Consider the following 52,718-nt stretch of genomic DNA (forward strand, 5'->3'; position numbering starts at 1 on the left):
TGTGCCTGGCATTGCCTCTCCAGCATGTCCAGCTTCCTTCTGGTGGGGGAACAGGGATGCCGGTCCCAGGTGAAACCCTGCTTGTGTCAGCTCCCCAAAAGGGCCCTGAGGAGTCTTTGCTGCCTGGGCAATCCCCAGTGGAGGAGAAGGGTTGGCCTCCAGGGCTCCCTGGAATTAAACCTCCACATTGATGGGTTGCCTTCTCCTGTCTCTCTGCTCTTCTCCTTTAGGATTTCGAGCCTTTCCTTGCTGGTGCTCTTCCTCCTGAGTTCTCAAGGTGGTCCCCATCTTCTTCTCCTCATCCCGCTGCGTGTCCCAGGCCTGCCACTGCTGCTGTGCTGTGTCCCCAGAGCTGGGGCCCTCGGCTGCCGGTGTCCCCTTGGGAAACGAAGGCTTGGAGCAATGGGAGCATCTGCTGTGAGGTGAGTGAGGGGAATCAGAGCCCACAGCCCTTGCCCAGATTGCTCAAATCTCCATGGACCCTGAGGGAAAGCTGTCCCTGAAGGCTCTGGAAGGGTGCAGGAGCCCAGTCCCAAGCCTCTTGGATCGATACCTGTGCTGGTAATGATGCCTGAAGAGGCCTCCTAGAAACAGAGACTAGACAGGAGTAAGGCAATAAAAGTAGGTATTTATGTGAAAGACCTTCAAAGGTACCCCTGGGGAGCCAGAGCCTTTTGCCAAGATGGACCCCAAGATGGACGACAGCTCACGAGTTCTTCACACTTTCATAGGTTTGGTTCATTTGCATATCAGGGTTAATTCTCCAATTAAAGCTTCAGTGTAATGATGTAATTCCCCTCAGCTTACCCCCCTGTAGTGGTTTGGTCCAAAATACTCATTACTGTTTATCTGCTGTGAGATAAGAATTAGGAGAAATGCAAAGCAGGCACCAAACTTGAAAGAATATAAAGAAGTTTATTAACAGACCTAAAAGAGGGAAAAAAAAATTATACCACCTTCAGAACTCTCCTCCTCCTCCCCACCTTCCTCCCTTCTCCCACTGACAATGTAAAAAGACAACCCTTGAGATGTTCAGTCTGTTTACCACTGCCATAATAACCTTGTTCAGTCCATTTAGGAAGAGAAGTCTCTTCTTGCTCATGCTATGAAAACATTATCATAGCGAGACAGCCGCCCACTTCCAAATATTGTTCAGTCCATTCAGGAAGAGGAGTCTCTCTGCCTGCGTGTGAGTCCTTTCCCCCGACTTGCAGCTTTTCCCGCAACTGCTTTTGAGGGTCCACTCTTGAAGTTTTTTGGGGTACAATTTTAAGGTTGAGCCGTTCAGAAACAAAAACAGAGGCCCTTCTCCTTCCCTGGGAGCAAAGGGTCTTCATCATCTTCATCTTTAGGACTATCTCTGGGAGCATCTCTAGGAACTGAGGTTTTCTCCTTTCCCGTTTGGAGCAAAAGTCCTCATCTGGTTCATCTCTCCCTGTCCAAACTTCTCATGAAATTACAGCTGCGTCAGCATCTGCCTATCTCAGCGCAGGTGCTTTTGCTTACGAGTTGAACACTCCACCCCCCATATCTTCATGGAATTACAACGGGATACTCTGATATATCATAGCTTCACAACAGAATTTCAGCTTTAAGCATCTCCTCTCTCTCTTCCCTCAGGTTTTCAGCTCTTCACAGCAGTAAAAGGGTTAATCTCACCTCGGCCTTGCAGCTTTGCAGCTGGAATGTTGAATTTTTCTTATCGCAGTGGAGAGGGGGGAGAGCCGAGCCGCTCCGGCTGCCCACGGCAAGGCAGTGGGAGGGGTTCCATGACTGGAACAGGTCCATTGACTCCAAGATGGCCGTGGCCCGGCCTGGCCTGGCCCAAGCAGGGCCTGGGTGGGCCCGCTGACCCCCACACGGGGCCTGCAGCCACCTGTCCCAGAGCCGGAAACGAGAGAGAGCTTGGGGGGGGAGTTTGCCTATTCTTAAATGTGGATCACAGAGGTGGTCACAACTTTAAGTGGCTTAGAGAATTGTCCATATTCAAACTGGCCAGCTGATAGGTTCTATCGGTTCCCAGAGGAAACTGTAAGCACCCCTTAGCAAGGACATCCCTTCCGGGACTATGTTTGCTAACCTATGACACCCCCCTTAGAGGCTCTTTGGTTTATACTTTTTGGGCCTAGGATGGTCTGGGTGTCCTTAGGGAGCAGGCCTGGAGAGACTTTGTTATGTCTATCTGGCATGAGAGAGCAGGCTACAAGAAACTTCAGAGTTGCACACTAAGCAATATAGTGATTTGAAAAATATAAAAGTTAAAACCTAAGGCATCAGTAAGAGTGCTGTGGCCTTGGTGGGCCGAAAGCTGAATGCACAGGAAGGTTTTGTGCATGGAGTGAATTTCTCCAGTATCCAACTGATCTGAGACTGGTACAGTGCTCAGGCTTTGTGACAGTGTCAAAAACTCCAAAGATTTAATGGCAGGTGTCCAGGGAGGGTACCAGCTTCGTTAGGGTGAGTATCGTGGTATCATGGAATGGCCTGAGTTCAAAGGTGTTTTGCCAGTGGGCAGGGTCAGCACAAAAGACACAAACACCAACTTAAGGAATGAGTGTAGTTTACTGTAATGCAAAACGGCAAAGAATCAAAAAAAGATGAGCTCAGCAAATCACCTGTCCCGCTTTAAAAGGACAAGTGTCTGCCAGTTAAGGCAGGAACCTTCCTGGAATGGAAAAGATGACGTCCTCCCTCCAAATCATTACAACTTCAAAACTACGGGGCTTTCAGGCAAAGATATGGGAAAAGGAGAAACAATTCCTTACTAGCATATATATAACAAGACAAACCAACAACAACAGCAGCAAAAACAAACAAACCAGAAACCCAGTAACAGCCTTTTCCAGCCGGTCAAGCTCTTTCCCCTTTGGTGTAGTTATGACCACAACTGGCGGGGGCGCTGGTGGTGCCAGGCCATGGCTGCAGTTCCGCTCACGGCCGGCAGGGGCGATGGTGGTGCCAGGCCATGGCTGCAGTTCCGCTCACGGCCGGCAGGGGCGATGGTGGTGCCAGGCCATGGCTGCAGTTCCGCTCACGGCCAGCAGGGGCGATGGTGGTGCCAGGCCATGGCTGCAGTTCCGCTCACGGCCGGCAGGGGCGATGGTGGCGCCAGGCCATGGCTGCAGTTCCGCTCACGGCCGGCAGGGGCGATGGTGGTGCCAGGCCATGGCTGCAGTTCCGCTCACGGCCGGCAGGGGCGATGGTGGCTCCCGGCTGGGCAGGGCAGGGGCGATGGTTCCTCCACGCCTGCAGGGGGCGCTGTGGCGCGAGCTCAGCTGCCTCTCCACACGGCAATGGCGGCTCAGGGGAGAGGGGAAAGAGGGGAAATGGCTCCTCTTGCAAAACTCACAGGGAGCAGCCGGTCTCAGTGCCACTCCAGGTGGCAAGCTGGACTGTAGCAGTAACCTTGCAGCAGAGGCAAGCAGATCCATGGCGACGAAAGTGTAGCAATAACCCCAGAGCAGCGGCAGACAACAGCTGGGGGCCAGGTGGACCCAGGAAGAGAGAGAAAGTGGAGGGGGGAGTGTTTTGGGTTTTCCCCTGGCTCTCATGTGTCCTGTGTGATATTCTGGCAACGGCAGCAGCAGCCGGGCTGCCGTGCACAGCCGGGAGATGCTTCCTCTGGAGAGAGGAAGGAGGTGGAGGGCCTGGGTTTCCCCTGAGGCACCCAAGCAGATTTTGAGGGTCCCTCCCAAGCAAGGTTGGGTGTTGGAAGGTCCCAGCTGAATGGCTGCTCTTGCGAGCAGAGGCTCCTCCACGGTAAGGAGAAGCAGTGAAGGAAGACTCTGCAGTAGCAGCGAATGGAGTGGGCAGCAGCAGTCCAGCATGTTGCCTCTCGGAGGCGTAGCGACCTGGTTCAGGAATGGCACGACGACCACCTCAGGTCGTCCGGACCATCAGCTCACAGACACCAATGTGGTGGACGGCAAATGGCCTTTATTCATGGGTTACACAGGGTTAAATAACCTGGGTTTGCCGCGTCACTTCCTTCTGCTCACGTATTACCTGTAGAGGGGAGGGGTTCTACCTGTCCCGCACAACGCGATATCTTCCGAACGCCTGTCCCTAATCACCTACACCAGCACCAAAATCACACCCGTCTGCCCTCCGAGCTGGGCAAGGTGTCCCTCCCCCAGCTGAGAGACTGCTGCAACTGCACCTCTTTCCCCCTCCCTCCCAAAACCATTTCCGTGTAATTCCAAGAGACATCTTTTGTCTCTTAAGTACTGTCCATTTGTCATCTCAGGGGCAACAAATGGGAAGAAAATTCCCCGAGAGGAAAAAAAAACGCCAAAAAGCCGAATCCCCAATACCACCCAATCATTACTACCAAAGACTGCTTGTAGTGGTTAAGAAAGATACATCAGCAGTTAACCTAAGACTTTACCATCATCCAGATCCACACATCGGCCCCTGTGAGAGCAAGGGAGTGGAAAGCCACTCCCAGTGTGAGAAACGAAGCCCACTCCTCTTTTTGGGGTTTTATAAATTTAATGAGGGACAATAGGGGATAAAGGTCACTTAAAGCAAAAACTACAGCACACAAAACCAACATGGCTCATAGCCAGAGGCACGCAAACTTACACAAACTTCCTGTTTATATGCTTTATTTAACATTATACATATTAATAAACCACCATGCATATACATAATTTTTCTAAGAACTAATTTGCATTTTCTTATAAGGGATTAACATAGTTCATTCCCTGATCCACAATTTTGGAGTATGTGTAATGTAATCATGAGGATCTTTGGGGGTCTTCTTTGATGAAGGCTCAAGGTCTTCCTCGCATCTGAATTTTTCAACTTTGTCTTCGGAGCATGTGCAGTTATGGTGTTCTAGGTCTCTCCGGATCTAACTGGTTTAAATTCTCCATTTTGTGGCTAATTGACTTTACATTTGCCAGCTTCTCATCAGTGCATCCTGCTGCTTCCCAGTATAGCTATACTTGTCTATTTTTGAGATTATTCACCTGGTGAGTTTCCGTTTATTTAAGCATTAAGCGATTAGTTAACCATATACTAGCTATTACATCGTATAGAAAGTTATGATTCAGATTATAAAGGTATAGAAAGTTATGATTCAGGTTATATTGATATCTTATAACTCAAGCTATATAAGCATCTTGTAACTTTGACCCCGGTTATAATGTTAGTTAATACCTGCATAGCAAAGTTATTCTTAACATACTTGCACATAGTATTTCCTAACATATTCTGATAGATAATATTTCTTACATTTTCCTACCTGTGAAAGCCAATGCTATAATAGCTGTTTATCACACCAGTAACTGGGAATTACTGCGGTGCTTCCACCCAGAGACAGTAAGGCTTTGGACTAAGCTGTGAGAGCACCCAGTGTTTATAGTGTTGAAAAAACAAGCTGACATCACATCTAGTGCAGGAACATCTGGTTTTATTCTCCTTCTGGGTTCCTCCCAAAGCCTGATCAGGGCTCAAGGGGGAACCAAGGGAGTTGACTTTGATCCTACAGCCCCAAACAAGGCCAGATGTCTGATTTCATGGCCTTGTCCTATTTCTAAATACAGAAAGGTAAATACATGTTTTGCTAATGAACGGTTACATAGATTGTATTGCTAATGATACTTTGTTAATGAGTGGATACTGTTGCCTTTTTCCCAACCTGGAAATGAAACTTGAGATAATTTTAATGAAGAGGTAATATAAGAGTGGATCTTTATTTGAAGGCCTTCGGGGCAGTTATGGAAAGATGTCCACAAAAGCCCATCCCCACAGCTCATCCCTGTTTCAGGATTCTTCCATGTAATAGCAAAGAGTCCTTGGTCTTTCTTATTCACAGGGATGCAGGAGAAGGTCTTTTTAAAATTTAATTAAGTAAACCATCCTAAACTATCTGTTATTCTTCTCCTTTTGCAAAATTCCAATGGATCCTTCTTAGGAGAGTTTGGCAAATAGAGAAACTGATAAATCAACCAGTGTTTTTCCAATTCATATTTTAAAGGTTAGAAGAAAGGTCTCATTTTTCCTGCCCCTCTGGCACTAATAGCTCTTATAGTATCTTGGCTCAGTTTCCATTCTAAGGTGTTTGTTAACACAGGACTCTGCTTAACTATAGCCTGTTTTAAGGGAGCCTGAAAAACGGTTTCTTGTTCTTTGGACCTGGCGTTTTCCCTTCTGAGTGCCTAACAGCGTAGACAAAGAGCGCTCATTGCCCGCCACATGGACCGGGGATGGATGCGTGGTGTGGGCACACCCACCTGGGAACACCTTTGGCACGTGGGGTGCCCTGCGCCCCATCTTGCCCATGCTGGGCCCGTGCCACTGCTCACAGTGGCTTCTGGGTATCTCCAAACAAAACTCGTTACTGTGAAAACTGCGATAGCCATTCCGGCTTACAAAGGTGACATCAGCTTTCCTGACCGACTCAACTCTTGTTTTTCCCCTGCCTTCCGCAGCAGCAGAATCGGTGTCGCCCCGGGGGATGACACTTCCACCCACAGATTTCATGCTCCCGGCCCCCTCCAGGCCGGCATGGGTGGGGCCCAGGGGTTGTGGGCGAGTCAGGCCACGTCTGCGTGGCGGTGGCCCCCCCATGCTGGAGCAGGGACGAAGCGGTGCAGTGAAGTTCTGGGCCGTTTCCCGAGACCGCTCCCCCACCCCATCTCCCGGCCGTTACCAGGGCAATGGCAGGAGCTACCTTGGCCCCTCTCAGAGCGCCTGGTCCCCCCACCTGTCACAGGGGGGCGTGGCCTCCCCGCTGGTGGAGTCGTCTCCTGGGAGTCTGGGAGCTGCCCCCGCCCTAAAATCCGGGAAAAAACTTTCCACAGATGGAACATAGGAAGTGGGGGCGCCTTCCTCCTCCCTTGCAATGGCGTGAGCCCAGCCTTTCTTGGCCACTCCATTAAACCTGTAGGAATTGGGGGCCCTTCCCCTGTGTAAGAAATGAAGGTCACAATCTTGATAGTCTAAAGAATTTTATTAAACACCAAACCAATAACGTACATAACCAAATAGTACAGACGACTGGAAACCACTGCAGCAGTCTGCCTGGCACAAAGCAAAGTGCGGTGCTGGGTGCATACCTGTGAACAGATGCGGCCAGAGGCACACCCGCAGTCTGAGGGTGATACATTTTATACCCCAAACCCCGCCCTTAGACCACCCATTCCTGCGCCCACTAAAGTCTTTGGGATTGGCTCGTTGATGTCTTGGGTATCTTGACTGGCTCATTCTTGTTGGATCACTGTCTAGGGTCTTCCTGTTGTTCATCATTCATCGAATGCTGTTCTTTGTTTTATCCCTTTATGTTAATTTGGCATTGAACGCCCATCTCTTATATTACTTCATCGGTTTCTAGAAAGCTCTACATTCATTCCTGTGAGGTGATAATAGCAACTAATTTTTGACAATCGAAAAATTAAACATTGACCCTTTCAACTTAGTATCAAAGAGCAAGCAATTAAAATTAACTATAACAACCAAGTCAACTAATAACTTTAAACAGACTATCACAATTATAATCAATTCTTACGCTCCAATTCTTACCTGCCAATCAATTCTTTATTGAATGTGAAAGCCACATCCCTAAAATTCATTTATAACACCCTGCCTCCTGCCATGGAGTGGGCCAGGCTCCTCCCGGCTGCTCCATGCCCAGGCGTCCCAGGCCAACTCTCAATTCAAAACCCGTGTGTGTTAAACACAAAATAAACTTTTGCATTGTAATTTGCTTTTCTCCACCAATGAACAATCTCAGCTGATGGCAAACACACACACACACGCACGCCCTGCCTCCCCGCAGCTGATCTGGGGCAGGTTGGAAAAGTGGTGATACAAAGAAACTTTGAGAAACAGCTCCAAAAAACAAATTCCCCACTGCCACGCTGGGTTTTTCCTGGGATTGCTTGTAATTAATGACCTTACACGGATACAAAATACATACACAATACACAAAAGTACAAACTACATACTACCCAATGAAAAGAGCTAACTTTATATTACCTCCTGAGGGATCTTGAAACCAGGGGGTCTCAACCCTAGGTCATGGCAGAGAATTCTTAAGATTGCTGGCAGGAAAGAATTCCTTGCAGGATGTTTCCGATTCAGAGGAAGGGTACCAGGTTCCCCTGTCCCATCTGGGGTGCCAGAATAGCTGTTGCCTTTTTCCCAACCTGGAAATGAAACTTGAGATAATTTTAGTGAGGAGGTAATATAAGAGTGGATCTTTATTTGAAGGCCTTCAGGGGCAGTTATGGAACGATGTCCACAAAAGCCCACCCCCACAGGGATGAGTACATTTTTATAGGTTTTAGGAAATTAATATAATTGATAAAAAGCACCAATTAGGAGGACAAGTAGTGATGCAATTCCCCCCCAGGTCAAGCCCCTTCTCTGGAGTCCCTCCCTCAGCACTAGCTGTGCTCTGTCCATGAAATGTATCTCGAAGAGTTGTTCTCAATCTTGGTAGCCAGGAAGAACCAAGATAGCACCGGGGCCCTGTACCTCCTGAGGCTTGGAGCCCTGGAATTTGTTTTGTCTTTCTGCCTAGGGAAAGGCCATGGAAACTTACTGGGAAAACTAGCCACTAATACAATAGGCTACAGAGCTACAAATATATGTGCAAAGAATACAGAGAACATAGGAAAAAAAGGCAAAACCCAAACAGCATCAATAAATACAACATTTGGTTTGGAGGTTCATCTAGAGGTCAACTTTGGCTCAGGACCTGCTGTTCAGGCCTTAGTACTCCAGAAGGGACATACAGGGATCCTGGGAGAGGCAGGATTGCAAGATTTATTGCAATACCAGAAGCTCACATCAGCTGGATTTCCTTGATCATTTCCATGGGTTAATCTGTCATGAAAGTGTTGTGAAAGGTAATTCAGTGTGACGAGCAGGACTTTCCCCTCCTGAGCCCATGCTGGCTGTGACCTATGACTGCCTTGTCCTTCAGGGGTTTTTCAGTCAAAAGTGACCAGCACTGATGGACCCCAGCACCTTCCAGAACTGTTTCCCAGGGGGCCTCTGTAACTCGCTCCCTGAGTATCATAGGGGGTCAAATGCTAGTCAGTACCAGTTTGCCGTGGCCTTCCTAGAGAGAGCATCCTGCAAAGAACCACTCTTCCAGGGGCGATGGCAGGCCTCCCTGGACAGCAGGTGATTTCAGCAAGTGTAGCAGCTTCTCTGCTACAAGTGATTCCAGCTCTCGTGATTCAGCTCTTTGTGAAATCACTCAAGGTGGACTCAGGGACAGCCCTCCACACCTGCGCAGCCTGAAGTCTGCTCTCCTCATATCCAGGGTTGAAAACTTGCTGGCACTTTTCCTCCTGTCAGCAGAGATTTTAAACTCGGTGGCTCTGTGGTGGCTGTGGCCGAGATGGCCACCAATGGGCACTTGCCTGATGAGACCCTCTGTGGTAACAAGCAGCAGATCACAGAGGGCACCTCTCTGAGTTGGCTCCCAAAGTCTCCAGTCTGTCCTGATGGGCCACCAGGATGCCCCAGGCACTGCTGTGGGCAGGGGCAAGGTGGATTTTTCTCCTGCACTGCACTGGGCCCCTGGGTGTGCCAGGAAGCAGCTCCTGGGAACAGGCGAGTGTGGGGCGAGGGAGGGGCTGCGCGCTGGCAGCTGCAGCAGGAGCACAGGTCAGAGCTCGTGTGGCCGTGCCGGGTGTGGGGACAGCGTGTCTGGGGAGCGTAGGGTGCCCGTGGGGGGAGTGTGTGAGCGCTGCCTGCAGGTGCTGGGAGCAGCAGGCTGGGCCAGCCAGCGAGCAGGGCAGCCGTGGGGCTGGGCAGAGGGTGCAGGATGCAGGCAGGGCTGTTGGATGGGCAGAGGGGCTGTGCCAGTGCTCGAGGGAGCCAGGAATGCCCCCGGCTGTCTGCACTTGTGAATTGAGGAGTCCTGCTGGGAGGATGGGGGTGATGGTGAAGGCAGCATCTTGCCTAGGGCAGGGTGTGTGGCTGAGTGACTCTGTGTGTGTGACTGTGTGTGTGTGTCTGTGTGTGTGTCTGTGTGCGTTTCTGTGTGTGTGTGTGTCTGTGTGTGTGTGCGTCTGTGTTGTCTGTGGGATACACACTCAGCTTCAGGGTTGATCCTGCAAACAGGAAAGCAACAGGCACATCCAGTGTGCTGGGAAGGAGACCCTGGCTCTTGTGCCATCGCAGGCTGGGCTCCAGCAGCCGGGTGGGAGCAATCCCCAGGGCCGCAGCTGCTGCAGAGCCTCTGCCAGGAGGCTGGGGCCTCTGACAACACAGCTTAGGGACAGTCTCTTTTCTTCCTCCACAGCCATGGCTTCGCAGGAGGACACGCAAGAGGGGGATGCCAAGGCACAGCTGGCAAAGGCATTTCAGAAGGAAGGACTGGATGCTGGATACTGGGTGCCCAAGGTGTTGCAGAATCTGGGAATCGAGTGTAGAGAAGCCCTGCAACATCTGGAATATAAAGACTACCTCAAGCTGGAGTGTGCAGCACGGCACCCCTGGGAGAAAAAGGCACTCCAGAAACTCCTGAAAATAAAAGATGACAAAACAACCACTGAAGAGGTGCAGAAGGAGCACTTGGAGAAGACAAAGCAGAGACAAGAAGTGGCCGAACAAGCCCTAAATGATCTGACAGAAATGCTCAAGAGCCGCAGCCACAGCCAGGATGCTCTGAGGGAGAAAGCAGAGACTCTGTGGAAAGCCATGGAAATTCCAAAAGAGTTCTGGCCATCGCCAAAGAAGCCCTTGGCGGATACGCTGGAGAGCATCCACAAGCAGCTGGAGCAGCAGGAGTTGTCAGCAGGCAGGACGGAGCACATCCCCGACACGGAGGTGCTGAGCCGCGCGTCAGGGGGACTGGCCCTGCAGGGCATCTACAGAACCAGCAGACCTGAAGATGTGCTGGCAAAGCGAGAGCAGCTCCTCAGGGTTCCTGAGGGATTCCAGCTCTCTGGTCCGGAGCAAGGATCGCTGCTTGAGAGGAAGGAGTTCTCCTCCTCTGCGGCAGAATCCAATTTCACCAAGTCCATGGAGCAGCTGGGGTTCAGCATCAGCGTTTCTGCCAAAGCCGTCTTCTGGAGGGTTCTTCTGCAAGGAAGTGTAGATCACAGCAGCTCCTCACAGTCACAGAACATCCACCAGTCCCACTCTGAGCAGAGCTACTTTTGTACCACCATGTACCAGTACATCCCTGTGGCCTCCTGCTACTTCCAAAGGCATCAGCTTCGCCTCTCGGATGCGGCTCTGCAGGAACTGCAAGACATGGAGCAGCTTTTGAGCTTCACTCAAGAAGACACGGCCCCCATGGTGAGTAGGTGTGAGATGTTCTTCAACAGGTTTGGGTCCCACATAAACCAGGGTCCCCTCCACTTTGGGGGGATATTCTGGTGGAAGGCGTCTACAGAAGGATTCCGAGCCGAGCAGCAGGAAGAGATGAAGCAACAAACCTCTGAAGCTCTGAACAGCCTTGTCAGGAAGAGCTTCGGCAACTTCGTGGCCAGTGCTGCGGGGGCCCTGGATACTTGCAAATCCACCTTACAAGCTTCTGTCCAGGGAGAAGCCAGAGAGAGTTCCCACACAGCGATTCAGCTCTGCATGGTCAACACAGGGGGCCCACCAGACACAGCTTCTCTTCCTCAGTGGAAAACGGGGCTCGTGTCTGATAACACAACGTGGTGCGTTATCGACCGCGGCTTTGAGCTGATCCCAGTGTGGGATGTTATCCGGTGCAATCACAGCAGGGATTTTAAGTCCGTCAGTCAGATGAGCAGAGCCCTCAGGGCTGCGTACAAAGCGCTGACAAATCAGAGCATCGGCACCACTTTTGGAGAGGAACTGGACAGTGCAGTGCAAGAGGCCAGAGATTTCATGGCCACTGTGAAGAGCTGGGAGGTGACGGTGGATGAAAGGAAGCTGCTCATGCTGATGGAGCTAAAAGAGGGTCTGCATGCAAAAACCAAGAACCCCAGTGTGTGGATCAATGTGTGCCTGTCGGACAAAGGCCTGCAGGACTTCCTGGTGAACACCGTGCGCAGTTGCCAGGAGTCACCTCCAGAAAACACCACCTCGATCAAGGTAATGTTGAGGAGCCTCCTGGATCCTCATATCTACTCTGTCAAGGACTTCCCTGAGGCTTCCTTCATTATGCAGTGGATCTTCCAGACTGAGCAGCAGCTTCCCAGACCTCCCAAAGTCTCTGAGCTGGAAGAGCTCATCAAAACACTGCAGCAAATGAGGGAGCACATCCATGCTGTCACCTATGCACCAGGAAGCTCTGCTTCTGCTGTTCATGAAGCAAAGATAGAAGCCACCCTGACCACCAGCCTCGCCATTTATTCCTTGCTCCAGTCTCTCCAGGAACGGGCTGAGAAGGACATGGAACTGTTGGTGCTCTTGATTGCGACCAGCACAGGGTACGACGTGGAAAGCAGCACTTTCCCACACCTCCTTGGACACCCAGAAATTCAGTACATGGCCAAGGAAATGGAAGCGGCACATGAGGAGTACGTGAACCTGAAGGAGCAAGATGCCGACAGAGCTGAGGCCTCCCTTCTGCTGACGGGTCTGAGTGTGACACCCGAAAGTCAAGAGCTGTCCCCTGAGCAGAAGAGGGAGCGTTTAGTTTTCATGGAAGATCACATGCAAGGCTTGTGGTCCACACGGATCAAGAATCTCCTCCAAAAGCACAGTGGAGGCAAAGACTGGGAGAGGCTGGAACAGGACTTGCATTCCTTGATCAGAGGGTGTTTGAATGGGAAATGGGATGAACAGAGGATGCAGAACATACTCAGAGACATGGAAGACACTTTTCCAACACCTGAGCTCCCCAGTCAGTCCCAGTTCAAGTCAGACGGCAGCGAATCCCAAGCAAATGAAGCCATTGCAAACCAGGAATTCCTCCAGTTGCTCAAGCGCCTTGGACTCGAAAGTCACTATCCAAGAAAAATGGGGATGGGAAATTTCCGCACCATCTGCAAGACATCTCTGCAGGACAGCCAGCCCAGCAAGGACAAGGAACTGCCATTTTACTTCTTGCAAAAGCTGCTCACAGTGGATTACCAGGTCAGGTACCTGACTTGCTGGAATAAGAACAATACAGGACTTGCACCCGTGCCACAAATGACAGAGCAAGAGGACGAACCTTCAGATTCCTTTGAAAACTTTCTTGATGATTTGAAGGAAGCAGTCCCTGAACCTGGAAGCAGGGACAGCCGTGTGCACCCCATGGACCTGCAGATGGCCATTTTCCATTGTGCTGATGACTTCCTGAGAGAGACCCTTGCAACCAAGCTGGCGTTCTGCCAACTGGCGCTGCCTCTGCTGGTGCCCAACCCGTGCACTTCACAGATCGAGTTCCCGCTCTACGCCCTCAGCCAAATCCAAAGGAGCTGGAAAGAGACAGACAAGTCAGGAAAGCAGGCCAGAACAAAGAGTTACAACAACAAACTCATCTTTCAGGCACAGACACCCATTGTGTCCTTCATCCGCATTGGCAGCTCGGCCTCCTCTTCCAAGTCTCAGCTCCTGAACGCTCTGCTGAGCAAACGCAAACACGACACTTTCTTCCACCGCCACTGCAGAGGCAGCACCAGAGAGCGTTTGCTGATGGAAGGGGTGGTGGAGATCACCTGGTACTGCCCCCGTGGAAGCCCTGATGACACCTTTGAGTGCTGCGTGGCTTTCTGTAACCTGCATGGAGATGCCAGGGATCACGGAGCACAGCTGCAGTTCCTGCAGGAGATATCTGCTGTCAACGTGGCTCTCGTATCCGATTCAGAGCACATGGACAACAGGGGGAAAAAGCTTTTGCAGGGCCTGTGGCAGTCACAAAGGCCTTTGGTTTGTCTTCTCACGGAAAAAGAGAATGTTGCAGCTGGACAAGCCAGCAAAAACATAAAAATAGGGATCCAGAACAGAAACGAAGCAGAACTGGCCGTCCAGCTGACTGAAACAATCCAGAATCTCCTGGAAAGGTCTCATCCACGTTTCAGCCTGGAGGCCTGTCTGGACAAAGCGCGCCAGCACAGATTCGTAGTGGATGCAGATCAACCTGCATGTTTGACAGCCAAAGCAAAGGCAAAGAAGCTGGTGGAGCTTCTGAAGAAAGAGAAGCTGTCTGAGATCAAATCCCAGCTCCTGCCCCTTCAAGGAAAACTGTGGTACCAGTGGTGCAAAAAGGACAAAGAGCTCACTCGCTTACAGGAGAAAGGAAACAAGAGCATTGAGCATCATCGCAGCCAAATTGAAATTGAGAAGGCAGAACTAAGAAGAAAGCAACTTGAACAAGCTTTCCCCCTTAACCCGCTGATGAAATCATTCCTTGGCTTTCTCCAGGCCCAGCCAGCAGATACCAAGAAATACTTCCTGCACTGGATGAAGGTCTTTATGGATGAGCTGTCCTGTGGTCGCCTTGAAGAACTGAGGAGAGACTATCACGAGTTATGGTCTGAAATACGGACAGCAAAGAAAAACCAGGAAAAAAACAGTGAGAACACTGAATTGATGAATAAGCTGGATGCTCTCTCTGATGAAATCAACGATTCATCCATTGGCCTGGAGCATGTCTTGAGAGAGGTGGGGCAGATTTATGAAGCTCTGGAAGTAATGAACTCCAAGAATGAGAGTTTTGTCAAACTGCCGGAGATTGCAGCAGATCTGATGGTTTCGGGGTATCCCGTGGAGCTGATGGATGGGGATGCTTCTTACCTGCCCTTGCGCTGGGTGGGAGCAATCTTTGACAGCTTAATTGAGAGGCTGGGGGACAAACGAGTGTTTGTGCTCTCCGTGCTCGGCATCCAGAGCACAGGCAAGTCCACCCTGCTGAATGCCATGTTTGGTCTGCAGTTCAACGTCAGCGCGGGGAGATGCACCCGCGGAGCCTTTATGCAGCTCATCCCAGTGGGCGAGGAGCTGCAGCAAGACTTGGGCTTTGATTTTGTGCTGGTGGTGGACACAGAGGGACTTCGTGCCATGGAGATGGCCAATAAACACTCCCTGAACCATGACAACGAGCTGGCCACCTTTGTCATTGGCATTGGCAACTTGACTGTGATCAATATCTTTGGAGAAAATCCATCAGAAATGCAAGATGTTCTCCAGATCGCTGTGCAGGCTTTCCTGAGGATGAAGAAAGTCAATCTTTCCCCAAGCTGCCTCTTTGTCCACCAAAACGTGGGAGAAGCAACTGCCAAGGAGCAGAACATGGAAGGACAAAGGCGTTTGCAGGAAAAGCTGGATAAAATGACTGTGGTAGCTGCCCAGCAGGAATTCTGTGACATCTCCTCCTTCAGTGACGTCATCGGCTTTGATGTGAACACCCACATTCACTACTTTGCTCAGCTGTGGGAAGGAAACCCCCCAATGGCACCACCCAACCCCACCTACAGCCAGAACGTCCAGCAACTAAAGAGCAAAATCCTCCAGGCTGCCCAGAAGCAGTCGCAGCGCAGCATTTTGAGGCTCTCGAGCCTGAAAGTTCGTATTGGGGACCTCTGGAATGCGTTGCTGAATGAAAACTTTGTTTTCAGCTTCAAGAATTCCCTGGAGATTGCCGCGTACAGGAAACTGGAAAGCGCCTTTAGTCAGTGGACCTGGAGGCTGAGGAGTCACGTCTTAGACATGCAGATGAGACTGGACAACAAAATTCGGAATGGGGACTTGCAGAACGTCACCAGAGAATACCTTGAAGGGCAGGTGCAAGAGACAAGTGATGCCATTGAGAAAGAAGTGGAAAAGTATTTCAGGGAGGACAAAGACTGTGAGACACTGGTCCAGTGGAAACCAAACACAGAGCTGAAGCTGAAAGAACTAAAAGAGGCTCTTCTTCTTGAAACAAAAAAGAAATGTGAGAATCTTATTGAGCTACAGAAGGAGCAGAGTAAACTGGATGCAAGGAAGGTGCAATATGAAGCCGAGCTCCTGAGAAAGAGTAAGGAGTTGGCTGTGACTCTGAAAGGGAAGAGCCTCAGTGAGAGAGAACTGAGAGACAACTTTATTTTTGTCTGGAACAAGTGGATTGCCGAAGTTTCCTGTGTTGCTCCTCCCCTGGAACAGGTGGATATCGATGCAGAAATCGAAGATGTCCTTCTAGAGCACTTTAAGGAACCGGGTTTACATGCCAGGATCACATCATTTCCCAAAGGCAGAGGATTTTCTTTTGACATGGAGAAACACGTCATGAAAAAAAAGCATTTTGGTGTCATTACTAGGAGGGTTTCCAATGCTGATGTGATCAACTTGCAGCACATCACAGACAGCATCATAGCGTGTGTGAGAGCAAACATTGATAAGAAGGAACAGGAGAAACGGGATTACAGTCGAAATTTTATTCATGAAATACTCAATGAAGTACAGGAAGGTGTGAACTCCGTACCCAGCAATGCAAAATGTACTTTTAACAGGGAGTACAGCATAGATTTGTCTCTGTATCTGTGCAGAATGGCAGCAGAAAGGTTTAAAGTCATGCATGAAGCGTTCCAAAAGGCAAATGACCCAGTCGTGTACCTGAACAGCAAGAGAGAGAATTTCTTCCAATGTTTCCAGATTTCCTGCCAAGGAGCCACTTCTATCACAACTTTTGCTGTTTTCCTTTGTGACAAGATTGAACCAGCTCTTCACCGGGCGGTCTATGAGAGGACGGCTAAAGCCATTGCTGAGGACATGCAGGGCAAATTCCCAGATTTCCAGGGCAACAGAGCCAATCTGGAAGTCTCCATCCTGAGATACCTGGCAGAACAAGAAAATTTTGAGTATTTCAAAGATTACCTTAATTGCCCAAACCAGTTATTTCAGAGTTACACTGAGACACGAGTTAGGAGTTACTGTTTAGATGGGAACAGGAGGCTGGAAAAGTTTTTAGATTCCTCCCTTAATCTTCTCTATGGAAACATCCTGAAAGCTGTTTCTTTATCAACCAAAATTGTCAATGACAGAAAAGACAGAGAAGACAAAGTCTCTCTTTGGCTGGATGAATTTTGCAGGGAACTGACAGAGGTGATCAACTTGCCCAGAAGTGACCTGAAGGGCATTGAGCACCAGGAGGTCACAGACATTGAGTTCCTGAGCAGTGCCATGGCAGAAGCTCTGGATGATCTGAGGGACAGGCTCAGGAAAGAATTTGCTGATGCCGATATGAGCTCGTTTGCAAGGCAGCCTCACACCATCCTGGCAGAGCAGTTTTCGGGGTGCTGGGAGCAGTGTCCCTTCTGTGGGGCTGTTTGCACAAACACCATGCGGAATCACGATGGAGACCATCAGCTGGTCTTCCATCGCCCACGAGCTTTGGTGGGAACCAAGTGGAATGAGACGGACCACCTGGTCATTGATATTTGTTCCAGCCTTGTTTCAAGTGACTCCTTATTCAGAGTGGGTGACAGTGAATGGATAACCTACAAGAGATACCGGGATGCAGGACCCCGTTTCTCCACATGGAACATTCTTCCTGATTCATCCATGCAGGCGTACTGGAAATGGTTTGTGTCTCATTTCAGGACACAGCTGGAAGCTTTGTACAATGGGAAATTTCAGGGCAAAGGAGAAATCCCTGAGGCGTGGCAGAGAGTTACCAAGCAGGAAGCACTGTCCGAGCTGGACAAGAGTTAGGCCACGTCCATGGGAAGGAAGAACCACAACGGCTTTGCAGTTTAGAAGAACTTTGTACCAGGCTCTCCACAAAATGCAGTTACAACAATGACACTCTCAAGCCACACACAGCCAATGGTATCTAATTGCTCCCAAATTTGGTGAAATAAGGTGTGTTACTGCAGCCATCGCTCAGCAACTCCCTCGCTTCATGATAAAGCCAGAATGCTTTTGCCTCCTTGCCATAAACACTTCCCTCTGCATTGTCCTAGAGTCAAACCAAACTCCTTCCCTGGGCCGATCGGCCTTGTGGCCAAGCCTGATCCCAAGGGCCAGTGTTGCAAAATGGTTAGAGGATCAGGGACATGGATTATTGATAAAACCAAATCAATAACAGAACTGTACAAAGCAAAGGCCTTCAAGCAAAGGCCTGCATGAGAAAAAGCCTCCATGAGGAATGCCTGCGTGAGAAACAGGCCTGAGAAACAAAAAGGGAGTTTTAAAGAGGAACAGTCCTGTGCTGAAAAGATCTACTGACCATGAGAAGGGAGGAAGGTTTTTGATCTCTCAAGACAAAACATAAAGCTTGCCAAATGTAGTCTTTTATCGAACCCAATTATGTAGAAGTAAGAATGCGCTTTTGTAAGCTTAAACCAATCAAGAACTGATAAGCTTGTACTCAATACTATATAAGTGCCTCTGTATTGCTAATAAACGAAGCTTGCTCTACCAATCACATTGATTGTCTGCATGGCTTCCCCCACCCGAAGTCAGCATTTGGCACCCGAACAGGGACTGGGACTTCGTTTTCTTGACTAAGGTGGGGGACCGATGTGGCACCGATAAGCAGCAATCGGAGGGCAGAAGATCAGCAGCTGCAGGCAAGCGTCTGATCCGTGCCTGGACTGACCTGACACAGGGGTCCGCCGTATCGGCTGACTAGGGCAAACCTGGGAAAAGGCTGCACAAATCCTGTCGACAGGGATTGCGGTAAGACACAGATGCGGTAGGACGCAAATATGGAAACAGAGGTGACCCTTGATTTATTTTTACGCTTTTTAGAAAAGCGGGGAGTTAAAGAAGTAAACCTTTGTAAGGAACTAGCTGATCCAAGATGGTTTAAAATGAAAGCTAAAGAAGCAAAAGCTCTTGGGTTAATCTGGAGAGCAGTAACTGGCACTCTCACAGAGATGAAAACAGAGAGGGCAGTGGCCACAGCTGCCATAGAGGCTTTAGAGAGTGGCAGCACTGGGTGTGGCAGCTCCAGGAAAGGAACAGACGGGGGCCTTACGGAGCGGCGGCCAGAGACCGGGGCCGAGTCCGGGGCAGCACGGTCCTTGGGGCTGGCCGCGAGAAAACCGATTAAAAGCACAGCAGCACCCGTCTGCTCACTGCAGGAGCTGCTGAACTCAGCAGGGCAGGAAGTTACCCTTCCGGCGTCTGAGAGAGAAATGGCCGCAAATGCAGAAGCAGAGCCGCCCGATCCAGGGGGTGGGGCGCAGGCGGGCCAAGGAGACACAGGCAGTCCTGGTGTCTGACCGAAAGCGGCAGAGCAACGGAGCGGTCCTAAAGCCCAGCTGAAAGCGGCAGAGAGCAACCCCCCCCGCCGAACAGCGGAACGTCTGGATGCAAAGCAGCTTCTGTGGTTTCATCGCCTGCAGAGCCGGAGCCGGCCGGGGCTGCCGGGGGTCAGCCTCGGGAGGGGGAGAAGCACCAAGAAATGATGCAAGAAGTAATCAAAAAGCTTGCTGACTTATTTACATGAAGCATTCTGCAGTCTATCTTTACAGCAGATGTTCTGTGTCTGAATGATTGCATGAGCATCGCACAGTTGTTATTAACCCCTTCACAGTTCCTGCTCTGGGAACGAATGTGGAAACAGCTAGCACAAGAAGAAGCTAGCAAACATCAAAGTGACACACAAGACCCACTGTATGCATTCCAAGCTGACATGCTAACTGGCAGCGGAGCTTATGGGGGCCACAGTAACACAGCTGACCATGCCTGTAGTAATTCATCAGTTGTTACAGACTTTTGCCCACAAAGCCTTGTTGTCAGCAGCCTTAAAGGATGCAACTGAGCTCTCTGAAGAGCTCCAAGAGCAAATGTTCCAAATACTTGACTTTGAAAATGCTAATAGGCAAGCTAAGACAATTCTTGCTATGCTGCCCCAAGGAGCAGGTGTAGACGAGATGCTCGTACGTGCTGCCCGTTCAGAACAGTCATCTCAAACAACTGCCTTTACTGCAACACTGCAGAATGTCCTGCAACAACAGGGACAAGTCATCGCCACAGCACTGACCAGAGGGGTGCCCAGCAAGTGGTGCCGTGCAACGCATACAAGACCCCGAAGCGAGAAGGCACAGTCAGCATCAGCTCCTGAGGAAAGTGACGCCACTACTTCAACAGCTGGAACTCTGGGACCTCCGTCCCGAGAAGCCTTGGGACAGGCTGCAGACGTGGCTGAGTGAGGGAGCTGAGGACTTGCCAGATCCACCGCTCTCCATAGCAGGAGAAATGGCGAGACCCTGGGGCGAATGTAACAGCTGCCCTGGGTGGTTGCTAGTGACTTGTGGTGGGTGTCGGGGAACCCTCTCCAAAGGCAAAACTAAAAAGGAGAGTTACATAAATTTTTGGGTATAACACCAAACACAGAAGTAGAGTGAAAAATTGTTTTTTGACTGTCTTGAGACAAGAGCATTAGTGGACATTTTCAATCAGCTGTCCACCCATTTAGATCGAGTAAAGGCAGTGAATTTGGCTAGCATCTATATTTTTTACTTGTGCTTCAGCAGCCAGGGCTCACGCTATTCTGCATAAACTTGCTTGCTGGGAGAGGGATAAGTTAAACATAACTTTGCAAATGCTCGATGAGTTAAGCGTAGATGTTACTAGTGTTAGACATACAATATTACAAAATTAAGTAGCAATTAATTTTCTACTACTAGCTCACAGCCACGGCTGTGAAGAGTTCTAAGGTATGTGCTGTATGAATCTTTCTGACCACTCTGTCCTAATTTACAAGCAGATAAGTGAGTTACATTAATTAACCACACAATTACAGAAAGAAGACCGTCTCAGCTTAGAAAGATGGTTAAAGTCACTAAGTTTAAGACCATGGCTAGTTTCACTTGTGCAGCATTTGATTACTGTAAGACTAGTAATATTATTAATAATAGTGTGCTTACCTTGCCTATGCCAATGCTTGCAAAATATGATATACAAAGTTACTACATCTGTAGCCAATCAAATATTGCCTTTACAAAAAGAAAAAAGGGGAATTGTTGCAAAATGGTTAGAGGATCAGGGACATGGATTATTGATAAAACCAAATCAATAACAGAACTGTACAAAGCAAAGGCCTTCAAGCAAAGGCCTGCATGAGAAAAAGCCTCCATGAGGAATGCCTGCGTGAGAAACAGGCCTGAGAAACAAAAAGGGAGTTTTAAGGAGGTACAGTCCTGTGCTGAAAAGATCTACTGACCATGAGAAGGGAGGAAGGTTTTTGATCTCTCAAGACAAAACATAAAGCTTGCCAAATGTAGTCTTTTATCTAACCCAATTATGTAGAAGTAAGAATGCGCTTTTGTAAGCTTAAACCAATCAAGAACTGATAAGCTTGTACTCAATACTATGTAAGTGCCTCTGTATTGCTAATAAACGAAGTTTGTTCTACCAATCACATTGATTGTCTGCATGGCTTCCCCCACCCGAAGTCGGCAGGCCAGGGCAAGGGCAAGGCAGCGCTCAAAGCCCCCCTTGGATCCGCTGCTGTGAGACAGGAAGGGACTGCCCCAAAGGCAGTTTTCCTGCAGCAAGGAGGTGTCCTTCCTGGAGAAAGGGCTGTGAGGCCTGAGGGCAGCTCCACGCTGGCTGCAAGCTGGGCTGCTTGGCTTTTGGGCATCATCCTTGCCTCCCTCATTGCAGCCTCCTGCATCAGCTGAGGCCGTTCTCCCAGCAGGAGCTGTTGTGTCTCTGGGCTCAGGAAAGCAGGGACATGACAGCCCCATGGCTCAGGCAGTGCTTCCACTCCCTGGCTCGGAGGTGCTCCGTCTCTGTCCAGGGCAGCCGCTCCTGCTCAGCTGCCTGGAGCTGCTACCCTTCCCTTCAGCCCTCAGCCCTGGCAGGAGCTGCTCCTGCCCTTGGCCTCGCTGCTGAGCAAAAGCCTTTGGAATGCCCCATGTGGAGAATCCCATCTGCCAGCACCTTCCGCAGCGGCCCTCGGGGCAGTGCTGGTGCTGTCCAGGCAGGCTGGTGGCACCGAAGCTGTGCCCTGGAGAAGGTGGCACCATCTGGCACTGCCCCAGGGACGTGTGGGCAGTTTGGCTGTGCAGGTGCTGCAATGCCGCTGGCAATGCGAGGGCCAAGCCCTCCTGGAGAGCTGCTGAAGGGCTGCTTCAGCCTCATCCCCTGCAGGCTCTGCTAATAAAGGAGTTGATTTGGACCGTGCTACTCTGTGCCTCCTTTGTGTTCAGGGCAGCCCCAGCTGGGGGTGACTGGAGCTCTGCGTGGGGCAGACAGGCAGAGGACAGCGGGGTGGCACTGGGGGAGGGCGTGTGGCAGCAGAGGCTCTGCTCCTTTCAGGGTCTCTGCTCCAGGAGCAGCTTCACTGTCTGCAGGGACAGCAGAGAGGGCAGGAAGCCCCAAACCACAACAACATCCAGGGAAACCAGTGGGAGTGGCAGGTGCCAAGGGAGCCAGTGGTAGTGTGATAGATACACATTATAATATTGGCTTTCTACAAACATTAAAATGGACGCTATATGTATAAAGTAGCTCTGTTTTAAAGATGTAGTTTTATAACAATAACTTATGCCTTTATTTCTGTCATTAACTAAACTTAGACATAATAGTAAAATAGCTAATATAGTCATGCTTGTGGTAATTGAACTGTCTGGTTGGTTGGATAACATCCAACCACCGTGTGTTGAAGACCCCTGCTACTGACATGCCAACTCTCAGCAACTACCGTCTGCGGAAACCATGGACCAAAGCCCCCCCTGGAGGTGATAATAAAAACTGACTAAAGCCACAGCCAAGAGATGTGTGTGCTCTAAAAAGGTGGACCCAAGGAGGCGCCATGCTAAACAGCTCCTGGAACATGTAAACTAGTTTTGGTAAAAGTTTGAACATGCATAATTGATTATGAATATGCATTATGCTGATGCAATAGGACAGGTATGTAAAGGGTGTCTCCGCAATAACAGGGGTGTTCTTGGCTGAGCGCCAAAGCACCCAGTGCTGTGACTTTTGCTTTATTGTCTTTGTCCCCTCTTGTCCTTTATTGAACTTTTAAATCCTAACAGGAGACTGAACCTTGTTTTTCACATCTGGGGACTCATCCGGGATTAACACCTCGCCTCCAAGACCCTGGGAGATCCCGAGTAGGAGAGGCACGCCCCGCTGAGTTCAGCGGCCCGCTCTGTTTCTTCTGGTGTGAATCGGTGGTTGCAGGTTGACACCCCGTGGACAAGAAAGGGACAAATAAAGCAAAAGAAAGGGAAAAAGAGGCCCCCTAAGAAACCATGGCAGCTAGCTCCACAATTTTCGTGCACGAAGACCTGGACAAGAAAAAAAAGGATTGTAAGTATTTTCAGGGGGGAGGATACAGAGGTTGACTGGTGTGTGAATGAGACTTGGGCTGGTTACCCCAGACCTGCGAAGTGAGTGTGGAGTCTCTGAGAGCTGCGGTACCATCTTTTCGCGAGAAAAACGGCCAGCGAGGAGACAAAGCAAAAGATAAAAGGAGTGGGAGATCCCCCCCGGGGTAACTGGGACTGGGTCTCAGGGAGGGGTTGGACCCCTAGGAAAAGAGAGCAGAAAAAGGTTTTCCTAGCACAATCCCCTAGGAAACAGGGGACGAAAGTGAGGGTCCCCGATTCCAGAAATGTTGCTGGATTGAGGGTTGGAACACATAGGCTAGAAAAATTACTCTAGATGGGAAGTGTGGGAGAGAGAGAATCTGGGGTTGGCTAACAACATTTGAGATTTTACCATTTTATTTGCAAAATAATACCTGTGGGTGAATATTAACAAGTGATTTGAAAATCAAGATACCTTATTATTGTGTTGACTTGTTGTGAGTGAGAATGAGCGAGACATATTAAAGAAATAAAAGTGAGTGAATATGAATGAATGAAAGTATACATAATATAGATGGTTGATTTAAAGTTTGACTTTATTATCTGGAGGGAGGTGGATTATATTATATTATTATTTTATTAAAGAGGAAAGGTCTTCTGTGCTGTGAGGGGAGGGTGGTGTTTAAGCTGTCAGAGGGGTGGGTTAGAGCAGAAAACAGGGGCCAGGGATGAATAGATAAAATCCTGGGAAGATGGGACAAAGAACCAGTAAGTTGGGTTCAAGGAAAAAAGGGAGTAAAAAAGTGCCAGCAGATATACCTCAAGATAGTCCACTGGGAATTAAGTTAGCCAGCTGGGATAGTGACCCTTGTACAAAGGAAAAGGATAAAGATGATTCGGTATTGTATGCTAGAATGGACAAAGAAAGAAATAATTTCCGATCATGTCTATTGGCCTAGGTATGGGTCCTTTGAAGCCAAGCTTTGTCAAGCCTTAAATATATTTGTAAATTCAAAGGAACCGTTTGATCCGGAAGAAAAAGAATATGCCTCTTGTTGGACAAGAGACACAGAACCCCTGGGGTTAAAAGTTTTTAAAATATCAGAAACCCCAGAGACAGAGCAAGCAGAGGAAAAGAAAGAAAAGGGTTGGGACACCCTGGAAGCATTGCCACCCCCGTATCATACACAGGAGCCAGGCGCTCCTGTGCCAGCCACAGCCCCAGTTGCGCCAGGCGCTCCCGCACCAGCTGCAGACCCGATTGCGCTGGGTGCCCCCACCCCTGCCCCTGCCGTGGCTCCTCTCGTGCCCGGCCACCCCCGCTCCTGCCATGGTCCCGCTTCTGCCGGCTGACCTTGCCTCTGTCCCTTTGGTGGTTACAGCTCCACCACCGACTTCTGCCTTGGCAGTTCCGATGAGTCCCCTTCCCAGCGAAGGAGCACCATACCAAAATACTAGGAGAAGCTCAGTTAAAACTCAAAGACAGCTCAGTAATTCCTCTCCTGCCACTACTCCAAAACAAAGGAAAAGGGTTTCTTCTAAGGTTGTGATGACTGAGGAACAGAAAGGTTGGGATCAAGAAATCAGTTTATTCCCATTATGAGAAGTGCCGATGGGAGGGGTTCAAGGTGGGATGGGATTTGTAAATGCTCCTTTTAACTCTTCAGAAGTCAGAAATTTTAAAAAGGAAATTAAAGGGTTATTAGAAGATCCCATAGGTATAGCTGAACAATTAAACCAATTCTTAGGTCCCAATATTTTCACTTGGGAAGAAATGCAGTCAATAATGAATATTATATTTTCTCAAGAGTAGAGGCAGATGATTAGAGCTGCTGGAATGAGAATCTGGGAAAGAGAGAATCAACAAGGTCCACCTGGGGACCAGAAAATGCCAATAGCACCTCCTAACTGGAACCACAATGAAGAGGCAGGGCGAGGACATATGAATGATTATTGTAATCTGATAGTCAAAGGAATAAAAGAGGCAGCAAGGCTTTTGATGGGCAACAAGGGAAGGAGGAGACTCCAACTGATTGGTTAGAGAGGCTCCGAAAGAATATGAAACAATACTCTGGAACTGACCCTGAGGGCATAGCCAGGCAAGCTCTATTGAGAGTTGACTTTGTCACTCATGCCTGGCCAGATATTAGAAAAAAGCTGGAAAAGATAGAGGATTGGCGTGAGCGGGCATTAAATGAATTATTAAGAGAAGATCAAAAGGTTTAGGTACAGAGAGATGAAGAAAAAGCCAAAGCAGAAGCAAAAATCACGACAGCCACTATGCGAGAAAGTAACTCCCAGAGGAATCTGAAGCCCCCAAGTACCACTCCCAAACATTCAGGTTTCAGAGACAGGGAAAAGGGAAAAAACAGAACCCCAGCACGATCAAAATCTCAGGAGCAAATAAAAAATGCCTGTTTCTATTGTGGGGAAGAAGGACACTCTAAGAGGGAATGCCCTCATCGAAAAAAGAACCTGAAAATATTCCAAGAGATACACCCAGAAGAAAAATAGGGAGGCCATGGGCTCTATTTTCTGGGGGATAAATACCATCTGGAGCCTTTGGCAACTTTAAAAGTAGGCCCCCAAGAGGAGGTATTAGAATTTATAGTTGATACTGGGGCAGCGAGAACTTGTGTAGTAAATATTCCAAGAGGGTGTGATGTGAGTAATGACACTGTGAAGATAACAGGAGCAAAAGGAGAAGGGTTTGAAGTTCCTGTCATTAAAAATGTAGTAATTGAAGGGGAAACCAGAATAGGGATGGGAGATGTCTTGTTAGGTCCTGGAGCAGGTTGCAACTTACTGGGGAGAGACTTACAGGTACAATTAGGAATAGGGGTCATACCGGAAGAAGAGAAGATGACAGCTAAAGTGTTAAAACTTGGCCAGGAAGATGAGGGAAAGATTAACAAAGAATTTTGGGCTGGGGAAGGAAATAGGGGAGGATTGAATATTGGTCCCATAAGGGTCACGACTGAAAGAGAAAAATGTCCCATACGTGTGCGTCAGTACCCCATATCCTTAAAAGGAAGAGAAGGATTAAAGCCGGTAATAGAAGAATTGATAAAAGATGGGACATTGGAACCTCGTATGTCTCCTTGTAACACCCCTATTCTCCCAGTAAAAAAGTCTGATGGGACTCATAGATTAGTACAAGACTTACGGGAAGTTAACAAGAGAACTTGGACCCGTTACCCAGGGGTACCCAACCCCTGTACCCTTTTAAGTAAAGTCCCACCTCAGCATCAGTGATTTAGTGTAGTGGATCTTAAAGATGCTTTTTGGGCTTGCCTGTTGGCAGAGGATAGTCGAAACATTTTTGCCTTTGAATGGGAGGGTCCAAGTACTGGGACAGAGCAGCAACTAAGATGGACAAAATTACCACAGGGATTTATTGAGCCTCCAAATCTATTTGGGCAACCTTTCGAAGAAATACTGCAGACTTTCCCCACTCCTACTGGAATACAAATTATCCAATATGTGGATGATCTTTTGTTATCAGGAGAAGCTGAAGTTAGGGAGGCTAATATAAAACTATTGCATTTTCTTGGGGAAAAAGGATTAAGGGTATGAAAAGGGAAACTACAATTTGCAGAATCAGAAGTAAAGTATCTTGGTCGCTTAATAAGTAAAGGTAGCCGAAAGCTTAATCCTGAGAGGGTTGCAGGGATTTTGTTTCTTCCCACTCCTTCTTCAAAGAAGGAAGTTAGAACACTGCTTGGATTATTGGGATATTGTAGACCACGGACCGAAGGATATATGCAGGCAGTAAAATTTTTATATGAAAAATTGACAGAGGGAGACAATATAAAGTGGACCAGGGAATATGACAATAAATTAGAAGAATTGAAGTTGAAACTAGCCTCGGTACCAGCTTTGAGCTTACCCTCAAAAATTTCAGAGTCCTTCTGTAGATCTCTCTCTCCCCGTCCTTGCAGATGGGTCATGGTGGGACCACCTCCAGGGTGAAGACCTCAGTGGAAATTCCTCCCGATGTATTCTGATGTTGAAACAGTCCAGCAGAGAGAAAGGGAAAAAAACCAAAGTCCCAGGAAAACAAAGTTCAGCTCTCCATCTTTCTCTCCAGAGAAAAGGAGCTGAGAAACTGGCCAAAAAAAAGCAAGCAGTGCTTCCTCCCTGTCATGGGTTAGCAGAGCTACGGAAGTGATTCTCTTGCAAAGAGGTGCTTACAGCTTCCTCTATGACCTCACAGAACCTATCGACTGCCTAGTTTGAATATTGACAACTTTTAAAGCCACTTAAAGAGCTTGACATCCCTCTGTGGTCCATATTTAAGAATGAACAAACCCCGGGAAAGCTCTCTTGCTTCCAGCCTTGGGACAGGTAACTGGGGGGGGGCCTGCAGGCGGCCCAGCAGGGCTGGGCTGGGCCTTGCTGGGTCCAGCTGGGTCGGCCGTGGCACGGCCCTGTTCCATCTGCGGCCCCTCCCCAGCCCTGCTCTGTGCAGGCAGCCCCTGGTGCGGCCAGGGCTCGTCTGAGACCACTGCCCTGCTGCCCAGCAAAGATCATGTGACCAACAGCGATAAGCGAATTCCAGCTGCGGGGCCCAGGTGAGATTAACCCTTTTAGTGCTGTAAGTTTCCTCCAGAACAGATGAAGCCTGCAGACATCAATCCTCTTCTGAGTCTGAAGAAGAGGGAAGGTGAAGAAAACACCATAGAGACACCAAAGTCAGTAAAGAAGGAAGAGCTGAAACCCTGAGGGAGGAGAAAGAGGAGATGCTTAGAAGCTGAAATTCTGCTGTAAAGCTATGGTGGTGATGGACTATGGACATCAGAGTACCCGTTGTAATTTCATGAAAGCATGGGGAGGTGGAGCGTTCAAACTGTACTTGTGAGCAAAAGCACCTGTGCTGAAATAAGCAAATGCTGAAGCAGCTGTGATTTGATGAGAAGTTTGAACAGGGAGAGATGGAAGTGATGAGGACTCTTGCTCCAAATCAGAAGAAGACCTCTATTCCTAGAGATGAAAGTAATGAGGACCCTTTGCTCCCAGGGACAGGGGGAGGGCCTCTGTTCTTAGAGATGAAGGTGCTCCCAGAGATGGGTGAAGAGAACCTTTGCTTCTGAACAGCTCATCCTTAAAATGGTACCCCAGTAGCTCAAGATTGGACCTTCGAAAGCAGTTGTGGGGAAAGCTGTAGGTCGGGGGAAGGGACTCTCACATGCGAGCAGAGAACCAACCCGAGCGGCCGTCGCGCTGTGACATTGAAGCCATGAGAGAACTGTTCCTTGTGGAGATGTCTCCATAGCATGAGCAAGAGAGACTCCTCTCCCTAAGTGAACTGAAAAAGGTTATTATTGAAGTGGTAAACTGACTGAAAATCTCAAGGGTTGTCTTTTTACATTGTCAATGAGAGAAGGGAGAAAGGTGGAGGGAGGAGAAGTGTTCTCAAGGTGTAGTCTGATTTTTTTTCTTCCTTTTAGGTCTGCTAATAAACTTCTTAATATTCTTCTAAGTTTTGTGCCTGCTTTGCTTTCTCCTAATTCTTATCTCACAGAAGGTAAATAAGTGAGTAATGAGTATTTTGGACCAAACCACTACTCTCCCGCTCCTCTCGCCAACAGAATGCAGAGAGGAGTCTGTATCTCTGGGGGAGCCTTCCCTGAGCTGTCCTGCTAGATTGTAGGGTGGCTTGACTGTTTCAGTCAGGGAAACACCAATAGTACAAGGGAGAGTCCTCAGCAGCTCTTCCCCTTTATTGGAGCGTGTTCTCTGCTGCCAGCAACTGCCAGCACCCGGCAAGGATTCACACCGACAGTTAACGGAATGACACTTGTTATTCATATGAAATCATTACAGGTTAAGGTTCGAAGGTTGTCGGTGACAGTGTCTGACTGCAGAAATGTACTTGAAGCAATGCACAGACAAGCTCTAATGCCCAGTAAAATATTCAGCATGCATAGAGTAGGATTCTTACTAATAGGCCTCACTGGGGGGGAGAAGACAGGTTCTGCCCCTCACTGATCCCAGCAGTTTCCATGGAGTCTTCCCTAGCTTTTCCCCCATTCTTGACTTACTTTTATACTATTTCTTTGTGTTTAGGTGGAGCTTGAGTGACTCAAGTCAGACATACCTTTGTTACTGACGGGTGAAAAATTCTCTCGCTTTGCTTTGAAAGATACAGTCCAAAAGAACACAGAGTGTGTGCCCAGTGAGGGGGGTCATACCTCGGGGGAGGGTAACTATGGAATGGAGGGGGTCTGTTGTTGTTATTAATTATTATTATTATTATTATGCTTTGATGAGCCAAGTTAATTTAAGGAGAGGTATTTCACCCCAGTTGCTGGCTCAGCAGCAGGAAATCCTCCCCCCTCTCTCCTGGTTGACTGGCCCTATGTGGTTCATCAGCTGTAAAGGACCATTGAGTTCCCTTCCCTGCAAGGATTCCCACAGAGCCTGGCCACAGTGTCTCCACTCCACTGCACCCTCCATTCCCTCCCCCTCAGAAGGTGTGTGTGGATGCAGCATCATTGTGGGATAGGTTTCAAGTCATGCCAACCCCTTTCCATCCAGGGAGCAGCAGCTGTGATTTACCCTATAATTTCCATACTGTTATAACTCCTGTTAGGATATGAATAGAACTCCTCGGTTTCTTCTAATTGTGCCGCCATTTACCTGTCCACAGGATCCCCAGTCATTTTCCCACAAGCTCTGAGCTGGTGTCAGGCCCCAGATTTCCCCTTGAGCCACGTCTCCTGGCTCCTGCAGGATCTCCCTTCCAGAGAACATTCCCTACCACAGCTGCTTCTCCAGCCCTCAACTCCACAGGGCTTCCCCGCCTTGTTGGAGGAAATCCCAGCTGGGCTGCAGGGGCTGCAGGGGGCCAGGACAGACCCCACACCTTCTCCCTGCCTTCTCCTGACTGACTCGGAGCTCCCCCGGCTCCCTGGAGCCAACCCGGGCATGCTCTGGGGCAGGTGGGGCCTTGGGCATGGGGGGCGAGCCAGAGGAGCAGGACCAGCACAGCCAGGGAACAGGTTTTGCAAGGAAGAGCTCTCAGCCAGCAGAACCCAGCTGTGAAGCAGCAGCTGGGGGGTCACAGAGCCCCTCTGCAGCCCCTGCCCCCTTTATTACACACTGCCAAAAATACCCCCAAATTCCCTTCTGGAAAGTGTCCCCAGGATTAATGAAGTGACCCAGAGAATCCCGGACTGGTTTGGGTGGGAAAGGGCCTTAAAGCCCATCCCATCCCACCCCTGCCATGGGCAGGGACACCTCCCACTATCCCAGGTGGCTCCAAGCCCCAACCAACCTGGCCTTGGGCACTGCCAGGGATCCAGGGGCAGCCCCAGCTGCTCTGGGATTTCCAGCCCAGCTCCTCCCCACCCTCCCAGGGAACAATTCCTTCCCAATATCCCATCCAGCCCTGCCCTCTGGCACTGGGAAGCCATTCCCTGTGTCCTGTCCCTTCAGGCCCTTGCCCAAAGTCCTTTCCAGCTTCTCCTACCTGGATATGCATCCAGCTAGCACACTTGATATTATTATCAGCAATTAGTTGTATCCCAGTACTCCTGTGATACTAACTAATTGCAGCAGCATTCAATTATTGTAGCAGTCAATTCTAAAGAATTATATTAATAGTAACATTCAATAGTAATAATAATCACATCATTATTATATAAATTGTAGCAGCAGTGAATAGGAATAAAAACTAATAACAACAATCAATAACAGCAGCAATCAAATCCACATTACGTTATGGATCACTACAAATTTATCACTGCTGAAGAAAACTTACACACGCTGTAACACTAAAGAAACTTATGAAAGATGACTTTATGCATCAATCTGTCGATAACAGAGATGCTGTGCTGCCCCTGCTCCTTTTCCTGATGGAGCACCAGCCCCAGGAAGGGCTGAGGGCCTCACCTGCCCTCCAGGTACCAGCACAGCAGTTCAGGGTCAGAGCTCTGTGCAAAGAGCTGAGAGTGGAGTGTCAGTCAACTCAAACCACAGCTGGAGCGGAAATTGGGCTCTAATCCAAATCATCTGACTCCAAAAGAGTGGTTCCACTTTCACATTCTGCTGCAGGAAAACGCCTGATTTCTTGGAATTGTTCTGCTGCTGCTATAAAAAGGGAAGCAGCACCGAGTTAAGAGCCAGGGCTGGATAAAAACGGACTGAGATGGGCTTCTCTCAGCCCGGGAGCTGCGGGTCCGGAGGGGGACGGTAGGACCTGGGATGGGCTGTGGGGCTGGGAGGCGGGAGCAGCCCGGAGCGGGATCTTGTTGGGCTCCTGCCTCCTGTTGCCTGTGTTTGGCCGTGTCTGGGGAGATGGCCGGGCAGGAGAAGAGGGGTCCGAGGGCAGCGGGCGGGTGGTGTCTGCTCCGAGCGGGGGCTGGAGGAAGCCGCCTTTGCTGGCAGCCGGTTTGGGGGAGCTCGGGGGAGCCGTGAGCGCTGCGGGGGCTGAGCTGGGAGGGGGCCGGGGTCAGAGCGGTGGGAGCGGAGCGGCGGGGGAAGGAGGAGGGATGCGGGGGGATGCAGGGGCAGAGTGAGGTCTGCGGAGGCGCAAAGCCTGGCCCGGGAGCTGCCAGCGGGGCTGGCCGGGCACAGATCCATTGCGGAGCCCCTTCCCTGCCGTCTGCCCGTGCCCGGCCGGGAAACGCTCCCCGCGGGCGGGGCCGACCCTGCCCGGCCCGGGCACCGCCAGCGCCGCGGTGGGGCCGGGTGGCTGCGCTGCCCTGAAGGCAGGAGCGATGGGGGCCGGGCGCCGTCCTGGGGCTGATGCTGGGGGGGTTCCTGGCCCCCTTCGGGAGCAGGGCAGCTTCGCGGTGCTGAGGGGCAGGCACGGGACATCCTGCTCTGTCCGGGCACCCGGGGCTACAGCTCTACCTTTTCCTCCCCATGCAGGGAGGGTGGCATTCTCCTCTCTTCCAGTCTAAGCGTCACCGCCCAGAGCGCTCTGCTCCCTGCGGCAGCCCCTCAAAGGCGCTCCCAGAGCCCCTTTCCCTGGGGCAGGGCTGGGGAAAACACTCTCGGGGGGCTGTTCCCGTGAAACGGGCTGCAGGCATTCCCATGGCAGGCGATGCTGCCAGCCTTGCTGCTTCCCTCGTTTGCTTCCAAGGAGGAAGCCGATCCCGAGTTATCCCCTGCATGTGTTCAGTGCCTCTCTGCGGGCACTGGCACACTTGCATGGGGCTTTTTCCCTATTCCTGCAGCAATGGAAGCCGTGCGGGACCGCCAAGGGTGCCTGGGGGCTGCTTCAGGGTGTGGCTGGGCTGGAGTTAAAGTTGCCCAGGGCAGCCCGCGGCTCCTAAACCTGAACCAGCGCTGGCAGCGCCCGAATGGGAGAGAATTTGGGAGGGGACAGGGCTGGGACAATTGGCCCGAGTGGACAAGCTACAGCAGTGGCTCTGAGCCAGCAGTTCCCTTCCCGAGCAGCCATCCCGAACTAAGGCTCTGCTGCCCGCGGAGCAGCTGGACATGTGCCCAAAGAAAACAATTGGTGTCCGAAGTCCCTCGTGTGCTCTGCCAGCACACCCACCTTTCCTCTGCTGCTGAACTGCCCTTATCTCGAGCCAGTGACTTCTCCTGCTTCTGCTTTCCCCCTCCTGTCCCCATCCTGCTGGTGGGAGCACACGAGCTGCTGGTGGGGGCTCAGTGCCTGCTGGGATCCAAGCCCAGCGCTGCTTCTCCCCCTCTCCGGGGGCCTGAGCTTCCCCCCAGCAGCAGCTGTGGGATGTGGGCAGTGGTGGGACGGAGCTCCCCCACTGTCAGTGCTGTTCCCTGGCCTCTGCCCCCTGCACACCTTGTCTCCTGCCCCGAGAGCACAGGTGTTCCCTGGACAGCCTCTCACCCATCAGCACCCCCAAGTCCTTCTCCTCAGGGCTGCTCTCAATCCATTCTCTTCCCCTCTTGTGTCTGTGCCTGGCATTGCCTCTCCAGCATGTCCAGCTTCCTTCTGGTGGGGGAACAGGGATGCCGGTCCCAGGTGAAACCCTGCTTGTGTCAGCTCCCCAAAAGGGCCCTGAGGAGTCTTTGCTGCCTGGGCAATCCCCAGTGGAGGAGAAGGGTTGGCCTCCAGGGCTCCCTGGAATTAAACCTCCACATTGATGGGTTGCCTTCTCCTGTCTCTCTGCTCTTCTCCTTTAGGATTTCGAGCCTTTCCTTGCCAGTGCTCTTCCTCCTGAGTTCTCAAGGTGGTCCCCATCTTCTTCTCCTCATCCCGCTGCGTGTCCCAGGCCTGCCACTGCTGCTGTGCTGTGTCCCCTGAGCTGGGGCCCTCGGCTGCCGGTGTCCACTGGGAAACGAAGGCTTGGAGCAACGGGAGCATCTGCTGTGAGGTGGGTGAGGGGAATCAGAGCCCACAGCCCTTGCACAGATAGCTCAAATCTCCATGGACCCTGAGGGAAAGCTGTCCCTGAAGGCTCTGGGAGGGTGCAGGAGCCCTCAGATCTATATCTGAGTCCAAGCCCCTCGCATCGATACCTGTGCTGGTAAGAGTCTCGTGGCCTTGGTGGGACAGAAGCTGAATGTCAGGAAGGTTTTGTGCATGGAATAAATCTCTCCAATATCCAAGTGAATGGAGACTGGGACAATTCTCAGGCTTGTGTGACAGTGTCAAAACCCCCAAAGGTTTAAAGGCAGGGAGGGCAGCAGCTCTGTTAGGGTGAGAATCATGGAATGATGGAATGGCCTGAGTTGGAAGGGACACACCAGGATCCTGGGAGAGGCAGGATCAAAAGCTTTACTGAAATCCAAAAAGCTCAGATTAACTGGTTGTCATTGATCAGCTCCATGGGTTAATGTGTTGTAAAAGGAAATTTAGGGTGATGAGCAGGAGTTTCCCGTCCTGAGCCCATTGTGCCTGTGACCAGCGATTGCCTTGTCTTTCTGGGATTTTTCAAAAAAAAGTGACCAGCACTGATGAACCTGTAATAGTTTAAAAGACAGGTGTCTGCCAAGGAAGGCGGGAACCTTCCTGGAAATGAGAATATGACCCTCTTCTCTCCAAATTATTCTAACTTTGAAATTACGGGGCTTTCAGGCAAAGATATGGGAAAAGGAACAACAGGTATTTCCTAGACTATACCAATATACCAAGACAAACAAACAACAGCAGCAGCAGCAACAAAAAAACCAGAAACCCAATCACAGCCTTGTCTCACCCATCAGGCGACCGCCCCTCTTGTGCATTTCTGCTCACGGCTGGCAGGGGCGATGGCGGTGCCAGGCCATGGCTGCAGTTCCGCTCACGGCCGGCAGGGGCGATGGTGCCGCCAGGCCATGGCTGCAGTTCCGCTCACGGCCGGCAGGGGCGATGGTGGTGCCCGGCCATGGCTGCAGTTCTGATCACGGCCAGCAGGGGCGATGATGGCGCCAGGCCATGGCTGCAGTTCTGCTCACGGCCGGCAGGGGCGATGGTGGTGCCAGGCCATGGCTGAGGCTCCGCTCACGGCCGGCAGGGGCGATGGTGGTGCCAGGCCATGGCTGCAGTTCCGCTCACGGCCAGCAGGGGCGATGGTGGTGCCAGGCCATGGCTGCAGTTCCGCTCACGGCCAGCAGGGGCGATGGTGGTGCCAGGCCATGGCTGCAGTTCCGCTCACGGCCAGCAGGGGCGATGGTGGTGCCAGGCCATGGCTGCAGTTCCGCTCACGGCCGGCAGGGCGTTGGTGGTGCCAGGCCATGGCTGCAGTTCCGCTCACGGCCAGCAGGGGCGATGGTGGTGCCAGGCCATGGCTGCAGTTCCGCTCACGACCAGCAGGGGCGATGGTGGCGCCAGGCCATGGCTGCAGTTCCTCTCACGGCCGGCAGGGGCGATGGTGGCGCCAGGCCATGGCTGCAGTTCCGCTCACGGCCGGCAGGGGCGATGGTGGTGCCAGGCCATGGCTGCAGTTCCGCTCACGGCCGGCAGGGGCGATGGTGGTGCCAGGCCATGGCTGCAGTTCCGCTCACGGCCAGCAGGGGCGATGGTGGTGCCAGGCCATGGCTGCAGTTCCGCTCACGACCAGCAGGGGCGATGGTGGCTCCCGGCTGGGCAGGGCAGGGGCGATGGTTCCTCCACGCCTGCAGGGGGCGCTGTGGCGCGAGCTCAGCTGCCTCGCCACACGGCAATGGCGGCTCAGGGGAGAGGGGAGAGAAGAGATGGCTTCCCCTGCACAACCCACAGGGAGCAGCCGGTCTCGGTACCACTCTGGGTGGTGAGCTGGACCGTAGCAGGAACCCCAGAGTGGCGGGCGGGAAGAGCAGAGGTGAGCAGACCTGGGGCCCTGAATCGAAGTGTAGCAAAAAACCCCAAAGCAGTGGCAGAAACAGCGGTGGCTGGGTGGGGAATTGCTCCTTTGCACAGCTCACCTGCCAGGGCTGGTCCTGAGGTCAGGCTGCTGTGCCAGGGGAATGGCCTGGTGGGGGTGGGCGGTGCTCCCGGGTCTCGGCACAGCACACACTGGCTCTGGGCTCCCAAGCAGCAGAGGAGCAGAGAAGCAAGCTGCCCAGCCCTGGTGACAGTGCTGAAGCAAGAAAAAGCCAAGAGGGGAAAAAAAGAAAAAACGCATAGGGCAGCAGGATCTCAGGTCAGACCCACTGCGCCGCATGGCCGCCGTGTTGATTGCCCCAACTGGAAGGAAGAGCGGCCCCTGGCCCCCAACCTCCCGCAGAATCCCAGGCCACCCTTCAGCCATTGTGATATTCCTGAGTTGGGTGGGGGGAGGACAGAGTGACAACTCCAGACATGAAACAAAACCACAACCAAACTGGCTATGGGATAAGAACCATCCCCAAGACAGGACGCCAGCATCCTCCAGAACTGTTTCCCGGGGCCCTCTGTAACTCACCCCTGAGCAGCCTGAAGTTGTAGATTTTCCCCCTGCACTGCAATGAGCCCCTGGGTGTGCCAGGAAGCAGCTCCTGGGAACAGGCGAGTGTGGGGCGAGGGAGGGGCTGCGCGCTGGCAGCTGCAGCAGGAGCACAGGTCAGAGCCCGTGTGGCCGTGCCGGGTGTGGGGACAGCGTGTCTGGGGAGCGTGGGGTGCCCGTGGGGGGAGTGTGTGAGCGCTGCCTGCGGGTGCTGGGAGCAGCAGGCTGGGCCAGCCAGCGAGCAGGGCAGCCGTGGGGCTGGGCAGAGGGTGCAGGATGCAGGCAGGGCTGTTGGATGGGCAGAGGGGCTGTGCCAGTGCTCGAGGGAGCCAGGAATGTCCCCGGCTGTCTGCACTTGTGAATTGAGGAGTCCTGCTGGGAGGATGGGGGTGATGGTGAAGGCAGCATCTTGCCCAGGGCAGGGTGTGTGGCCGAGTGACTCTGTGTGCGTGTCTGTGTGTGTGTCTGTGTGTGTGTCTGTGTGCGTTTCTGTGTGTGTCTGTGTGTGTGTGTGTGTCTGTGTGTGTGTCTGTGTGCGTTTCTGTGTGTGTGTGTGTCTGTGTGTGTCTGTGTGTGTGTGTCTGTGTGTGTGTGCGTCTGTGTTGTCTGTGGGATACACACTCAGCTTCAGGGTTGATCCTGCAAACAGGAAAGCAACAGGCACATCCAGTGTGCTGGGAAGGAGACCCTGGCTCTTGTGCCATCGCAGGCTGGGCTCCAGCAGCCAGGTGGGAGCAATCCCCAGGGCCGCAGCTGCTGCAGAGCCTCTGCCAGGAGGCTGGGGCCTCTGACAACACAGCTTAGGGACAGTCTCTTTTCTTCCTCCACAGCCATGGCTTCGCAGGAGGACACGCAAGAGGGGGATGCCAAGGCACAGCTGGCAAAGGCATTTCAGAAGGAAGGACTGGATGCTGGATACTGGGTGCCCAAGGTGTTGCAGAATCTGGGAATCGAGTGTAGGGAAGCCCTGCAACATCTGGAATATAAAGACTACCTCAAGCTGGAGTGTGCAGCACGGCACCCCTGGGAGAAAAAGGCACTCCAGAAACTCCTGAAAATAAAAGATGACAAAACAACCACTGAAGAGGTGCAGAAGGAGCAGTTGGAGAAGACAAAGCAGAGACAAGAAATGGCCAAACAAGCCCTAAATGATCTGACAGAAATGCTCAAGAGCCGCAGCCACAGCCAGGATGCTCTGAGGGAGAAAGCAGAGACTCTGTGGAAAGCCATGGAAATTCCAAAAGAGTTCTGGCCATCGCCAAAGAAGCCCTTGGCGGATACGCTGGAGAGCATCCACAAGCAGCTGGAGCAGCAGGAGTTGTCAGCAGGCAGGACGGAGCACATCCCCGACACGGAGGTGCTGAGCCGCGCGTCAGGGGGACTGGCCCTGCAGGGCATCTACAGAACCAGCAGACCTGAAGATGTGCTGGCAAAGCGAGAGCAGCTCCTCAGGGTTCCTGAGGGATTCCAGCTCTCTGGTCCGGAGCAAGGATCGCTGCTTGAGAGGAAGGAGTTCTCCTCCTCTGCGGCAGAATCCAATTTCACCAAGTCCATGGAGCAGCTGGGGTTCAGCATCAGCGTTTCTGCCAAAGCCGCATTCCGGGTGGTTTGTCTGGAATCGGGCGTAGATCACAGCAGCTCCTCACAGTCACAGAACACCCACCAGTCCCACTCTGAGCAGAGCTACTTTTGCACCACCAAGTACCAGTACATCCCTGTGGCCTCCTGCTACTTCCAAAGGCATCAGCTTCGCCTCTCGGATGCAGCTCTGCAGGAGCTGCAAGACATGGAGCAGCTTTTGAGCTTCACTGAGGAAGAAGACAGCCCCACCCTGCTGAAGATCTGTGAGAACTTCTTCAACAGGTTTGGGTCCCACATAAACCAGGGTCCCCTCCACTTTGGGGGGATATTCTGGTGGAAGGCGTCTACAGAAGGATTCCGAGCCGAGCAGCGGGAAGAGATGAAGCGACAAACCTCTGAAGCTCTGAACAACTTTGTCAGGGCCAGCTGGGGTGGCTTCGGGGCCAGTGTAGGAGGGACCCTGGATGTTTCCAAATCCAGCTCCAAGGCTTCCATCCAGGGAAGAGCCGGAGAGAGTTCCCACACAGCGATTCAGCTCTACGTGGTCAACACAGGGGGCCCACCAGACACAGCTTCTCTTCCTCAGTGGAAAACGGGGCTCGTGTCTGATAACACAACGTGGTGCGTTATCGACCGCGGCTTTGAGCTGATCCCAGTGTGGGATGTTATCCGGTGCAATCACAGCAGGGATTTTAAGTCCGTCAGTCAGATGAGCAGAGCCCTCAGGGCTGCGTACAAAGCGCTGACAAATCAGAGCGTTGGCACCATTTTTGGAGAGGAACTGGACAGTGCAGTGCAAGAGGCCAGAGATTTCATGGCCGCTGTGAAGAGCTGGGAGGTGACGGTGGATGAAAGGAAGCTGCTCGTGCTGATGGAGCTAAAAGAGGGTCTGCATGCAAAAACCAAGAACCCCAGTGTGTGGATCAATGTGTGCCTGTCGGACAAAGGCCTGCAGGACTTCCTGGTGAACACCGTGCGCAGTTGCCAGGAGTCACCTCCAGAAAACACCACCTCGATCAAGGTAATGTTGAGGAGCCTCCTGGATCCTCATATCTACTCTGTCAAGGACTTCCCTGAGGCTTCCTTCATTATGCAATGGATCTTCCAGACTGAGCAGCAGCTTCCCAGACCTCCCAAAGTCTCTGAGCTGGAAGAGCTCATCAAAACACTGCAGCAAATGAGGGAGCACATCCATGCTGTCACCTATGCACCAGGAAGCTCTGCTTCTGCTGTTCATGAAGCAAAGATAGAAGCCACCCTGACCACCAGCCTCGCCATTTATTCCTTGCTCCAGTCTCTCCAGGAACGGGCTGAGAAGGACATGGAACTGTTGGTGCTCTTGATTGCGACCAGCACAGGGTACGACGTGGAAAGCAGCACTTTCCCACACCTCCTTGGACACCCAGAAATTCAGTACATGGCCAAGGAAATGGAAGCGGCACATGAGGAGTACGTGAACCTGAAGGAGCAAGATGCCGACAGAGCTGAGGCCTCCCTTCTGCTGACGGGTCTGAGTGTGACACCCGAAAGTCAAGAGCTGTCCCCTGAGCAGAAGAGGGAGCGTTTAGTTTTCATGGAAGATCACATGCAAGGCTTGTGGTCCACACGGATCAAGAATCTCCTCCAAAAGCACAGTGGAGGCGAAGACTGGGAGAGGCTGGAACAGGACTTGCATTCCTTGATCAGAGGGTGTTTGGATGAGAAATGGGATGAACAGAGGGTGGAGAACATACTCAGAGACATGGAAGAGACTTTTCCACCACCTGAGCTCCCCAGTCAGTCCCAGTTCAAGTCAGACGGCAGCGAATCCCAAGCAAATGAAGCCATTGCAAACCAGGAATTCCTCCAGTTGCTCAAGCGCCTTGGACTCGAAAGTCACTATCCAAGAAAAATGGGGATGGGAAATTTCCGCACCATCTGCAAGACATCTCTGCAGGACAGCCAGCCCAGCAAGGACAAGGAACTGCCATTTTACTTCTTGCAAAAGCTGCTCACAGTGGATTACCAGGTCAGGTACCTGACTTGCTGGGACGAGAACAATGCAGGATTTGCACCTGTGCCACAAATGACAGAGCAAGGGGACGAACCTTCAGATTCCTTTGAAAACTTTCTTGACAACTTCACAGAAGCAGTCCCTGAACCTGGAAGCAGGGACAGCCGTGTGCACCCCATGGACCTGCAGATGGCCATTTTCCATTGTGCTGATGACTTCCTGAGACAGTCCCTTGCAACCAAGCTGGCGTTCTGCCAACTGGCGCTGCCTCTGCTGGTGCCCAACCCGTGCACTTCACAGATCGAGTTCCCGCTCTACGCCCTCAGCCAAATCCAAAGGAGCTGGAAAGAGGCAGACAAGTCAGGAAAGCAGGCCAGAACAAAGAGTTACAACAACAAACTCATCTTTCAGGCACAGACACCCATTGTGTCCTTCATCCGCATTGGCAGCTCGGCCTCCTCTTCCAAGTCTCAGCTCCTGAACGCTCTGCTGAGCAAACGCAAACACGACACTTTCTTCCACCGCCACTGCAGAGGCAGCACCAGAGAGCGTTTGCTGATGGAAGGGGTGGTGGAGATCACCTGGTACTGCCCCCGTGGAAGCCCTGATGACACCTTTGAGTGCTGCGTGGCTTTCTGTAACCTGCATGGAGATGCCAGGGATCACGGAGCACAGCTGCAGTTCCTGCAGGAGATATCTGCTGTCAACGTGGCTCTCGTATCTGATTCAGAGCACATGGACAACAGGGGGAAAAAGCTTTTGCAGGGCCTGTGGCAGTCACAAAGGCCTTTGGTTTGTCTTCTCACGGAAAAAGAGAATGTTGCAGCTGGACAAGCCAGCAAAAACATAACAATAGGGATCAAGAACAGAAACGAAGCAGAACTCATGGTCCAGCTGACCAAGACAATTGGGAATCTCCTGGAAGGATCTAATCCACGTTTCAGCCTGGATGCATGCCTGGATAAAGCTTACCAGCATGGATTCGTAGTGGATGCAGATCAGCCTGCGTGTGTGACAGCCAAAGCAAAGGCAAAGGAGCTGGTGGAGCTTCTGAAGAAAGAGAAGCTGTCTGAGATCAAATCCCAGCTCCTGCCCCTTCAAGGAAAACTGTGGTACCAGTGGTGCAAAAAGGACAAAGAGCTCACTCGCTTACAGGAGAAGAGGAACAAGAGCATTGAGCATCATCGCAGCCAAATCGAATATGAGAAGAAAGCACTAAGAAGAAAGCAACTTGAACAAGCCTTCCCCCTTAACCCGCTGATGAAATCATTCCTTGGCTTTCTCCAGGCCCAGCCAGCAGATACCAAGAAATACTTCCTGCACTGGATGAAGGTCTTTATGGATGAGCTGTCCTGCGGTCGCCTTGAAGAACTGAGGAGAGACTATCACGAGTTATGGTCTGAAGTCCTGGCAAGAAAGAAAAGCAAGAAAAAACCTAGCATGGAAGCTCAGCTGCAGAGTCGGTTGAATGCCCTCTCTGATGAAATCAACGATTCATCCATTGGCCTGGAGCATCTCTTGAGAGAGGTGGGGCAGATTTATGAAGCTCTGCAGTTAATGAAGACAAAGAATTACAATTTTGTCAAACTGCCAGAGATTGCAGCAGATCTGATGGTTTCGGGGTATCCCGTGGAGCTGATGGATGGGGATGCTTCTTACCTGCCCTTGCGCTGGGTGGGAGCAATCTTTGACAGCTTAATTGAGAGGCTGGGGGACAAACGAGTGTTTGTGCTCTCCGTGCTCGGCATCCAGAGCACAGGCAAGTCCACCCTGCTGAATGCCATGTTTGGTCTGCAGTTCAACGTCAGCGCAGGGAGATGCACCCGCGGAGCCTTTATGCAGCTCATCCCAGTGGGCGAGGAGCTGCAGCAAGAATTGGGCTTTGATTTTGTGCTGGTGGTGGACACAGAGGGACTTCGTGCCATGGAGATGGCCAATAAACACTCCCTGAACCATGACAACGAGCTGGCCACCTTTGTCATTGGCATTGGCAACTTGACTGTGATCAATATCTTTGGAGAAAATCCATCAGAAATGCAAGATGTTCTCCAGATCGCTGTGCAGGCTTTCCTGAGGATGAAGAAAGTCAATCTTTCCCCAAGCTGCCTCTTTGTCCACCAAAATGTGGGAGAAGCAACTGCCAAGGAGCAGAACATGGAAGGACAAAGGCGTTTGCAGGAAAAGCTGGATGAAATGACTGTGGTAGCTGCCCAGCAGGAATTCTGTGACATCTCCTCCTTCAGCGATGTCATCGGCTTTGATGTGAACACCCACATTCACTACTTTGCTCACCTGTGGGAAGGAAACCCCCCGATGGCACCACCCAACCCCACCTACAGCCAGAACGTCCAGCAACTAAAGAGCAAAATCCTCCAGGCTGCCCAGAAGCAGTCGCAGCGCAGCATTTTGAGGCTCTCGAGCCTGAAAGTTCGTATTGGGGACCTCTGGAATGCGTTGCTGAATGAAAACTTTGTTTTCAGCTTCAAGAATTCCCTGGAGATTGCCGCATACAGGAAACTGGAAAGCGCCTTTAGTCAGTGGACCTGGAGGCTGAGGAGTCACATCTTAGACATGCAGATGAGACTGGACAACAAAATTCGGAATGGGGACTTGCAGAACGTCACCAGAGAATACCTTGAAGGGCAGGTGCAAGAGACAAGTGATGCCATTGAGAAAGAAGTGGAAAAGTATTTCAGGGAGGACAAAGACTGTGAGACACTGGTCCAGTGGAAATCAAGCACAGAACTGAAGCTGAAAGAACTAAAAGAGGCTCTTCTTCTTGAAACAAAAAAGAAATGTGAGAATCTTATTGAGCTACAGAAGGAGCAGAGTAAACTGGATGCAAGGAAGGTGCAATATGAAGATGAGCTCCTGGGAAGGAGTAGGGAGTTGGCTGTGACTCTGAAAGGGAAGAGCCTCAGTGAGAGAGAACTGAAGGACAGCTTTACCTTTGTCTGGAACAAGTGGATTGCTGAAGTCTCCCGTGCTGCTCCTCCCCTGGAACAGGTGGATATCGATGCAGAAATGGAAGATGTCCTTCTAGAGCACTTTAAGGAACCGGGTTTCCATGCCAGGATCACATCATTTCCCAAAGGCAGAGGATTTTCTTTTGACACGGAGAAACACGTCATGAAAAAAAAGTATTTGGGCTTATTCCAAGATCCCAGGAGCATTTCCAACGCTGATGTGATCAACTTGCAGCACATCACAGACAGCATCATAGCGTGTGTGAGAGCAAACATTGATAAGAAGGAACAGGAGAAACGGGATTACAGTCGAAATTTTATTCATGAAATACTCAATGAAGTACAGGAAGGTGTGAACTCCATCCCCAGCAATGCAAAATGTACTTTTAACAGGGAGTACAGCATAGATTTGTCTCTGTATCTTTGCAGAATGGCAGCAGAAAGGTTTAAAGTCATGCATGAAGTGTTCCAAAAGGCAAATGACCCAGTCGTGTACCTGAACAGCAAGAGAGAGAATTTCTTCCAATGTTTCCAGATTTCCTGCCAAGGAGCCACTTCTATCACAACTTTTGCTGTTTTCCTTTGTGACAAGATTGAACCAGCTCTTCACCGGGCGGTCTATGAGAGGACGGCTAAAGCCATTGCTGAGGACATGCAGGGCAAATTCCCAGATTTCCAGGGCAACAGAGCCAATCTGGAAGTCTCCATCCTGAGATACCTGGCAGAACAAGAAAATTTTGAGTATTTCAAGGAGTACCTTAGGTTTCCAAAACAGTTTTGTCAGAGTTACATTGAGACACGAGTTAATAGGTACTGTTTAGATGGGAACAGGAGGCTGGAAAAGTTTTTAGATTCCTCCCTTAATCTTCTCTATAGAAACATCCTGAAAGCTGTTTCCTTCTCAACCCAGATTGTCAAAGACAGAAAAGACAGAGAAGACAAAGTCTCTCTTTGGCTGGATGAATTTTGCAGGGAACTGACAGAGGTGATCAACTTGCCCAGAAGTGACCTGAAGGGCATTGAGCACCAGGAGGTCACAGACATTGAGTTCCTGAGCAGTGTCATGGCAGAAGCTCTGGATGACCTGAAGGACAGGCTCAGGAAAGAATTTGCTGATGCCGATATGAGCTCGTTTGCAAGGCAGCCTCACACCATCCTGGCAGAGCATTTCTCGGGGTGCTGGGAGCAGTGTCCCTTCTGTGGGGCTGTTTGCACAAACACCATGCGGAATCACGATGGAGACCATCAGCTGGTCTTCCATCGCCCACAAGCTTTGACGGGATTCAAGTGGCATGAGACGAACTACCTGGTCATTGATATTTGTTCCAGCCTTGTTGCAAGTGATTGCCAATTCAGATTTGATGATGGCCCGTGGTTCCCTTACAAGACATACCGTAATGCTGGACCTCCTGTTTCCACTTGGAACATTCTTCCTGATCCATCCATGCAGGCGTACTGGAAATGGTTTGTGTCTCGTTTCAGGACACAGCTGGAAGCTTTGTACAATGGGAAATTTCAGGGCAAAGGAGAAATCCCTGAGGCGTGGCAGAGAGTTACCAAGCAGGAAGCACTGTCCGAGCTGGACAAGCGTTAGGCCACGTCCATGGGAAGGAAGAACCACAACGGCTTTGCAGTTTAGAAGAACTTTGTACCAGGCTCTCCACAAAATGCAGTTACAACAATGACACTCTCAAGCCACACACAGCCAATGGTATTTAATTGCTCCCAAATTTGGTGAAATAAGGTGTGTTACTGCAGCCATCGCTCAGCAACTCCCTCGCTTCATGATAAAGCCAGAATGCTTTTGCCTTCTTGCCATAAACACTTCCCTCTGCATTGTCCTAGAGTCAAACCAAACTCCTTCCCTGGGCCCATCGGCCTCGTGGCCAAGGCTGATCCCAAGGGCCAGGGCAAGGGCAAGGCAGCACTCAAAGCCCCCCTTGGATCCGCTGCTGTGAGACAGGAAGGGCCTGCCCCAAAGGCAGTTTTCCTGCAGCAAGGAGGTGTCCTTCCTGGAGAAAGGGCTGTGAGGCCTGAGGGCAGCTCCACGCTGGCTGCAAGCTGGGCTGCTTGGCTTTTGGGCATCATCCTTGCCTCCCTCATTGCAGCCTCCTGCATCAGCTGAGGCCGTTCTCCCAGCAGGAGCTGTTGTGTCTCTGGGCTCAGGAAAGCAGGGACATGACAGCCCCATGGCTCAGGCAGTGCTTCCACTCCCTGGCTCGGAGGTGCTCCGTCTCTGTCCAGGGCAGCTGCTCCTGCTCAGCTGCCTGGAGCTGCTACCCTTCCCTTCAGCCCTCAGCCTCGGCAGGAGCTGCTCCTGCCCTTGGCCTCGCTGCTGAGCAAAAGCCTTTGGAATGCCCCATGTGGAGAATCCCGTCTGCCAGCACCTTCCGCAGCGGCCCTCGGGGCAGTGCTGGTGCTGTCCAGGCAGGCTGGTGGCACCGAAGCTGTGCCCTGGAGAAGGTGGCACCATCTGGCACTGCCCCAGGGACGTGTGGGCAGTTTGGCTGTGCAGGTGCTGCAATGCCGCTGGCAATGCGAGGGCCAAGCCCTCCTGGAGAGCTGCTGAAGGGCTGCTTCAGCCTCATCCCCTGCAGGCTCTGCTAATAAAGGAGTTGATTTGGACCGTGCTACTCTGTGCCTCCTTTGTGTTCAGGGCAGCCCCAGCTGGGGGTGACTGGAGCTCTGTGTGGGGCAGACAGGCAGAGGACAGCGGGGTGGCACTGGGGGAGGGCGTGTGGCAGCAGAGGCTCTGCTCCTTTCAGGGTCTCTGCTCCAGGAGCAGCTTCACTGTCTGCAGGGACAGCAGAGAGGGCAGGAAGCCCCAAACCACAACAACATCCAGGGAAACCAGTGGGAGTGGCAGGTGCCAAGGGAGGCAGCGCTGGGAACCAAGCCTGGCCTGTCACTCGCACGGAGGGCTCAGAAGGTTGATCCAGCGCGGTTCTGTGCTCTGGAGCTGCTCAGCTGGGAACCTGCGGGACAAAAGGGGAACGGGCCCAAACTCTGCCAAGCCCAGCCCTGGCCAAGCAGACCCAGAGCCAGTGGCAGGAGCCAGAGCTGGGCTGGGTGAGCGTGTGCTGCAAGGGCTGAGTGCCAGGGCCTGGGGACAGCTGGGCTGGGAGGGGATTTGGGCCGGTTCCTGGAGCCGGACTGGGAGTGGAGGTGCCCCTTGCTATGGTGTCAACTCTTGGGCTCAGTGGGATGGATCACTGTGCTGCTACTGCAGTGAAGGAATCCCAGTTATGTGTTTAAGCTTGTCAGTTAACGCAGTTCTGTGCTCGTGGCATGAACTTTGACGTGCCCTCGGTCAGAGAGAGTCCAGCTGCGTTACTTCTGTGCGTCGCAGAAGCGACCTCGGCATCAGGAAAAGTGCTGCTGGCTGGGCTCGCTGGCTTCTTTGCAGAGGAGACACGGCAGGAGCTGATGATATCGGCTCACGTTAGTTTGGAGGTAAAGGAAGAGAGGCCATTCTGGTCTGGCTTCCAATAGGTTTATTGTCAGAAGTTTCGCAACCAGAACATGGAATGATCTTAATCTCGGATCCTCAAGAGGCTTTTCCCTCAGTTTTAGAGGAGGTTTGAAAACCGCGGGGAAAGGGGAAAGGGGAACGCACACAACCTGGGTGTGCAGTCAGTCGGTCCCAGCGTTTGGACAGAGAGAGAGGCTGTTTCTTCAGCTGCTTTTCCTTCTGCTGGAGAAAAACCCCGAGATCCCAAGCCCGCTTTCCCTACCCTGCTGGGAGCTGGGCCATGGCCGCCCTGCCCCCACCGTTGCTTCAAGCCTTTGCTGCTCTGTAGCCGTGCTCGCCCTGCCTGCCCAGACCTTCGGGGGGTTCCCCGCTTGGATACACCTCGTCTGCCATCCGGGATTTGTGCTCGTCCCTGCCGTTCCAGCCTGCTGTTCCCGAGGGTCCGGCCGGACACCGGGATCGGCTGCCCAGGGTTTGTGAAGCCTTTGTTCCATCCCTTCCCGGATTCCCGGGGCACCGGTGCCGCGTGCTCCCCGAGCTCGCTCCGGAGCGCCCCCTGCAGCCGCGGGGGAACCATCGCACCTGCCCTGCTCACCGGGAGCCGCCAGCGCCCCTGCCGGCTGCGAGCGGAACTGCACCCGAGGGGAAAGGGCCTGACAGCCGAGAAGGCTGGGACTGGGTTTGTGATTGTTTGCTGTTACTGCCAGAGTTATTGCTCTTTGTTTGACTGGTTATACACATAATAGTAAAGAACTGTTATTCCTATTTCCCGTATCTTTGCCTGAAAGCCCCTTGATTTCAAAATTATAATAACTCGGATGGAAGGGGGGTCACATCTGCCATTCCAAGGGAGGCTCCTGCCTTCCTTAGCAGACACCTGTCTTTCAAACCAAGACAATGTTTCATAAAAAAAATGATTCATCTCTGCTATCTGGTCAAAAGATATCTGTGTCTGGTTGGTTGGGATCCCATCTTGGATCCACAGGTTGAAAACGTTGATCTGCTGCTCCTGGTTGCACATTTTGGGCATGAACTCATTCTACCTCTTCCCTTGACTTTGCTACCACCGTTGTCTTCTCATCTACATTCAGCCATGTATCTAAAACCACTTGAGCGTCATTCCAGCTGGGATCCTGTGTCCTTACAGGTCTGAAAGGCCTTACCTGCCTTCTCAGGTTTTTCCCTCTAAGTCCCTTTAAGTCCTTCAAGGACCTCAACTCGGTTACTGAAAAAGGCACCATTACCATGACCAGTCCATTTGCACCGACTGCCCACCTGAGAGGGGCTTGAATCACCCCCCTTTCATTTCTTATCTCTCCTCCTCGGCGTGTTCTCCATGCCACTGGCCTATATTCCTCTACAGTCTGTGTCTGCCCTCCTTCATCCGCAGGGTTAAGGAGCTACCAACATTTTAAAATCCTCTTCCTCTCTGTTGTGGCTTTGGGTATTTTCAGGGAATTTTCTCCCATCTCTTACCTGAAAGAAGGAAGCTGTGAGGGGAGGGGGTTGTCCAGGAGACAAATTGGGGGCAATTAAGAAACAAAAGAAATGGCCAAGTGCTCTCACATATCACTGTAGTGGCTGGCCAGGGGAACAAGGGTTTGGGAGTCATGCCCGAGGAAGGGGGGGTGGGTTCTTTAGGAGTTGTGGCATAATACTGGGAGATGGATTGGGGTGGACTCTGGGACTCTTGTCTGGGGTGTGAGGAGCTGGTTTATGGCCACTTTTTTGGCTCAGCGGTTGAGGATAGTGGTCATGTGTGTTACAGATGCCAATTGGCTCCTGCAGGGCCATTGATACAGTTTACCTCGCCGCCCTGGCTCTGCCCACCTCCACTGTTCCAGCCCACTGCTCTGGGGATACTCCTACAGTTTACCCCTTTTTCCCATCTCGGGAAAGACAGGCACCCAATGCGTGCACCACACGTGACCATCTCCCATCTCCTCTCTGACTGAGCTCCCACCACCACCTCAGGAGGCTTCCAAGCCCATGTCAGAGTGGCCCTGTAGCCACAGGGGAAGCATTGTGGCCCCTCTGCCTTGCCAGGAGCCAGCAGCACCCCCTGGAGCTGCAGGAGAGGCACTGTAGCCTCTCTGCCTTGACACGAGCCCACATCACTCCCTGCTGGTTGTGGTAACTATACCGAAGGGGACATTACTTGGTGGGCAAGAAAAGGCTGTTAGTGGGTCTTCTGGTTTGGGTTTTTGTTTGGTTTTGGGGTTTCTTTGGCTTGTTGCTGTTGTATGCCTCTGTTTAGAGGCATAGAAAGGCACAGGAATTAATTTCTGGGCATAGGCAGTGATATGGGATACACATCATAGGGTCACTCCAAGACACTGGTGTTGCTGTTGTCGTTGTTTATCTGTCTTTTTATATATCTATATCTACCTATATATCTCCTAGTAAAGAACACTTATTCCTTTTCCCATATCTTTTCCTAGAAGCCCAGTAATTTCAAAGTTACAGTAATTCGGAGGGAGGGGGTCATCTTTCCATCCAGGAAGGTTCCTGCCTTCCTTGGCAGACATCTGCCTGTTAAATCAGGACACTCTTCCTTTCCAGCTTCAAGACAACGTTCTCCTGTCGTTCAGGCTGAACAACATCTCTCAGGTTTCTGTCCTTACTCCTTTTCCACTGGTGACACCATGGCATCTTTAGGCACTACACCGTGATCCTTCTGCTTATCTGAATGATGGCACAAAGTGAGAAATAAATCAACTTACACTACTTCATTCCATTTTCCTTCCCAGTGACAAAACAACATTAATTTTAATAAGGTGTTATATATGAAAGTACCATTCTTTGGCTATTTTTCTTCATGTCTAACGCACAGATTGGCCACCAATGGTTACAATATTCAACCAATTGTTTTCTTGTCAAGGAGTCTCCACCCACACCCTTTCCCCAGTGTTTCAATATACTGTCCAAAGGGGACTTCTTTAGAATTCCCCCTTCAGCAGATTGACCTGATCCCATGATACAAAACTACAACAATAGTAAAATTTACCACTCATGCACCACAGAGCTTGAAATGGTGCTTGTATAAGCTCCCTACAAAACAGCCAGCACAGCTTTCAGCACCTTAGGAGTGAGACTACTCCAACCCCCAAGGTACCTTCCCTTTACTCCTCCTTTTAATCCAATCCTGCAAGGATTTTCCACCATGACTTAAGGACAAGTGTACCCTTCATCCCGCTTAGTAATGCCATAAAATTCCACGGGCCTCGTCCTGAACTCACTGGATCCAGAGAAGAGACAATCTCCCTGAAAAAGCCTTTGATGTGCACTGGAATCCTCTTGAGCCTGTGAAACCATGGAGTGTCAGAAGCACTGCCCCATCTGGGTTGCCAGAAACTGCCACCAAATTAAAACCCCTGAACTCCAGTGTGTATTAAGAAGCAGAATCACTTTATTGCAGCACTGGGTGCAGGGGATATAACTCCACCTAAAGTCCCTGCCTGGCTCAGGAGGTTACAGGATTTTATTAACCAGAAGTATCCATACTCATTACATAGGTGGTTACAGAAGATTCCATGATCTTCCATATATGTTTGGGGGTTTTTTTATTTTACTTTGGTGTCTTTTTGGGGGTCCTTAGGGATTCCGCTGGTGTTCCATATATGATGTTTTTTGCCCAGGTTATATAAAGCTGCCAAAGATGTTTCTGAACCAAATGGGTTGGGCTGGTTTGACTTTTTACAGAGCTCTCAACATTCCACCCCCTGTTATATAACATTCTGTTAGCTGTGACTTCTGCGTAAGTGATTTACAAGAAGGTTGGACATCAGGAGGAATTTCTTCCTGGAAAGGGTGGTCAGGCATTGGAAGGGGCTGCCCAGGGAGGTCTGGAAGTGTCCCAGGAAGGCCTCACTCAGTGCTCTGGGCTGCTGACAAGGTGGGAAATAGTCATGGGTTGGACTTGGTCTCAGAGGTCTTTTCCAACCTAAATAATCCTGTCATTCTGTGATTCTGTGTGTACAGTGGGGTTGCACTCAAGATGATCTGTTTCATGGCCTTCCTGGGCACCAGCACCAGGGTGAAAAGTCTGTAGTTCCCTGGATCCTCCTTTCAGCCCTTCTTGTAGATGGGTGTCGCCCACCTCCAGTTTTCTGGGGCCGCCCTGGTGAGCCAGGATGGATAATAAATCATAGAGAGTGGCCTGGGGAGCTCTTCCATCAGCTCCCTCAGCTCCCTTGGATGAATTGCATCCAGCCCCATAGACTTGTGATTGTCTCAGCAGGTCACCAACTGCCTCCTCCTGGATTACAGGTGATCTGTTCTGCTCCCCATCCCTGGCTACCTGCTCCGGGACCCCTTTGCCCCCAGGATTATTGGTCTTAATATTAAAGACTGAGGCAAAAAAGGCATTAAGTACCTCACCCTTTTCCTCTTTCGTGGTGACAATGACACAGAGGGGACCTCTGTGTCCAAAAAAGGTTGGAGATTTTCTTTGGCCCTCCTTTAGTTGTTGATATATTAAAAAAACCACTTTTTGTTACCTTTCCCAGCAGTGCCCAGACCAAGTTCTACCTGAGCTTTCACCTTTCTGGTTTTCTCTCTGCACGACCTAACGACATCCTTGCACTCTTCCTGAGCTGCCTGCCCCTTCTTCCAAAAGTCATGAGTTCCCCTGAGTTCCAAGTTCCCTGTTCAGCCAGGCTGGTGGTCTCCTGCCCCTCTGGCTCATCGTTTGGCAGTACAGATGGGCAGCTCCCGTGCCTTTAAGTTTTCCTTCTTAAAGCATGTCCAGCCCTCCTGAACCCCCTGGTTATTAAGGACTATTTCCCAAGGGATTCACTGAACCAGCCTCCTGAACAAGAAAAAGCCCCTCCTCTGGAAGTCCAAGGTTTTGTTGAAGCCCCTCCTTATTTCATGGAGGATTGAAAACTGTATCCATTTGTGGTTGCTGTGCCCAAGATGCCTCCGACCACCACACCTCCCACCAGCCTTTCTCTGTCTGTAAACAGCAGGTCCAGCAGGACCCCGCCCCTGGTCGGCTGCTCAGCTGCTGTGTCAGGAGTTCTCTTCACTCCAGGAGCCTCCCAGACTGTCTCCTCTCCATTGTGTTGAGTTCCCAGCAGACATCCAGCAGGATAAAATCTCCCGCAAGAACAAGGGCTGGCGATTGTGAAACATCAGCCAGCAGCTCATAGAATAATTCATCCCCCTCTTCATCCTGGTTGGGTGCTCTAGAACAGATTCTTTGCTCCAGGATGTCTGCCTTGATGGGCTTCCCCTGATTCTTACCCATAGGCACTTGACCTTATGGAGTGTCCAAGGCCAGGTTGGATGGGGCTTGGAGCCCCTTGGGATGGTGGAAGGTGTCCCTGCCCGTGGCAGGGAGTGGGATGAGATGAGCTTTCAGGTCCCTTTTCACCCCAGCCATTGTATCCATTGATGATTCAGCGACATTCAGGAGGTGCAAACACAGGATTGGCTTCCTGCCTCCCCCAGAGCTGCAAACATCCCTGCCCAGGGCATGGCTGGAATCCATCCCTCATGTTCAGGTACCTCTATTCCCACAGCAGGATTTCCTCAGTGTTCCTGCAGCCCTGAGTCCATCTCACCAGGAGGGTGGGAGCAGTTTCGGGAAGGTGGGAGTAGCCCAGGAAGGTGGGAGCAGCTCCAGAAGGTGGGAGTAGCCAGGGAGGGTGAGAGCAGTCCCAGGAAGGTGGAGCAGCCCGCGCCACCAGCACCTGGTGTGCTGCCGAAACCTATTGTCAGTAGCAATCCCTTAATTCCATTACACCTACCACAGCAATCTGCTTAGGGGAAGCCGTGGAGAGGCTGAGAAAGGAAGAGGCATCGTTTAAATACACCTAGGCTTTATCCCAGGGGGAAGCACACGGCCCAGGGCACAGAAGAGGCTGCAGGGCTCTTGTGCTGTGCTCGAGGTTTGCCGCCAGCCTGCAGCCTCCTCCACTGCTGCTGGGACAGCTTCACCCGCATGCTCTGTCACTGCTGTCACCGGTGTCCCTCGTGCTGCTCGGACGTTCCCCGGCCCAGCTGTGGCTGCTCCCCCACGTCCTGCAGATGTGTTCCAAGGGCTGGAGCCCCTCTGCTCTGGACCCAGGCTGGGAGAGCTGAGGATGTGCAGCCTGGAGAAGAGAAGGATCTGTAGAGACCTTTCCGGGGCCTAAAGGGGCTCCAGGAGAGCTGGAGAGGGACTGGGGACAAGGCATGGAGGGACAGGACACAGGGAATGAATTCCTGCTGCCAGAGGGCAGGGATGGATGGGATATTGGGAAGGAATTGCTCCCTGGGAGGGTGGGCAGGCCCTGGCACAGGGTGCCCAGAGCAGCTGGGGCTGCCCCTGGATCCCTGGCAGTGCCCAAGGCCAGGCTGGACTTTGGGGCTTGGAGAAACCTGGGATAGTGGAAGGTGTCCCTGCCCATGGAATGAGATGGTCTTGAGCATCCCTTCCCACCCAAATCACTGTGTCATTTGATGAATCCATCTCTGCCTGCTGCCCTCCAGCCCATTCCCTGCTCCACCTTTTCCTCCTCACCACGTTCAGCAGAAAGAAAAGACAAACACCCGTAAAAGGTGTGGAAAATTTTATTCTTTACTGAACTTTATTAGTTTTTTGTTTGGCTTAAACACAATAAATATTTCTGCAATAGCATTGAACAGACTGGAATTCAGACCCACTGCAGTACCTGAAGCCCCAGATTCTGGACTCTGGGAAAGCCATCAGGGCCCCTGGGATCACAGCACCTCAGTGTGGGCCACTGCCAGGATCAGTGTCCCCTTCAGCCCAAG

At 51.4% G+C, this 52,718-nt stretch overlaps 2 protein-coding genes across 5 annotated transcripts; both read left to right on the forward strand.

Moving 5' to 3' along the window:
- Positions 1-366: 366 nt before the first annotated feature.
- LOC116441387 (interferon-induced very large GTPase 1-like) lies at positions 367-17,915 on the forward strand. Its single transcript, XM_032103221.1, has 2 exons — positions 367-422; positions 10,268-17,915. Exon 2 carries the CDS (start codon positions 10,270-10,272, stop codon positions 17,560-17,562), a length of 7,293 nt encoding a protein of 2,430 aa, XP_031959112.1. The 5' UTR covers positions 367-422; positions 10,268-10,269; the 3' UTR covers positions 17,563-17,915.
- Positions 17,916-31,212: 13,297 nt separating this feature from the next.
- Positions 31,213-45,114, forward strand: LOC116441386 (interferon-induced very large GTPase 1-like). Of its 4 annotated transcripts, XR_004239049.1 has the most exons (4): positions 31,213-31,319; positions 33,243-33,433; positions 36,775-44,475; positions 45,045-45,114. XR_004239049.1 is itself a non-coding variant. In XM_032103217.1 (3 exons), the coding sequence occupies exon 3, from the start codon at positions 36,777-36,779 to the stop codon at positions 44,076-44,078; it is 7,302 nt and encodes a 2,433-aa protein (XP_031959108.1). In that variant the 5' UTR covers positions 31,213-31,319; positions 33,243-33,433; positions 36,775-36,776; the 3' UTR covers positions 44,079-45,109. The 4 variants fall into 4 exon arrangements, 3 of the variants coding, with proteins under 3 accessions (XP_031959108.1, XP_031959111.1, XP_031959110.1); XM_032103217.1 differs by having other exon boundaries at positions 36,775-45,109; XM_032103220.1 differs by lacking the exon at positions 33,243-33,433 and having other exon boundaries at positions 31,219-31,319; positions 36,775-45,109.
- The last annotated feature ends 7,604 nt before the right edge of the window (positions 45,115-52,718 follow it).

The sequence above is a fragment of the Corvus moneduloides genome, chromosome 3 (genome assembly GCF_009650955.1).
Source record: "Corvus moneduloides isolate bCorMon1 chromosome 3, bCorMon1.pri, whole genome shotgun sequence".
NCBI lineage: Eukaryota > Metazoa > Chordata > Aves > Passeriformes > Corvidae > Corvus > Corvus moneduloides.

Bases quoted from the DNA above. Each gene is read 5' to 3' on its own strand.
- LOC116441386 (XM_032103217.1), top strand. From the start codon at position 36,777: ATGGCTTCGCAGGAGGACACGCAAGAGGGGGATGCCAAGGCACAGCTG.
- LOC116441387 (XM_032103221.1), top strand. From the start codon at position 10,270: ATGGCTTCGCAGGAGGACACGCAAGAGGGGGATGCCAAGGCACAGCTG.